Below are 72,089 nucleotides of genomic sequence, written 5' to 3' on the forward strand. Positions count from 1 at the left end.
GGGGTTGAAGATTTTGCTATGCTTTTTGCGCCAAAAGTTGTCCCCCTCAGAAGCAAACTTTACCTGTTTTTGGATTTTGCCGAAAAGTTCATTACTACCCTGTAATGCCTTGCGGTACGTTTTCGATGGGGTACCCTGTATAACTGCAAGAAAGAATAGGACCCAATCTACGATTGTTTGCTCAAATACTCTACCGATGAAGCTAACTTCTCCAGAGATGCCATATATGGACTTATGAAAACCCACATACGGCGCCAGAAAGTCGCCATCAACATCAATATTCCTGTAATGTTGGGGTGGGGATTGTTGTCTGATTGTCCCATCCTTTTTTCCAGTCATATTAACTGGAGAAATTTATCACAGACTTCTTGGAGAAGATTTGCCAAAACTGCTTGAAGAAATATTATTTTGTTAAGACAACAAATTAGTTTATGTCGTTTCAGTTTGGTAGCTCTTTAGTATTTGGTTGTTGCATACCCAAATCGTTTGATAAGTAGAGGAAGAGCAAACCCCTGTTTTCCACATCTCATAATTAGTTTATATGATTAGTGGTTTTAAGACTTTCACGATCCTTACTGAGCTTCAGTCGTGGCGAAGCATTTTTAGAGTCACTACTGAAGATGCCGACAGTGAAAGACTGCAAAACGTTTGGGAGCACTAAATATGATTAGTTACAGCCATTTCGGAACATCTCAGAGGATCACCATTACCCGAGGAACCGAAATGAACATCAAGGCGAGCCTAGAGGTTCTGATAGCGAGTCCGCCCCCACAGAGTCTAGCACATGAACAACAAGGACATGTCAAGGATTCCTAGCTAAGACCAAGAAAACGCAACACAGGCAACGACAGAACCCGAAAACCATCGTACTTTAGACTGCGGAGTTACATTATCGCGTCTCGTGGGTCAATTCGACAAACTCCAGGAGTTTTTGAACGTTTCAAGTTCGGATATAGCAGGATACAACTACTCTATGTGCCATACTAGAATTATATTACACCAGCAATACCATTGAACACACCACTTATACCGATTCCGGGTTTGTTAGTCCTCGTCAGTACATCATACATGCGAGAACTGATGAACGATCCAGTTGCTTTGATCCCTTAAATCCACGAATGAAGTTAATTATATATAAGTAAAAGATGTAACTGACAAGGAAGGTTATCGAAGTGTCAGTCACCGATTTTAAGAAACTCCGCTATGTTATAGAGGACACGTATATTTTCTTTTCTGCCAACAAATATTTTAAAAAGGTATAAAGCACCCCTTAAATTTTCCCCCAAAAAAAGTGTTTTCAAGAAATCTCTTTAATAATACCGATATTATAAAAAAAATTGCATAGAAACAGAGATTTCTTGAAAAAACTGTTATTGGGAAAAAACTTTAGTGCTTTTTATTCTTTTTTTATCGACAGAAAAGAAAATATATTTTTGTCCTCTACAACACAGCGAAACTTCATTGAAATCGGTGACTGACACTTCGATAACCTTCCTACATATCGTGGCTACTGCTACTAACTGCCTGAGGCCCAGTGGCGGCTCGCCAGGTGACGCAAGTGACCGCTTCAGCTAAAGTTTCCGTTTGGTTGTGCAATTTAAAATTATATTTAATTTTATATAAATTTTATAATTTAGGTGTAACTCTATATTGAAAATGTATTGTATTTGTTTGTTTAATACGCAGAAATAAACAAAATAGTTGCACGGTGAACGCCTTCTAAAAGAAACATTGCCTTTGCTGAGTGTGAACTCAACCTCGTACCATATAAGGTATAGTATAAGCAAGTGACGCAGATCGAAATCAGTCTGTATTCTGCTTCTCTTCATAGGTTGTTTACGGCGGTTGTCATGGTAACGAGGCGGCCAACACGGGAGTAATCTACGGCGTGGGGGAACGAGTGACGCGGAAATTGAAGCAGCATGGTCGTCGCCAATCGCCTGCCTTTAAACAGTTTATACGATACGCGTCGTCCAGTGCACGATTATAACGGTTCTTAGTTAATACTTGATTTGTGTAATAATTGTAGAAATGTTTCCTATGTATGATCCAGTATGTATTTTATTGGAAACGTCATTTTCCAGAGGGAAAATTGAGGACAAAAAGGATTTTTTAAATTAAAAGAGACCTGTGGCTTATTCTCTCGAATTGGAAAAAAGGGAAGTCAAAAGCCAACGTGTACGTTCGGAAGTTTAGGAATGAATAGTATTCGGAGTATAAGTGGTCGTGTGGAAGTGTTTATTTAAATTTTCTGTATGCGGTGTTTACTTGTGGGTGTAAAGTCGGGCGTGTGGAATAAGGAGGGATTTAACAATTTTGGGAACGTCACGCGAGGCTGTTGTAATCACGAAGCTTCTTTGGAACATACATGTACGGTGTGCGTTAATGTCCGCAGAAGTCCACAAGCCGAACTAATATTGTTATTTTTATAAAATCTAAATGAAAATCCTTCTCGCGAACGTCGGTAATACTGGAAATGCGATTAAAAATGTCCAGATTCATTTAAAGCCGTTTGACCTTGAAAATGCTTGCTTCTTTTTAGTAGTCAATGCTTCACCTATTCTCAATGTGATGATCCGCCCCTACTGAGACCTACAAAAATGTCAAAAAATAGCAAGAGCACCTCTGTTGCAGGTACTACGAAATCATGATCATTGTCGCCCCTATGAGGCTGAAAGTAAAATTTTAAGTGATGATATTTGAGGCCCGATTGGCGCACTAGAGTGCACTAGATGTAGAACTCATTACATCAATTGTTTTTTTAATGTGTTGACCAATCAATGCGTTACAGGATAAAACTTTGTAATGACGTTGAAAGTCGTCATCTCCAACAGTTTTTGTAGATGTATTTACTATTTTTCAACCCTCTTCGAAGGTCGCAGATGTAACTCCGATAGGAAACGCTTGTGAAAATAAGTTTATATACTGGACGTTTTTAAATGAAGTCGCAAAAATGATACCAGTGAATGTAGAGCCAAAAATAAGAGGATTGAAGTAAAAATACCTTATATGAAAGTTGCTTACTTATATGAAGTTAATTTTTTTCGTTAACATGAGGAATGCTAAAGATACGAAATTTGGTGTGAGCATCCTACTAATAAAGAGACGACTTTTCAATATTTTTTTGATAAATGGCGTATTTTATAAAATTGCAATATTTTATTAGAAATTTTTTATATGAAGCAAATTATTTATTTAAAAATTTATTGGGAAGACTGATTTATTACGCAACTTTTTTACCTCTTGTAATTTTTCGATAAAACCGATAGTTTTCTAGTAAAAAAATTAGATGTGTCATCGTTCACTAAAGGGGTAATTGCGAAAATTTGTAAAAATAAAGTAGGCGAATGTCTTAACAAATAAATTGTGATTTATCATATTAATAAATTGACACTTTCTGTCAACCAATAATTAGTACCAATTGATTAATTTATTATCAGAATAATTATGGCAAATAATATTTATACCAATGACGAATATGTCGACATGCTGCAAATGTTTTTCGAATCCAGAAAAAATAGTAATTGACCGATTCCTCATAGACAAACATTGGCCTCGGTGGAAAGAAGGCTTCGCGAAACTGGTAAAATTTAGCCCAATCGTGAGAGTGCCGGCACCTGCCTTGTGCTTGCACCACAGTCTTGTTCTAGATGTTCCAGTATAACTTCCTCAGTTTCAACAGTATTCACAATAAATATTTTTAAATAAATAATTTGCTTCATATAAAAAATTTCTAATAAAATACTGCAATGGGGTTGACTATTTCACTCCAAAAATATTGGAAAGTTGTCTCTTTATTAGTAGGATGCTCATACCAAGTTTCGTGTCTTTAGCATTCCCCATGTTAAAGAAAAAAATTAAAATGTGAATTTCAATCCTCTCCTTTAAGAGGGTATATCACCTGAGGCGTGCAACTTTCATATAAGGTATTTTTGCATCAATCCTCTTATTTTTGGATCTACATTAGGGTTTCTGATTTCTCGGCCACTTTTTTTCTCGGAGTTCGAGAATTCTCGACTAGGAATTCCCGGGAATTCTCGAATTCTCGAGAAATTTCTTAAACTTAAAAAAGTCATAATTTTGGTATTGCAATGCGAAATATAAACATGCTATTATACTTAACAATCATCATTAACATTTATTATTTATTCAGTATTTTTATTAATTACATATGTTTCTACTTCTACTAACAAAACTAAATTAAACTTTGAGTATCTTCTTCTTAAAAACCTTTAACTTGTTTTTTTATTAAACACTTTCATTATACTTATGTTTATTTCAATGTTTTTGAATCGTAGCTTTCTTCCAATAATTATTAATAATCATTAATCATGCAGTCTTTTAATTAAACAAATAGTAAATAAGGAATTTAACCGAAGAAATTTTAAAAAAAACAAGCTTTAATTTAAAGATACAGAAGCGTTCTTCCTATTAATTTATCACTTATAATCACAATCTTTTAATTAACAAAACAAAAATAAAATAATCAACTAAAGGAACAGGAACTAAATATTTTCAGAATCAACATCAACATTAGGTATCTGCTTATAATAAAATTTCTACACAGACTTATAACAAGGTACATTAAAAAAATAAGAATCGTCAAAGTAAACTAAAGCCTTAAAAACTTAAAATAAATAAATCATGAGCTAGTCGAGAAACCACTTTAACCGCTCAGTTATTTGTCGAGAAACGTATTGAACGCATGAACGAAACGAACTCCAATCAAGAACATAAGATGCGCGTGATTTTTAAATTTCTCGATTTCTCGACACTTTTTTCTCGTCTCGAGTAAGGCCAGATTTCCCGGGAATTCTCGCTTCGAGAAGTCTCGATCAGAAACCCTAATCTACATTCACTGGTACCATTTTTGCTACTTCATTTAAAAACACATGTAGACACTTTTAACAATACTAGGGAGACATAAATTTTGCAGGTTGTAAACTAGTGCCTAGTCTACCTTTTGCGAAGCTTTCCCATTCTAATAAATCGCTCTGTATATTTCTCTGTACTAAATACACTTCTTTTTATTAGTAACCAAACTTTCTACTTGTTGCAGATAGACCAAGGAACTCTCGCCACGGAATTGTCGCCACAGCGCCACACCAATTACGTCTACGCCACTGACAAGCACAGAGTGAAACCACGGCACCTCGACTTTATCTCCACACTGAAAACAAACCCAGTTGAGTGCGAAATGTCCATGGGTTCGTGTCGATGTCGCACAGTTGATGTGCACTAAACTAATTCCGGGTCAGTAATGAAGGAGACGACCTTGTCGCTGCCTTCCAGTCCCACTAGTCACAGTTCCCAAAGCACCGATGTACACGAATACCAGGTGGACAACGTCAGTACCTCATCCTGTAGGGATAGTGATAGTGACGATGAAATCGAAGACGCACTTGTTGTGTCAAGTGAGGCCGGCCTACCGACGATTGAAAGTGTTTCGGTAGTGAACTCAACAGACGTACACATCGGGAATAAAACTGTATACCAGGGCCCTGTGACTATAAAACAGATAGTGTACCCCAACAGTGCCATTTCAGCTGACTGTGTGAATAATTTACAGAAATGTGAGAATAAAGTTACAGTTAAATCAAACGTGTTTCACACATCTGAGGGAATAGACAATTATTCGTTTGAGAAAGATAGCTCTTCGCAAAATAAAAACAATACCGATAATGATAGGAACATAGTAGGGAATAACGACGCTCAACAAACTTTGACTGGAATTGGAAAAGGTATAATCATTAGTCAGGAAATATAGAGTTGGATGCTACTTTTTGTTTCGGCAAGCTGAATTTATCACTATAGATGCTAAATATTATGTATAATAACATATTAGTTTCCACAGTCAGAAAAATAGGGGGAAGATTGTTTGCAGGCTGGTTAATTGTATAATTTTTACGTAAATTCACGTTTTTCGCTCATAACTTTTTTGCCTTCAATTCCACGAGAAAACAGTAAAGTACTTTTTTTCGTCTTCTAAAGACCTACAAAACTAGCCCTCGAGCGTAAAAAAATATTGATTAGACCAAAAGTTATAAATAGAAGAAGTTTATATTTATAAACTGCGTTATTATTACCAGAACGTTTTGGCATCGCATCCTCTCATTCCTTATCACAGTCTAATAACTCACACGAAACCTGGAATCGGTAAGTTGAATAGTTTACAAGTTATGGCATTATAAACAAATTAACTAATTGTTAGTGTGGACGATCCCGAGCATCTTCCACAATCGCACTGATTTTTTTCATGATAGATTTCATAATAATACATTGAAATCTATCATTATTTTTTAAATTTCAAATTTGCAATCAGGAAAGTTTTTTTATTTTTTAGTTGCAAAATGAAATACACGACGCACGCGCGTGATATAGTTATACAGGGTGTTAAAAAAGAGTGTAAAATATTTCAGGAGGTAATAGTATGAACCAAAATAAGCAGAAAAGTCTTAATAAATATGGGTCCGCAAAGTAACGGTTGCGTAGATATGGACCACTATTCGTTTTTCAAACATTTTATTTTATTAGGAATAAACCGACAAAGAAAGCTTTTAACAAGCAAAAAACAAAGTTACAGAAGATGTTCAAAGTGACCTCCGTCCATTTCCAAGCAGGCACGACATCTTTGTCTCAACGATATTCGAACTCTTTCGAAACACCCTCATTGGTTTGGATTTCTTGACACTTTTGATTAATCCGTAGCTGCAGCTCTTCCAGGCTATTTACAGGAGTACCATACACTAATGTCTTCAAATATCCCCAAACAAAGAAATCTAGAGGGTTCAGATCAGGCGATCTTGGAGGCCATAAAACAGGTCCGGCCCTTCCTACCCATCTATGTGGAAAAGTTTGGTGTAAATGCTCTCTAACGGCCATGGAAAAATGAGCTGGAGCACCATCATGCTGGAACCACATTTGTTGCCTCTGATTCAAAGGAATGTCTTCCAAAAACTCATACAGTGTGTTCTGCAGAAAGTTGAGGTAAGCAGCGCCTGTTAATCGGTTTGGTAAAACAACAGGACCTAGAAACCTGTCACCTACAATACCCATCCAAATGTTTAATGAAAAACGTGCCTGATGTCCAGATTCTATTAGAGCATGAGGATTTTCGTCGGCCCAAATATGCGTATTGTGAAAATTAAACACTCCATTTCTTGTGAACCCGGCCTCATCAGTAAAAAGAATGTTTGCAAGAAAACGAGGGTCTTCAGCATCATGACGTAGAAACCAGCGGCAAAAAACCAAACGTGCTTGATGATCATTTATTGGATTTAAGGCCTGTACTCGTTGCACATGGTATGGATAAAGCAGTTGCTCGTGAAGGATTCTCCAAACAAGAGGACCACTAATTCCTACCTCGGCTGATATTCTCCGCACACTCGTACCTGGATTCTGCTCTACCAGTGCTAGAATTTCTTCTTCTGCTCTAGGAGTGGATACCGACCTTGGTCTTCCGGATAAATGGCACTGTTTGCTCAAGGAACCGGTATCACGCAATCTTTGGTGAATTCTTCCAAACATGCGTTGTGAAGGAATCTGGCGATTTGGATAAGCGTCAACATAAAGACGTCGCGCTTCGGTGGCGTTCCCATTAGCACGACCATACATGAAATGCATGTCTGTTAATTCTGTGTTAGAGTAACCAGCCATAGCGAAAGAAAACTTGTGCACTGAGAACAACTGTCAAATACGTACTGTTTATTTCACTAAACATCAACCAACTATTATAAGAAAATACACAACGTTTTTGCAACATAAAAAAGGGGCTAAAAAACATAAAACATTCCATATCTGCGCAACCGTTACTTTGCGGACCCATGTTTATTGAGACTTTTCTGCTTATTTTGGTTCATACCTCCTTAAATATTTTACACTCTTTTTTAACACCCTGTATATTATTATATATTCGGAAAGCTTACGAAAAGAGCTTTAAATTAAACAAAAATCATCAAGATTCGTTGAAAAACAACGGAGTTACAGACTGTCAAATATATTATTTTCAAGCAAATTTCGCTTTTTTGACGGCAGGACTATGAATATTATTGTAATTTTCTTCGGACTCGCTGTCGTTCGCTTCCCCCACCCTTCCGCCGCGCCACGGCTCGCCGAAAAATCAAGCGACCCACTGACTTTTGATAACATTTCTTATGCACTTAACATACTTCCACAAATAAAATATTTTTATCTGGGAAAGTACTCGGGTTGCCGGTTTGACAGTATTTCTTTTTGCCGCTACCAACATAATTTGTTTAACAATAGGCCGTCACTTTGACAGTCTGTAACTCCGTTGTTTTTCAACGATTTTTTTTTACCTAAAGCTCTTTTCATAAGCTTTCCGAATATGTAACATCATCATGCGCGTGCGTCGTATATTTCAATTTGCAACTAAGGCTAAAAAATAAAAAATAAATTACAGGTTGCAAATTTGAAATAAAAGAAAATGATAGATTTCAATGTATTATTATGAAATCTACCACGAAAAAATCAGTGCGATTGTGGAAGATACTCGGGATCGTCCAGACTAATAATAATTAGTTAATTTGTTTATAAGGCCATAACTTGTAAACTATTCAACTTACCGATTCCAGGTTTCGTGTGAGTTATTATACAGTGATAAGGAATGAGAGGATGCGATACCAAAACGTTCCGGTAATAATAACGCAGTTTATAAATGTTTAATTCAAAAGTCATAAATAAACTTCTTCTGTTTAGAACTTTTGATCTAATCAATATTTTTTGACGCTGAGAGCTAGTTTTGTAGGTCTTTCGAAGACGAAAAAAAAGTACTTTACTGTTTTCTCGTAGAAATGAACGGAAAAAAATTATAAGCGAAAAAAGTGAATTCACTTAAAAATTATACAATTAACCAGCCTGAAAACAATTTTCCCCCCATTTTTATGACTGCAGAAACTAATATGTTATTGTACATAATATTTAGCATCTATAGTGATAAATTCAGCTTGCCGAAACAAAAAGTCGCAAAATGGTCATTTCCCAGCTCTTTTTCCTGGCCTATTATCTGTAGAATAGTGAATTGTATATTATTAACGATAATTTGCAAACTCAAACTGCTTTTAAAATTACATACTTATTAACCAGTTTGTCTCGTGAAGGCAAATGTTTATTTTTAACAGTTAACAACAAATACCTTGAAGACATTGTAGACAAAGTACTCATTTCTTTACTTTTATGCTGTGGTTATTCATTGTTTACAAAAATGCTGCCGCAATTATTTACACAAGTGCTACTTTGCCTTTAATAAGAAAACGATATAAGAATATCTGCCTTATTTATATTAGTAATTTCAAGGTTTTTTGCTACAAATATAATGACGACGATGAAGATTTGTTCTAAACCTGATTATTATAGTCATTAAATTAAAATATAATAGTCCATACAACTTTGTATCAGCATGAATTTATAAAAACTTGTAGGAGCAGATCAATTTTTATTTTGGGGATAATCGTTAGACGTCAAATTCGTTAATATATTTTTTATTAAAGTGAACTATTTAATTATTCAATTAGACAAATTAACTAATTTCCTTAGGTAAATTAGTGCAACCTATATAGATAAACTGATGGGTTACCGATGATAACGAACTGTTTTCAAAATAGACTAGAGTACATTTTGTGTACTAAAGTAGAATAAACTTACCCATTCATGAATCTTCAAAAATAAAAATCTGAGAGATTCAGGTGGGTGACCTGACAGGCCAATAATTTAGAGCTGCATCTTACCCACATCAAATCTATTGCTCAGCAAGCTGATTATTATTAAAGATCTGTCGCGTATAATGTGGTCATGCATGTACCATAACTCTCTTCTAATATTCAAGAACGCATCTAATAGATCTGGCAAAGTATGTTCCAATAAAGGACCCCGCACAATCCTTATGGAAAAGTGGTTTCTGTTAAATTGGCTTAATTTTTTTATATGTTATGTGTCTTTGCGTGCTGCACAAATGTCTTCATCTTCGTTTCCTCGAAAAATCGATTTTCAACTAGTACACCTGTTTTTTGTATCATCCTTTGGGGTTTGCAAAGCCCTTAGGATGTTTAAGAAATGTTTCTCTTTTAACATATTTTTCCTTCAATTATAGCCCTCAAACTACCTGTATCTACGCAACTGCTATTAGGAATAAAATTTTTAAGATGTAATTGATATTTATTTGTTCACCAATTTTGACATTGTTAGTGTAAACGGGACACCCTCTATTTCTTTCTATTTTATGTATGTATGTTTACCTTTGTAAAGTGACATCACAATTCAAATATACGCACTTACATAACCCTTACATTATTATTTCATAAAGGTTGTTTATTTGTTAAAATAGTTATTGATTTACGGATTACTTAGGTCCAGCTTAATTTATTTTAAATAGCATTTCCCAAAATCACCCGTCATTAGTTTAAAAGCCCCTTTGGTTTTCTTCTGTATTCTTTAAAAATAGCACTAAATATTTGTTGGAATTATACCCAGTCTGCATTTTTTCAATTTCCTTTATCTTTAATGTAATACGTGGAAAACGAAATAAAATATTCAGATAACAAACCACACGCTCGTACAAGGCATAGGATATAAGCCACCGCAAAATAATATGTCAGCTTTATATTTGTTACAGGACAGTGAATGTGTAAATCAGTTAACATGTCGCTTTATTTACAAGTTTTTACGCCTTACTCTGACGTATTATTCGAGATCACACGGATACAGTTTCTGGATAAATAGCACCTATCTTCCATAAAAATTAGATCATTTTTGTACAAAAATTAAAAGAGGGTTGTTGCCTTTTATATTTCGTGAATAGAGAACAAAAAAAGAAATTTATCGTCGCATACATTTTTCAAATTATTCTCCATTACATTCTCATTACACTTTTATACGCGCTTGAACCAATTTTCGAAGCACTTTTTCCATTCCGATTGCGATACTTCCAAAGCATGCGTTTTGGACGCATCAAAAACTTCTTCAGGCATCGAAACATTTTGACCTTGTCATTTATTTTTGTTGTGCGGGAATAAAAAAGTCATTGGGTGCCAAATCAGGGCTGTACGGAGGATGAATCATCAATTCGATTTTCTCAGTTCTCAAAAAGTTTCTAGTTTGAGCAAATGTGTGAGAGCTCGCATTGTCCTAATGGAAAATGATGCATCTTCGGTGGTTGGTTTCCCTTATTTTTCCGAAGACTTCCAGCAAACAAATGGTTGTGTACCATTCAGAATTGACCGTCCGGCGTTGCAGAAATGGTACAGTTACCACATATCCTGTTTTTCTCGGAAAAATAGACCATTTGCTTCGTACGCGTACAACTTTGGTTGGATTTAGCTCATCTTGAAAGATCTACTGTTTACTTTCCAGTTCATACGCATAGATCCATGATCCATCGTCTATTATGATGTCATAGATAGGTTTTGCACCGCGATCATATTATTTGAGTATTTCTTTCGACCAATGGAGACAAGCCCTTTTTGAGCGTTTGTCAAATTATGGAAGATCCAACGCAAACAATTTTTTGGCGGCCAAATGTTCGTGCAATTTTGAATGTATGGCTAGTACCACTAATGCCCAAGGATGCCTCAATCTCACGATAAGTCACATGACGATCTTGCAATATCAGTTCAGACACAGCATGAATGTTCCCTGGAATAACAATCAACTTTGAAACTTCAAATGGTACTACAGGGCGTTATACATCGTTTGATAGCTCTTTTGTTACTGACTTTGAATCCGTAAAAAAAAATTAAAAAATCGTCATTCATTTTCAAGAAAAAAACATTGGAATAAATTTTTTAGAATTTTGTATTTTTACATTTAAAATTGTTTTATTTTAATTTATAGCATGTGTTAACCACTGGAAAGATTTTCATACATCAAAACATTAATTATTAAACAGCAAAAAAGTTTCTACTTCAGATGAGAAAAACAATAATAAACGAAACGTAAAGAAGGTCGAAGTTCTTATCAATTTTTTATTAATTTCATTGCATTCCATTCCATTTTCCCTTTTTATTTGATATCATTTTTTCGGAAATGTGTTATTGTTGAAACCATTTTCAATGGTATCAAATCTCATATTCGGCTTACAGTCAAAATGTAACTTTTATATTTATCAATTTTCATTATGGTTTATTCGTTAGCTGAAAGAGTTCAACTAATTTTGCTTTATAGAAAATGAATGTGCTAGAGAAAGACAAGTCATACCTACGTGAGCCAGACTGTTAAGAAATTTCGAGAAACTGGATCCGTACCAAATCTTAAGACAACCAATCCTCCTAACGAATTAATGGAAGTAGGAATTTTGAGCGAACTGATAATGAATCCACACCAACCTGTGCGATCGTTAGAGCGTACTACAGGGATCCCTAAGTCGAACGTTCATCGGATTTTGCAAAATATACTTGTAAATGGCATCCGTACAAAACCCATATTGTGCATTATTTGAACGAGAATGATCCGGATTGATGAATAGAATTTTGTGATATCATGTCTAACAGAATTACAGAAAATCAAAATATACTTTACAATATTTGCTTCAGTGATGAGTGTACCTTTTTTCTCAATGGTAGGTACAGTGAATATGCATTATTGGTCGGGTGAAAACCCTCATTGTGTTAGGGAATCGCACACTCAGTATCCAGAAAATCTGAATGTCTGGGCAGGAATATTGGGTAATCACATAGTTGGCCCATCTTTTTAGATAATACTTTGACTGGAGCCAGTTATTTTCGTTTGTTGGAAGATCATATTGATCCAATGATCACAGAAATTCTGGAGAATGATGATCAGCTGGATGAAAATCTTGTGACGTTCCAACAAGACAGAGCTCCACCCCGTTTTGAGCGACGAGTTCCGGCTTATTTGGATCAGAATTTTCCAGGACGATGGATAGGTAGGCGTGGGGCTATAGAATAGCCAGTTCGGTCCCCCGATTTGAGTCCAAATGACTTTTTTCTCTGGGTACATCTCAAATCAATGGTTTTTGCAAGTCAACCCGAAAATCTTGAAGATTTAAGACAACATATTGTAAAAGAATGTCGGAATTTAACTCCAGAGGTTTTTGTAAATGTAAGGAGATGTTTCGTAGACAGTCTTCCGAGAACAACTTGGTGCACAATTTGTGCATCTATTATAAACAATTTTAAATGTATAAATACAAAATTCCAAAAATTTAATTTCAATGTTTTTTTCTTGAAAACTCATAATGATTTTTTAATTTTTTTTACGGATTCAAAGTCAAAGAGCTTTCAAACGATGTATCACACACCCTGTAGTCCCATTTGAAATTTCAAAGTTGATACCTCGATCTACGAAGGGGTGGCAACTGCAAAATAGGTAATGATGTAAATCAAATTAAAAATCGACGTGTTTTTGAATTTTTTTCAAATCTTCATTTTAAACGAAATGTTCAGGTGGAAAGTTTTATATGGGACAACCTGTATAAAAGGCAACGAAGGTAAATATCACGCAGTATTGCCCAAATATCATCCTCGAATTAAAATTATGACGGACAAAGCTAATTTATACTAAACAAACTAATAATAATATCTAAATTTTAAAAAGATAGGGGGAGAAAAGTAGAAAGAGAAAGTTTATTCGAACGAGTCCATTTTTAAAAGGTTTGTTCGTTTAGCAAACAATATTTGGCCATTTTTTATTACACTTAATTAATTTACAAGATTTTAATTCAGATGTATTAAGAGAAAAGGTGTCCTTCTTTCGAACGATTTCTCTAAGGTTGTTGACTTGAAGGTATGACGTAAGTAACGGTATGCTACCAGTTTGTTTACTACCAAGGTTGCATTTAGATGCATTAGTTATCCCGGCCTTTCAAAAAATCGTAATTTACGTATGCTAATTTTTGGAACATGCATACAATACAATTCATTCTTTTTACAAATATAGTAAATGTTCACCAGATCATATTTAGTCTTAAAGAATTAACTAGATATTTACTACTTTTAATTGTATTACTTTATTTGTCACTAAAAACCTTTTTACTTTTCCAAAAATAGTAAATGTCAAGGTAATGGTTCATCAAGGGATAAGCAGATGCGGACTTCTCGTAGTTTTCTTAAATTGTTTGAGAGTAAAAAAGTTTTTGGCCACCAAAATATTAAATGTTCGACAAATTTAAGATCATATTTGCCTTTAAAGGTAGCTATCTATTGAGTTGCTGTTAGTTTCTTTTATCATTACTAAACAAAATAATATTTATCAAACGTAAGATACATACACACTTTTAAAACTAAATTTTTGGATTTTTTCTGAAGAAGTCAGCGATGCCGCTCGGAAGTCTAGACGGACATTATTATGTAGTTTAAAATTTAGGTTTTTTTAGTGACAAATAATACAATACAGTAACAAGAACTAAATACCAAAAGCTTTAAAATTAAATATTATAATGAAGTTGGTGAACATTTACAATTTTTTATACTTATCTTTTTTGAGTACAGTACAGATTTAAAAATTCAGAATATTTAAAATGACTTGGTTCTCGGGCTATAAAAAACATAAATACGTTTTTACGTATGCTTGTTTATATGTGCACGCTTTCAACAAAATCAAACAGTAACGAATTATTCTATCAGAAGTAAATAAAGCATGTCTTAAAAAGCTGTTTTTGTACACTTTGCTTTAAGAACGTACATCATTGCCTATTAGCATTAATAATATAATGTTACAAAAAAAAACCTTTTTAAAAATACTGCAGTATTTATGTTTATGAAATTCTAATAGACCTTTAAAGTAATCTTAATTTTTGGCGGAGGCGCCAGTTACAGAGAACAAACCCTTGCGTCTTGCCGCCGTCTTTCGATCATAAGAACCTTTAGGTATCTATCAAAAATAAAAATGGATCTTTTCTATACATATAATTCTTTCTCTATACTTAAGTTGTGTAGTTTTTGCAAAAAAAAACATTTTTATGTAAAATGCCGGATTTCCGCCCGTTCCTTTGTCGGGAAAAATATTGTAAGGGTATTTATTTTTATTAAATTTATTAGTTGTCTAGTTACACTATTTAAAATAAATATTAATAACTGAAAAATTTAGATATTTGAGTTTAATAAATAAGTCTTTATGGAAAGTTACCATTTATTTGTAAATAAAATAAAAAAAACATAAAATCGCTATAAGTGATTAAGAATTAGCAAAATATGGGAAATGTTTGCTAGCAGCACGTTTCTACAAAGCAAATAATCCACATTTACAGAGATTCCCACTGTTTTGAAAATATGAAGGAAAGGTTTGAATGAACAGCGCATGCGAATTATTAGAAAACTAGCAGGAGAGATAAAAGTAACAACGATAATATTTAGTTTAAAGTTGTGGCGTCTGCTGTTGAAAATCCAAATATTAGTGCCAGGAAATTAGTGGTAACCTTGGAGTTTTCAAAAGCTTGACAAATAAAATATTGAAGAAGTTTCATCCGTCTCATATTGAAAATCAAGCACTGTTACCGTAGTTAGGAAAGTTATTAGTGAAATTGGAGATTAAAAAATTTGGATGAATAGAATTTTGAAAAAAGAATACTCATAGTTGCAAGCTGACTTAATATAAATACCCTTAGAATATTTTTCCCGACAAAGGAACGGGCGCAAATCCGGTAGGTATTTTACATAAAAATGAGTTTTTTGCAAAAACTACGCAACTTAGGTATAGGGAAAGCTATTAAAAAATTGTAGGGTCTACAGAAAGGCATCTAATGAAATCGTAAAACACAGGCTGTTCTATTAGAAAAAGTCGAGATTTTTCAAATTTTAAATTATCAGGTTTGGCACGATTTTTTTGCCCCCTGTATATAGCAGGTCAACTTTTGATACGTTTTGATAAGTCCCGTTAATTTTTCACGTAGAATTCGATAATGCCATAAAAAAATAGGTTTCCATTTAAAAAAATTAAATTGGTACCTGCTAAGGAAAAACTGAACACCCTGTATGTGCAAATATGTTTTCATTTTGTGCAGCTCGGGAAAATAGGCAACTCTGTAGAAAAAAAATTAAGTTATATCTTTTATTAACCTGGATATTGGACTTACGCGCACTAGGTGGACACGGTGTACAAAACAATGGTACATGTACCTACATAGGTACATATAAGGTTGCATTGGTATTTTTGGAAGCCTTATGCGCAATATTAATTTGAGGCTCCTAATAAACAAGTTTTTGGGTGATATAGTTAAAATTTAAATATATCACCTATAGGGATGTATTCACTATATCATTACTTAGCAGACAGTTCAGGATTAATGGTCTGAAATAATTTTTCAAAAGTTATTAAAATTAATACAAGTTTTGATTTACATTTACTCAGAGTGGGTGTTTTAGGCAACTCCAGTTATTTATCAGCACTTGATATTACAGACATTTTTTATGTGTATGTAATTTTTTTAAGTGCCCCTTAGAGAGACTAAAATATTATTCACTATTTTCAATATTGAAGGCAAAGGTACTGTATCAGTACTGTTTAGTGATAAAAATTATATAAAATATTGATGGCTTAACTTAAAAACCGTAAATCTGGATTTTCTTGGCTTAAATTTTTGTGAGAATAAAAGAGCCAGCAAAATTTAGTGATACTTCTATTATTTTGAGGAATACCAATGTTTAAAGTAAAGATGGTAATATAAAATTTGGTAATTTATTATTATTGACTTAATCAATTATCAGTATAATTATTGAACATTTTCGATGATGACATCATTCTAATTGCGTGTGAAGCGAGTCGTATACCAACCATATATTAGTTCTTCTTCTGTCACATGAGCGAGAAAATGACCTTCAAAGTATTTACCAACTAAATTAATATTGCCTGCAGTATATTTTACAATTGGTTTAAGAAACAGGTGATATAAATAAGTGATATAAACATCGAGTGAATTGATTTCAATCAATGCAATCAATTCGAGTAGAAGTACTGCTAGATAAATAACCATTAATAGGATTATTATGTTCAACAGACCGGATACATTCTGAATAAATAAACAGGCAAGCCTATATAATTAAAGTTGTACATTTAGTTCAAAATCTATATACAATATTTGTAAAAAGAATATAGAAAATATTAAAAAATTTTATGCAACTTATTATCATCTCCTCAATAGACTAGAATTTAAAAGAAACTACTAGAAAAACTTTATTTCAGAAGAAAAATTTTAAAAAGTGATTTTGTATCTTGTTTTTTTTTTAATTTTTGTTATAATTTTATTTCCGTTACGTATAGTGGCACTAACACCATAACTTATTTTCTATAATACTTTTATGTTTAAATTCAATAAATTTTCACAGAAGTTCATAAATAATCGGCACTTCTGTTTTTCATCAATTACCTATTGTCAATTTATATTTACATTTTAAAACAGACACTTGTATAGAATGTGAAATAATTTTCAAATTAGTTTTACTCTCAAATGGTGTAGCTTATTTAGCTTTTTCTATAAAACTGTCTTAACCTTTCTAATTTTCTGATTTTAAAATGCCAGAGCAAACTTCTTTTTTATAAACCCCTCACCAATTTAGTACACATACAAAACTTTAAATATTTTTGTATTAGATTCAACGATTTCGGAGATATTTGCAAAAAACTTCTTCCAGGGGGCACCTTAAGAGGTTATGGACCACTTAGGATATCTATATCGAAATCTATATAAACTTTTTTTTTAATTTTTACTCATAGAATGCCCTGATAAATTATTACAGGCTAATTTTGCGAGTACCCATGTGTCCCCTGATGTTTCTTGAATATAATTCTGTTGATACCCATGTTAAACCTTGATGATATAAGGATCAGTTTCTTTTATTTATTTGATATTTTTAATGACAAAATTAATAAAACACATAAAATAATGTCCCTTTAACTAAACTACTAGTGCTGCGACTCTGTTTCATTAGTTTCATTACTTTGGAGCCTTATAACACAAAAAACAGCCAAGTCAACTTTTGCTTTAATTTCCAATAATTCAATTATTTTCTCGGTGTATCTCCTACATCTACGCCACTGATTAATTATCTAATTGTAAGTAAATTCTTATAAAAAAAAATGTAGCTTAATGGCCTTATATAACCAAAAAATAAACAAAAATTTTCTGTTTCTGAGCTATTCCCGAATTCATTTCAATGCTTTTTGGTCTGTAGTAAAAAAACGCCTTATTATGTGATATTCTACCAACGTAATGTATGACATCTCGCTATGCCCTATATTTAAACTAAAACAACTCTAAAACTAAAAAGAAAACAATTTACATTATTTTACTTACGTAAATAATAATTTTGGATTTAAAAGTTAACATATTTTTGAATAAATATGTAAACTAATTTGATTTCTTAAGAATTTTAATTTTAATGAATGTACTAATATGTCTCGTATTAATTAAAAAAAATTGTTGACTTAGAAACTATTTATTTTACTTGTTTATTATTCAAAGTATACCTAGATTTCATTTTTGATTTGTTTAGTTTCCATTAAATTTTATTATATCTTTAGATTAAATTTCAGTTTTTTATTTTTAAGCTTTTACTTTTTTTTTAATTTAAGGAAATAAAGTGATCGTTCGTCAAAATCTTATAAAATATTATTTACGCACATCCATTTAAAAATGTTTAAATTTAAGCACCTGAAGTACATAGTAATTTATTCCTTTTTGGAAACATGACAATCATGCACATGCGTATTTCGGGCGTTTTGTGGAAATAAAAGATAAATCAAAAGTTAAAAGACTTAAATAAATATATACACTTGTGTACTTTCTAAATTTAAAGCAAAATCTTAAAGACAAATATCAGTTTGCTGACCTTAACTTCAATGTTTTAAAAATTGCAAAATAATTATTTACATCATTTAAAACCGCACAAACCATAATGACCGCCAGTGCCCCTTTTAGGTAGATACATTAGTATTCTGTGGATTCGCATATCGTTGCGTTTCACTGTATTATACTGGTAGCATCTAGCCTTCACTAACTCATTTGTTGTCAGACAAAGTGTGACATAAATTTACTAGTAGCGAAAACATTTATGATGAATTCTCATGGTTTTTATTCATAACTATGACGAAACGTGTTTTTAATAGAACGCGTTTTTTATCAAATTTATGCTGTACTCGCGAACTAAAGCAATTTACTTCACTCATTTTTTATTTAACGCCAATTATGAACTTGCTTTACCATGCTTTTTCACGACACAATACACAGAGTGTAACTAAAATGCTTGACTAAACGTTTATGGCGGATTCTACGTTACAAATAAAAGATGAAAGTTTTTATAAATAAGTACATATGTATATTTCTCGTTTTCGAGATATGGGGTGTTCAAAATAGTGAACAATATCCAGAAGTTTATTCAACATCTTTTTTATTTTTTCATCTTGTAGAATTATAAGCTCTTGATGTTGAAAAATCGTCTTTTTTGTCCTAATACTTTTGTTTCACGTTAAATTTAAATATTTTTTAACAAAAGGTACAGCTTCTCTTCAAGATATTCTGTATCAGTTCAGTTGTGGCATTTTCAGTTACTCTTTTTATTTGATTGAGTGTTTATATCGTAATTAAAATGAAAGATTTTGAATAAGTAACCCATAAATTTATAAAATTTATCTGATTCATGTTGATTTGACGCAAGTGGTTATTTATTAAAATGTTAAAATTTCCGTATGACAGAAACATCCCAACAAATAATGAGTTATATACCTAAAACATTTTTACTAATGTATTCAATTTACAGATAGCTAGGGGCGGAGTATAAAGTCGCATTTGATATATGTAAATAACCAGTTGTTCTTTTCCGGTACATATTAAGATAATATATAAATAGGAGGTATCTTCATTGCCAGTCGCGTTTATCTCGAAAACAATTTATTTTATATTACCTTTTCCACTTAAAACAAAATATTAAAATTTAACACGACAAACATTAAAAAAACTAGTCTATACATTTTTTGGGGCCGAAGACCCAAAGTAGATTGAATGTATTAGCAGATCCAAATTTAATGACAAAGAAAGTATCTAAAAATCGAGTTGCAACTTTCAATTTCTAGAGCGAATGCTGTACAGTGAGCCTGGAAAAAAATTATATAAACTTGCGAAGTTGTATTTGCAAGATCTAGCCAAATCCGAAAGATTGCCTAGCATTTCTTAGACCTCCTGTACAGTAGGTACAAGAATATGAGAACAGAAATTTTAAATAGTTGGTTCACACCTCAGAGTATTATTAGTCTGAAGTTCACACTAGTAAAAAAAATCGACAAAAAATGTATTAATTCTCTGATAATAACAGCTTGCGAACTCATCGTCGAATATTATTGTATCAGCTTCAATATTTACAAGTTTTGTAAAAATGGGCATCAATGCTTTTGTTGCATTACTCCTGATGTTTTTTTAATGTTGCCAAAATATCTTACTTTCGGTTTTTTAGTTTATCTTCGGCAACTCCTAGACATTTTCAGGAGGTATGGTGATATGGAGGATTTTTCGTTAATGCTATATATTTGATTACCAGCTAAAAACTTTCTTACGCAAGCAATTTCATGTGTGATCAACTGCTATTCATTAATAAGTAAACCAAGACCTCTGAGTTGTTAGCAAAAAGTCAGATCCTTATCGTCTAGCTATTTCAAGTATAATTTTGTTTACAATAAGCTACGTAATTCTGAATTACGTTGGATGAATCAATAAAACCGTACCATGCCTCAATATACCTAATGCATATTAATGAGTGCTGGCGCTCAAATTCAAAGAAAATACAATTAAAAGGGTTAATAACAGATATACATCTTATAACTAGTTCATTTTATCTCAACAGCACTATTATTTTAGCATTTTTTCAAATTTCTAGCATATTTGATGTGTAGCAAAAAAAACATAAGTACATATTTCTTATAGCTGTTTTACATTGACAATTTATTGATGAATTAATTCATGAAGTCGCTTCATCAAGAAATTGGACAAGTGTAATGCATTAAATCTGCTGTCAAATAACTTGATGAATTTATTCATCAAGTTCTTGACGAATTAGAACTTGTTCTAATTTTCGTCAATTTCTTCGTGAATTACCAACCCAATAGATTTCCAGCCTCAGATCAGTAATGGGGTTATGTTATTGGAATATGTAAATAATTGTGTGGCGTCGTACTAGTTTTGCATTGTTTTTACTGATTTGTTACTTACAAAAACTAATATTTATATAATATGTGTCAGAACGGTATAGCGCTGTTGTATCACTACAATTATGAGTGGAAAGGTGACATTTTTGAAATTTATTTGCTTCTTTGATTCATTGGTAGAACTGATTCATACGTCAAAAAACTTGACAAAGTCTGTAGCAGTGTAAAACCACACTGTTTACCAATAAATTCGTGAATTAATTCATGACGAACTTCGTGAATTTATTCATCAATAAATTGTCAATGTAAAACAGCTATTAGGGTATTAATTATTACCTACGACTAACTTAAAATTAAATTTAATTAACTCAAAAAATAAAATTTTAAATTTATTGCTCTTTAATCAAATGTTTATTCCTCTTTATTCGCCTTTTTGAAATCTAACTTAAAACAAAGTTTTTGTTAGAAAGTTAGTGTCCTCATTAAAAATTTTTATTTGATTTTTTTAAAATAACTTAATACTTTGAACTAATTTTATTGAATTTCATTTTATTTTAGAATACACTACTCTTGCAAATCCAATTACATTTTCGGATAAACTGAAGTTACAGTATGTCAATATAAATACAGAAGTAAACATTTACTGGAGCGAAAACCAAACAATAGATGACTAGATAAAAATAGTGTACAACCTGCTAATTGTTCATGCTTGGATGATCATTTGATGAGTCAAGCACGATTAAAAATTGCGTTTGTCGAATATAATTACGTCTGTTTTCTGTTCTTCTATTATTATTATTATTTTAGAATAAATACATTTTAAAAATAATTGCTAACAACAATTTATACATATAAAAACGAGGAACGTTGGACGTTATAAATTATTATTATTATTAAATAAGTATATGATATACAGGGTGATTTAACTAAATCTACCCAGGCTGATTACTTTGCAACAAAAGAAATATATACGTTCTGCAAGTTCGAAAACGTGTATATCGGAGAAGATGGAAGAAAATCAGAGAAAACGACGATATTTCTACATTGTTACGTTTCAAAGATCTTGCAACGAAAAAATTTTGATTGGACAGTTAATTTAAAATAAAATTATATCACGTATATGATCGCTAAATCATTTAAATTTATTGTTGTAAAAAGGTACTGTTATTGAAAATTAGTTTTCAGTATAATAGTCGATATTATATAAACGTTTATGGAAATATTTCCTCAAACGTCTATAACTATTTATATCTAAAATAACGCTTATGTTCAACAATTTGAATAAAATTTGCTTATATTAATATGTTAAATATACTAACAAAATTGCAAATGGCTTGCTAACGTCAATAAATAGATATTATACGGTATGTCCTAGTCCTGATCTTCCAAACGAAAGAAGTGTGAGAATTTGATTTTAAGTATTAAAATTAATACGATTGTGAAGTTTAGTCCAGGAAAATGATGTTTTCCAGTTTCACAATTGATTTAGCTCTTTAAAAGAACCGGACAAAAGTCAGTATAAACATAAAATTTTACTTCTTCAAATACAATCAAAGAATCAAGTTTTAGAACAGCTAATTGATTTTATTTTTTGCATAAAATCTAGTAACAGACTTGCTTAAAAGCATTTGTTCATACTGAATTGGATGAGTAACCCAGATATTCCAGGATTAAATAATAGAGATAGATGTTTTTCATTGAACTTTATATACCTTTATAGTCTGGGACACCCGGTATAGATAAATAAGTCGTTACAATTAATATGAAAATAAAAAAATGCATTATAAAAGGAAATTAATCTTAAACACTTCATTTCAATTAAATATAGTTTAGACTAATCGTTTCTATCTTTTTAAGGGTCCCTCTGGCTACGAAATCTACCAAAGAAGCACGCGACAGGCATAGTTATATTCTTCTGTACACTGATAGTGATAATAATAATTGTTGTTGCTCTTATATACCTGAGACAACCGCTACCTCTGGTGAGTGACGGCTATAATCGTGATACCGACGAACAAGATAATAACACGCCTCAAGATTATTTATCAGGTGAGTATCGTTATTTGGTTGAAGAATGGGCTATTTTTAGAAATAAATATGTAAACATTTATTTATAAACTATATAGTGTCTTAATATTCCGGGTACGCAAATTCATGAAGTCAAAATGAAGCAATTTATAGTCCGTACGATATTTGTTGAGATAAAATTCCAAGAAGATCTCTGGAATTAACCGAATTCAACACCCGAGGTAGAAAGACATTGGCGGAAAATTTCAAGACACGCCCCTTCCGCAGTACATTGTTACAGTAGCAATGAAAACAGAACTCTATTGGCTTATTGTTTTCTTGAAAATCTATCTCAACAAATATCGTACGGACACAGAGTTGCTTTGTTTATCCGCTAGAGGACGTCGAAGTTGGTAAAATATTTAGCTCTTTCCAAATAAATAAGTTATATTTATTAAAATGGAACATGACTTTGGATTTAAATGTTCATTATTATAATCCTGCAAATTAGCAATCATGAAATAATGTCCATAGAAAGGGAGCGTGTATTTATTATAAAAATAATTTATGGTTCAATATCAGAATAGAATATTTAATTTTTTGTTGGTTTTTGCTTACTGCAAATTGTTCATTAATAATGTCTAGGGATGATAGTGATAGCAGAAAATCCATTGGACGAAATCATAAAAAAATATATGCCACTGGAACACATCTACATTGTCTATTTGTACGTTATTTTCAGTTTAATCAGGACTTAAAAAAATATGTAAATTAATCTTATTGTTCCATGGGAATTAATGGTAACTACATTTCTAAGAACTTCCTTATTCAAGATATCCCATAAAATGATTCAGTACTATTTTATGATAATTTTCAAGTACGTATTTGATATTTCCAAATTTTACAAAAGTCCTTACCCGAACATTTATGAGAAATAAAAATCAATAGATGTTTCGATTTCACACCTAATCTCTTAATAGTACTAAGATCGACTATGTCAAAATTCGACTTATATGTTGGAACTTTTATTGTTATTACAATTAGTTAATAATAACCAAAAAATATTTCTCACGTTAAACATATTAACCTAACTTTTAATTATATTTTTTTTACTATTAGCTTCTGAGCATTTACTTTACTCATGTTTCTTCAAAAATTAAGGAAATTTAAATTAATCCTAAATTCTCATCAAACGAAATCATTGTTTTGTTTCTTTGAAACAAAAAGACATGCTAACGAAATGACTAATAAGTTATTAATATTAATAGATAATTATATATAAAAATAATAAGTAACCTTAAATAGTACTAATGAGTAAACAACAACATTGAAATAATTAAATGTTTTAAAATTTAAAGAAAATACCTTATATTCTTGTTTGTAACAGCTACATCACTTTGAACAAATATCAATACTGAAGTAGCTCACAACTGTTATACTATTTAATACTCAATATTAGACTGTTCATTAAAAATTGTACAAATAGTAGCTTGCCATAGGTATGCTCTACCAATAATAACTATATTTTCAATAAAATATGAATTCTTTTGTAGTTTATCTGATAAAAACACATTGCTAAAATGTTTTCTAGTATCTTAATTTATGGAACAAATATATGTTTTGATTTGCGATTTAACTCCATAAAAGGAAATGAAATCATTCTCGTCAAAACATTCTGCTGGTATTCAAATGTACAAAAATGTAGTTTTAAATTGGAAAGAATAAATGATCAGTTGATTTTATCCTTAGAATTCAATACACTGTCAGTTAAGGATTGCGAAATAACACAGACAAAATTTTATACCAGAAACCAGATGATTTTTGATACGCCAAAATTGCTGCATCACTACAGGTTTTCGAGATATTATGCGCGAAAAATACGATTCTTCGCTATATTTGAGATTATGTTATGTTACATCACTAGTTAATTATCCCCCAGAAAACTTGTTATGGTATATAAAAGTACTACCTACTTTTCCCCCTATCTATTTTGAATCGTTCGAATATTTCCTTTCCTTTCCGAGAAATCGTGCGTCGTAATTGATTACTAGTCAATATTCCAGTGAAGGCTCAAAAAGACGAATATTTAAATTACTCACACCTAAATGCCCATTAGTTCTTCAGATTTTTGGGGTCGCTGATTACGAACCTAAAGTCAGAACTACAGAATTTAAAACGGCGAATAAATATGATGGATGGAATAAAAAAAATTTTGAAATTTAGAAATGGAAAACCTTCAATTAATGCAATGTTTTTGATAAAAAAATCATTCATACAAATTTTCAAATTACGATCATTCTGATAATCCGAATTATATGATCAAAATTGGAATATATAACCCCATAGCCTTGACTATCGAAACTCCATAGCCCTGACTATGGGCAGAAAATGAGATATTCGAACGTTTCAAAACGGATTTTGAAGAAAAAATCGTAGTACTTTCAGATTCCACAACGATTTCTATGGAGAAAAATTACCTAGTTATGTAACATAACCTCAATATAGTGAAAATCCGTGTATTCGCACTTTTAGGTTAGGATATCGCTAAAACCTGATGTGATGAAGCAATTCTGAGATAAGATTCAGAGTTAGCGCGATGAAAAGCTTAAAAAAAGTATCGTTTTTCTGATTTAGAAGATCAATCACATTTTGTCGGCCTGTGAAACAATTCTTTTTCAACATTTAATATGTCTCTAGACGATTTTAACTGTAGGTGTCAATATCAAATATACTTTTAAGTCGAAGTTAAAAAAAATTATGAATGAATTAATTTGTTAAGATACTTTTACAATTATACATTATAATGCACCAACTATTATTTAGACTGAGATTTTGTTTATTTTAAATTTTAATATATGCTATTGTACAAAATATTTATTTAAATATGAGGCTTATTTTAGATTATTTACCCAGACATGTATCGTTTAGGGAGACACCATTTGTTTGTCTTGGAGCCCCCTAACTTCTTTCTCCGCCACTGGATACACACCCAAATAAACATTTGTTTCACACTTGTGATAATAAAACTCATGGTATGGCATCATTCTATATAATATAAAATTCACTTCTTTATATAGGCACCACAAAGCACTTAATTATTAAATAATTAGGAGCAATATCCAAAGCGTAGAAAAAAGTGTAAAGATGGAGAAAATAAACTTAATATCTATCTGTCATTTGGTATATACGAAAAGCAGATACCATCCCTATATACCTTATTACACCCGAAGGCCATTGTGAGGAATATTTATATTTTCCTTTATTTACGTTTTTTTTACTAATAGTTATTAACTAAAGTAGTATATAATTTAATGCATACTGATATGATTTCAAAACAGTTTGGTATATTGTGCCAACATTTTTTTTTGAAAAATCATGCGTTATTTCAATATATATTATAACATTTACATTCCATTAAAATTATGAAATGTGTTCTCACAATAAAGTTAGCGAATCCTTTGTGGTGAAATATTCTACCCAATATGACTGATATAACTTCATATTGTAATAACTTGGAGGAAATAAGTGTTTACTTACTCACTTACTTACTTACTTACTTACTTACTTACTTACTTACTTACTTACTTACTTACTTACTTACTTACTTACTTACTTACTTACTTACTTACTTACTTACTTACTTACTTACTTACTTACTTACTTACTTACTTACTTACTTACTTACTTACTTACTGTGGTCACTTTCAGAGAACTACTTTGGGAAATTGTGTACCGATATGGGCATTTAAGTTGCAACCAATGTAAAACAATCGTAGGAACAGCCACTTCTGATATTCTATTACTTCTGATATCACCAACGTCATTAAAATGCATTTTTGTGGTATTTGTTTTGTTGCACAGCAGAAAAAAGTTTTCTCATTGAGAAACGTTCCAGGTGTTTTTCGTTTCATTTTGCCGCACAACCTTTTCGGTGCGTTCAAATGCCAAACCTAAAAAATTTAAAGTACCAAAAAAGGATATTTGATAATGCCAGAAAAGGTCCGGTGTTTTTGCTAATAACTCATGGATCTTCCATTACAATGCTGAAGTTGGTCACATAACACTACTTTTAAAGATGTTCTTATATTATAATAAACAAATAACTGTAGTGAGACCTTACATAGAAGATATCAATGACAGTACAACAAAAACTTTGAAGACAGACTATTGTACCTGCTTCTATGTAGCTACCTAAGGGTACTACTTTTAAGGTGGTTATAATATTGGGCAATGACTTTTGTAATACTTTTACCGCGGTGAGTTCACGAACTTTATTGTCAGAGATCATTTAAAAAAATATTCACTAAAACAAATATGTCACGATTATGCAATAAATGTGGGTTTGAACCCAGAGTAGTAGGAGATGAATTTAAATTTATAATTTATGTGTTATATTTTACTCTTTAACTGCTTACGAAAATTAAAGATCTAAAACCACATGATTTAATTAGTAGTACTTCAAAAATTTGTGGTATCTTACGAATTACCTACAAATTCCACATTTGGAGAAAAATTGAAGTGGCCCTCAGGCCCTCCCTTGACTACGGCTACCGTTGATTTATCAATGCGATATCGCTGTTTGTTCAAAGTAGGCATTTCCTCTAGCGTGAACAACGTAGACGGTCGATCAAGGATGAGGGAATAATTGCATTGTCTGAAAATGATATACAAGTGGCGACAATCAACTTATCAAGTCAATTCATTCTTATTTTTTCGCATAACTGATGCATTGACCTAAAAGACTGTGAACTGTGAATATGGTATCTGGCATGTTTTTTATTTATGTATTGTTTTTATTATTATTCATTGTAAGTTATATTCTTGATTACAATTATGTTGTGACAGGAGAAAGGTACAGGATACGTATACGGCTCCATATTATAGTCTCCTGTATATCAGAGGTAAACTGTGCAAAGCTGATGGCTCGGTTTCGGCGAGGATGGGCATTTTGCTGCTGTTCGACGAAATCCGATACGAGTTGAATGGTATACCTGTGGATAGATCGCGAAACCCTGTCCTCACGACTATCATGAAGAACTACGCGTCAATCAGTCAAAATGAAAGCATCAAGTTGGAAAATGCCGGCTGGATTGTAGGCGACCATTTCACCGATGCCGAGGGCAATTTCGACGTATGCATCCCTCTGAGGATACGCATCGGATTCGAGGAAGATTTCCAGAAAATTAAAATTATGGCCAATTTGAGACAGGAGCTGGTACTTATCCGCGGCTCCATTGATACGAACGCCATCGTGGGCGTTGCTGGCGACGATGAAGGTCTCCGTGTACAACTACAGTGTGTTTCATGGAAGGTGCCACACGTATCGGTGGTTGTTGCGGAACGTTTGAAATTGTTGAAATATATCGACAGAAACGTAGAATTGGCTGTGCCTTTCCGTAGCTGGGAACTGCTCGAGTACCCTTTGCTTGCCGAGACCCGGACACATACTTGGAGCATAAAAACTTCTTCACAGCTGGAGAAGCCCCGATTCATAATTTTCGGCTTCCAAGTGGCCCGTAAGAATAACATTGATAAGGCCATGAGCCAGTTTGATCATTGGAATTCGACCAATTTCAAGGTTTTCCTAAATTCCGATTCGTACCCGTACTATAACTTGAATGTGGATTTTTCAAAGAATTGTTATGTCATCCTGTATGACATGTATGCCCAATTCCAACATTCATATTATCGGAAGGATAGCGAGCCTATACAAGCATATGGCTCCTCTGGTAGTCGTCGATTGTTCCTGTCAGAAAGTCGGGAACTGTGGACATTAGGCTGGAATTCGGTACTAATGACAATATCCCAAAGGAGACCGCAGCCTATTGTCTTATAATTCACGATAGGATCGTATACTATAACCCTCTGACGAGTATAGTTCGCACTTATTAGTAGCAGCATCAGCAGCTATAATCGATTTGCAGGGATTTCAATACAAAATTGGCTTTCACGTGCAAGGAAATTTCCATATTTAACATTAACGACAGATCCTGTGTGAATAGAATAGTCAAACCCAAAATTCCCTATAAACATCTCCGGGAAAGTGTAAAAATCCAAATCGACTGGACTGTAAATCACGTACACGGTCTTAGATGGTCGTCATCGTGGGATAACTTACCGTACAGTGGACTCGGAGATTTCATATCCGATAGTGTGTCAGCAGCCTGTCCTCGTGAAACGATTGGAGAAAAAGAGATGGCTGAAGCCTCATTTACCTATTATTACTATTGACTTGGAGCCGTATGGCTGTAGTAGAATAAAAGATTTAATATTTCAATGTAATAGACATAAAATTAATAATTTAGGCTTTACTAGGCAGAATGTATATGCTATATATAAATGGTATATTGTTAATAGAGATAAGCTTGATAATTGTATTTATTTATTTTAAATAGAGTGGAAAAATATTGCTAAACTGCTGTGTGTTTCATTTCTCGAATAGTGAGTGGGGTGGGGTGGGGAGAGAGAAGTGGGGGAGGGAGAGAGGAGAGTCAAACGCTAAACGCGCGTCTGATAGCATAGATCCAATATCCAATTCAGTGTATTAGTAGCAGTAGCAGCAATAGAGGTTTAACATGAGTGAGGATAGAATTATTACAATGAGTGAATTAATAAATGGGGAACTATGCACATGCAAATCGTGCACGGTCCCATCATATGTATGGGACCTACTAAAGATTAAAACAAATAAAGAGGAGAAGGAGGAGAAAGATGTACCTCCAAAACTAATCCCGTTTCGAGAAATATTAAAAGGTATGTTAACGTTTGTTCAATATTTAAAATTTCGAACAAATTACATTTTCGTTACTAGAAGGATGTCGCGCCTGTGTTCGTGCATATGGAGGTATTTTTGAACATTTACTCTAATAAAATCATTAAAATGATGACTAACGTTATTAATTTCTTTATTCGAATATATAATCGAATAAAAGTTTTTCAGTTGGTTTTTTAAGTTTAACTCGAAAATCAGGCTTTTTTCGAAAACGATAAGAGTAGTAATTTGTAGAAAATTGAAAGACGAATCCGAAAATATCAGGGTTGTTACCGTAAAGCAGTGGCGTACTATTTTATTTAGAAAAATATGCCACCGATACCCTGTATCTCCGCCACTGGAGCATGTAAATTTTAGGAAAATCCTTCAGATTTTGGACAATGTTTACATAAATACACGTGTCCAACTTCAAATTGTTTCACTTATTAGTTTTTAATTTATTTAAAAAAACTAAAAATATTTTTTGAAGTATTTACCCTGTATTTTTTAACGAAACGTTCACCATTTGTGAATCACCCTGTATATAAAAAAAAGAAAATGCTACACTTGTAAATCTTGTTATTCTCAATTTTCCAAGCTACGTAACATATAGTTATTATTATTTAATATAATAAGTTGCAACTACTATAAAAGCAGATACAATTAATTAAATTAATGACTGATATATTGCTACATTGCTTTGAGATTTTAACTAAAACGTATTTTCCATCCATTTAAAATTATGTATCATATTTATTTTTAAAAAACTTGGCGCTGACTTGAGTTACAGTATCGTTAAATAGCTGATTCTATTGTTTAAGCACTTTTAGAATAAAAAATTTGTCTTACGGAGCATTTTAAATGTTTCTTACACAGTTTCAAATGATACCAAGTGGCAGTAACTCGCTTTTAGATCGATTTGGTTTGAGAAATTTTTGTCTCCCCTTCCTTTAACGAAGAAAATGAAGAAAAACTAAAGAAATAGGCTTACTAACTATACGTAAAATCGAAGTGGAACTTTAAAAAAATTAGGTAAACTGAAAGGTTTGTAATTTCGAAATTATCATTCGTCGTTCATTATTAAAAAATATGTATTTCTATAGTGTCAACCAAAATTATGTATTTAATAATAATAATAACACTTTATTTGTCCAACAGTATAACCATTTACAGGACAATCCAGTACAAGTATTAAATTGAAGTACAAGTATTAAATTCAAGAAAGAAAAAAACAGTACATAATAAAATAAAACTGATGGGTGCACCTAGAACACAGCATTACTCAAAAAAAAACAAAAGAACAAAATATAATTCATGCAAATATTCAAATAGCTACCATTAGATATAAGCAACAATTAAATAAACCTGTTCTTAGTTGCATGTATTTACTTAAGTAGAATGAAATTACCATAAATGTTCAAACTTATGACTTTCAGCAATAATGGAATGAGAAAGTCGAGCAGTAAATTATTCTCCAACGTTTTCTAGAACTTCAGTGGTTATTTGTGCAATATCCTCGGCAATATCCGTTCTGATACGCTCTTTTAACTCTTCTAGACTATTTGGTCGACTTTGGTAAACTTTGGTTTTCCATTCCCTGTAAAAAGAAGTCTAGTAGATTCAGATCTGGAGACCTTATTGGTGGCCATTTGATCGATCCTCTGCTCCTTATCCACATACCACGAAAACGTTATTTAAGTTCGTACATCAACGGTGTAGTGTGGGGGCGCCCCATCTTGCTGGAACCACAAATCATTTCTATTCGGGAATAACTAATTCAGTTGTGCAAACAGATAACCCTGTAGAAATTCTAGATATCAAGGACCAATTAAGTTCTCTTCAAACAAGTAAGGCCCTATAATCTGGTTGTTTATTATTCCGGTCCAAATATTCACCTTTTATGGATATTGAGTGCTGGACTCCTCCATCCAATGTGGATTTTCACTCGACCAGTATCTGGCGGTTTACGTGGCCGTCGAGCATAAAAGTAGCTTCATATGAAAAAAAATACCTTTTTATGACCTCCGATATCTGTTAGATCGTTCCATAGTTTCGCAGTATTCGATTCTTTTATCAAAGTCATCTTCTAACAGCTCTTGGACCAGATGTACTGTGTATAGATACCACTGTTCCTTTTATAGTACTCTAAGAACGTTGATTGGTGTAAATTATTATTCACTGCGACTTGTCTCTCACTAGTATGAAGATCTTTTACTATATCAAGTTTTTTGGCCTCGGGAATTGATTTTCTTGTACTTTTTGGGGAGATCTCTAATATGGCCCGTTTCTTGAATTAATAAAAGTTGTAGAGAACACTACGATGTTCTATTTCCAATAGCGGTCCTTAGCGTCGTTAGTTCAGTGGATGAACATTTATTGTAAGTAACTACATAATTTTAGTTGACCCTGTAGAAATAAATATTCAAATAATTATACCGTTGGATAGACCATTAGGAGACCTTTCAAATTAGTTGTTTAATGATCTATGTTTGTATTTAAAAAAAACGTCGATTACGTCATTACGTCTCTTATATACACACAAGAAGGCCTTCCAAAACTTAAAATTGACATGTAGTAGTATGTTTTCAAAAGTTTGGACGAAAAAAGTTTTCAGTCTTGCTCCGATGCTTCTGTCCGTGTCTACCCACCAGAGATTATAAGGTATTCGGAGCCTTATGTGAAACCCACACAGCGCAGCGATATATTCTCCATTAACGTTTGGGCTTGGACAAGCTGCCAAAGTCTTGATGGTTGTTGTGACCATGCTGTATCCTCAGAATTTCACATTGAAGCAGGATAATTGTGCAATTCACACCTCAAGAGTTGGGTCAGAATGGTTCATTGATAACAACATCGATGTTTTACCTTGGCCCTCAAAGTCCTGGGGATATATGGTGAAAACAATTTACGACAGAAACTTCCGTCCAGTTAACGTCGAAGAACTTTGGGAGGCAATTAAAAACGCATGGGATAACATCACTGATGATTATAATAAGAACATTAATTTTATCAATGCCATGCAGATTGCAGTGTTATGGCCCATTTACACGAGGCCAGTTGTGAAGACATTCCATTAAGCTAATCCAATGACAAAGTTGAGGACAATCCAATAAAAATTCAATTGAAGTTTACACGTAGGCCAGTCCGTCATCCGCCAGGCTAGTATCTTTGTATAATCTATGTGGTCTAGTATATACGGTTGTGTAGAATGGATAGGCTAGGGCTAGGCTAGGCTTGGCTAGGAACGTACGTTCTCACAAATGCCATTACACAAGCCAATCCACTTCTTGAGTGGTGGGGGACGCTATTGGCTCCTAAAATTAGAAACCGTTCTAATTAGTGGAGTGGCTTGGGACAATGGCTGGAGACATTCCATTTACAGGACTCTCATTTACACGATGCCAATGTTGGATTGGCTTAGTGGAATGTCTTCACAACTGGCCTTGTGTAAATGGGTCATTATAGACAAATATGGTGCTTGGACAAAATACTAACTTTACGAATCGCGTTTTTTTGACGACGAAAAGTGTTTCATTTTTAGATCTCGTTGACGGCGAATGAATGGCCGTTAGAATGTCTAATATATTTCAGTATTGGAAAAATAAATAATTTGCTACCTAATTTGGAATTGTTTTACTCACTAGAACTAGTATCATAGACACACATTAAATTTGACATAATGACAGCTGATTTGAACCTCACATTTTCAAGTCAGCTTCACAAAGGCCAATTATAGACAATTTGCTTATAAGAGTCGTCCACTTTCAAAGGCCGGCACTGTACCCATCACGCTAAAATTGTAAATACATTTTCTCATAATAATTTTCTTCAAATCTTGGTGAAACCGATCAGAGTTTTATAATTTGACTTTTGCAGTAACCCAAGAAGTTTTCTGTTGCATTCCTGAAGCTTTGCCATGCAGTCTTCTCAGTTTCAGATAAAAAAAAAACATTTTCTGTTGTGCACGCCTGTGCAACTACAGATAAACTATAAGTTCAAATAAAAATGTAATATAACTTTATCATTCCAGATTCCAATTCAACGATAAACGAGAGACTGCGAATTATTCCCCGACTGCAGTGGCTAGCACAACCGCCCACGCACGAAGCAGATTTACTGAAAACGCCAGTTCCCTTAGTGATAATACAGCACACGGCCACTGAAAGTTGCATCTCTCTAGCTCAATGTGTTTACCAAGTACGCCATATACAGCAGTTCCACATCGAAAGCAACCAGTGGTGGGATATAGGCTATAACTTCCTGGTTGGCGGAGATGGCGCTGCTTATGAAGGGCGAGGATGGAAATACGAGGGCGCCCACACTTTCGGATACAACTATAAAAGCATAGGTGTGGGGTTCGTGGGAACTTTTAATTCCGAAATACCTCCGAAGAATCAAATCGCCGCCTTTAAGAAACTAGTTGCTAAAGGTGTCGAGTTGGGGTATATCGAGAAGGACTATAAGATTTTAGGCGCGCGACAGCTATACGGCACTGAAAGTCCTGGAGCTGTTTTTCAGAAAGAAATAGAGACATGGCCTCACTGGGTCAAGCAACCATAGCCATATCACTAAAGACTGTTGAACTTAGTAAATTTAATTGTTTTGTATAAAATTGTAGTTACTTCCAGGATGTTTACAAACTTGTAAAGGATATTTGAAGAGGTGCGAAAACTATGTTTTGCAAATAGAATACATCTATAAGTTGTCTCAGGTTTTAATCGAGAAAATTTTAAAGCAGTGGCGCGCACAAATTTTTCTTTAAAATATCTAGTTAGGATGCCTTAGCGCCGCCCCTGTATCCCGAAAAGGAAGCTTTAAAACATAAAAGTTCATATGAACTCTCCTTTTTATTTTTACGAATTCCATTGCCTATTAAATTTTCCCCCTTAAAACTTGACATACCCCTGTATATTTTTCATATCTACCTACTGACTTACCACATTGATACCATGAAAACTTTTTTGGACCAATTAACTGCACCGATAGCTCTCGCAGTTTCTATTAGAGTTTCCATACCGTACCACCATGCCTATGTATTAATTTATATTTCTGGGTCACTATTATAAGTTTATTTGCACTTACTGACACACACACCACATACAAACACAAAAATAAAAGTTAAAATAAGAATTAAAAATAATAACTAGGTACTTCACTTAAGGCACAAATAGCCATCTCTTTCTACAGTTTACGATTCTATGATTATTCAAGGTTTATTCCAGAGATCCTCGATAAGTTTTTAACAATCTTGATTACTATTTATTAATCTTTACGTCGTCTTGCAGATTCAACGATATTGATTATTGAAAATGTTTATTATGAATGCGTTCTACCTCTACCTGTCTTTAAAAAATCCTTTCCAAGTTTGTAAACACCTTCTTCCTATAAAGGTGTCCCGAAAATAAGTTCAACCATTCATAAATCATAAATATACTCTTAATTTTCAAAATATAGTGCTTTTCAATTACCAGACTCTACATGTATTTATTTACTTCATATATAGGTATCAATGGTATCATTGATTGTTTAAACTAACATACATATTTCTTTAATGGCTATTTGAAAGGTCTACAAATTGACAATATACAGGGTGACTCTTATTTAATTCGTCTGCCAAACATTTACAGGATAAATGTTTTTCGGTCAAAATTAACAAAGTTCTTTGATCTATTAACAAAGTCATTTTAAAGAATTGCAAACAGTTGAAGTACCAACCAACCAAATTTGGCTATTGATGACTATTTTATACAGAACCATATTATGAGTATAGGTGGTGCGAAACTCACATTTCATGACTATACCTTGATGAGGATTTTTTTGCCTCAGAAAATACGTGCTACGGATGAAAGAGCAATAACTGATGATTAAGTTAGATTAGGTCAGATCGGGTTAGGTTAGATTAGGTTAGTACTGTTGATAAATGTTGTATTCATTAGTTAAAAATTTGTAGTGTACATGTAATACGATAAATAATATTCCTTTTCTCATAATTTTCTTCTTTTTATTATGTGAATACCTATTACAACTAGTATGAGGTCTTAAATAATTATCTTGTGTTTTACAAACATTTATTTACAACTCAAATCGAACACCAGTTTTGTCCTTGGTAATGTTTCTATGTAATAATTATTGATGGTGATTTTTTGATCTTTATAAAACAATAATAATTGTTTTCAATTACCATTATCTTTTTTTGCTAACCATTATCCTTATTTGCTATTGCATCGAAGTTTTGCATTTTTTGTTGATTTTGAACAAATACATGACATCAATAGTCAAAAATGTATACCAAATTTGGTCATGGCTGATATATATTTGTAAAGCGTAACAATTGACTACCAGTTCATTTGCATTGTTTATATTAATTTTGGCCACGAACACGACACTGTAGAAGTTTGTAAGTAATTGAATTTAGGAACACCAAGGCGAGATTTTTTATGTTACGGTAACTTAATTATAAGGAACTAATTTATAAATAGTTATTTTAAGTAATACTAAGGAAAATATAATACAGGTGAAGTTTAATAAAAATTCAGAGATGTTGAAATCTTTTAAAAAATTCTCAAAGTAAATTTGATTGTAGTTATATTTTCATTTACTATTTCCGGGACACCCTGTATAACTATTAGAAATACCGAAATTTTGTATTTGTTATGTTACTTGTATATGTTAATTAAATGCCCCACAATTTAAATGGTGCTAATATAGTTATACAGTGTGTCTACTTAAGTTGGAACCATATGGAAAACTTTTTTATTATTGGTTTTATGAAAAAAAGTTATTCTTCATAAAAAGTTCTGCATGGTCTAGAATCTAAAATGCAACCTTCAGTTATCAAAATTTCCCATTCATATACGAACTATATCAGAAATTATGAATTTTGCTCAAGAGTAAAGTACCTTTATTTTTGACTACAGAAAAGTTATTTTGAATTAAGTTATTTTCAAATATGCAATTACAGCCATTTAGCATGAAAATTCAGGTTTTGTGATTATTTATGTTTTACATTATAAATTATTTGTATTTATCTCTTATCTATTAAAAATATGATAACCTTTCCATCTGTTAATGTTTATGAATAACCTTGCAATTTAATTATAATAATAATACAAATAATTTATAACATAAAACGTATAACCATAAAACCTGAATCTTCATGCTAAATGACTGTAATTACATATTTGAAAATAACTTTTAATTCAAAATAACTTTTCTTTATAACACTTCTATATTGTCAAAAATAATAAGGGTACTTTACTCTTGAGCAAAATTCATAATTTCTGATATATCTCGTATATGACTGGCAAATTTTGAAAACTGAAGGTTGTATTTCAGATTCTAGACCATGCAGAACTTTTTATGAAGAATAACTTTTTTTCATAAAACCAATAATAAAAAAGTTTTCCATATGGTTCCAGCTTAAGTAGACACACTGTATAAGATTTATATCTTATCAATTAAATATATGTAGGTACCTATGTAAATAGCTAAAATTTCAGACATCTGTGATCTGAGACTATTGACCGATGATTTAAAATAAATCTGTAATAGAGAGTTGGAGTGTATATAAGTATACAAAAACACTTTTGTTATACAATATATTGAAGAATATTGTTTATTTTTTGTTTTTTTCTTGTGTATGTATTTTTTTACTTTAAGATTTAATAAAATGTTTTTTAAGCTCATCATTCCATTTACTTAGTATACTTAATAAAAAAAACTGATCATTGTTCAGTAATCTAAATATATTTTAAACAATTAATAAGTAAAATTATTACACAATTTTCAATTTTATACAGGTAATTAATAATTATTGATAGAAAAATATGGTAGACACTCTGACTTTCAAAAGATCAAACAAATTTCAATCTTATCTAATGTTATACCTAAAACAAGATATTACAAGTAAAACTAATGCAAAGAACTCCTATTTTGCATATCGTGAAACCATCATAAAAGTGTTTTAAAATGTAATTTTGAACTAAAAAATATATATACTCTGTATCCCATTTAAATTTCAATTAATCCTAATAAGGCTTGGATCACCCGCACCTCATGTAGGTAGCTAACTAGATCGAAAATCTGATCAAAAACTAATTGTTGGAGTAGAAATTGGAAGGAATCCAAGAAGTTTCAATTGTAAAAAAAATATATACATACTTATATATGATGTTAAAGATAATCTTTTGCAGATTTGATTACCTACATATTTCCAAACATAACTATTCTTTGAGAATTACCAAGTATAACGTCCATGGGCGTAGCCACGTAGCCAGGGGGGTAGGAGCTACCCCCCCCCCCTAATTGCTGCTGCATGCTGCAGGTTTCAAAAAGTGTTTAAGATTTGAAAATATCGATAGGTCGCTGATTGCATGGTCTTTTTTTTAGAATGAAACGAAAAAGTGTTTTGAAGTGCATGCGTTTTTTTTTGCATCCCTAGCAAAAAACCTAACTACGCCCATGATAACGTCTCTTCTTAGCTGTGACTATGTGATCATAATTTGTAAATTAGACACTAATTAAACGATTTAAAAAAAATATGATAATGCGATTAGTACGTGATTTAAAATACTAATGCAAAAGAAGATGCCGTAGTAAATAAACCTTTCCGTAATTATGTTAAAATCAATTCTGACAATTTAAAGCTAATCATTGGTTTCAATCTTGTAAAGAAAACAGTTCTGATTTGTACAAAACTTTTTGATAGTGAGGTATCTATATATTCGGTTAATTTGATTTATAATCAAAATAAGCTGGATTAATTTTTTTATAACCTAATAAGACGAAGAACTATTCACTTTTATTTGAATCTGCTGTAATTATATTTTATAATCACGACCACTGACACTAAAATTACTTTACACTAGATTTGCCGCTTGTATTTCAATTTGAACATACAGAAATCTTACTTATCTACACGCCATTTTGCGATTGCAAATAAAAAATAAATAACAAAAATCAACGACATTTACCTAGCTGCTTTTGACAACAATGCATCCGGGTTTCACATTCAGCATAATTGATTTTACATTATCATTAACACATTAATAGTTCTTATCGATTTGAAAGGTAGGTATTTATTTATTTACCTATAGGTCTGCTGGTAAATATACATTTTTTTAGGTTAACTTGAATGTAACATAAGAAATGATAACATTTAAGAAGAAACTGTGGAGTATAATATAATATATTTTAATAAACTTCAAATAACTAAGCATTTAAGTATTTAAATATAATATATATAAAACACTAGCATGAAACGTAAACGTAAAATTGGCTGCTCCTCACCATTACTTGATGATAGTCCAAAAAGGTAAATATGTTATTATCCTCAGAGTTTTTCTTATTTGAATTATATTGTCACTTAGTTTAACAGTATGTTACTGAGTTGACTATTTCTGTTTGTTGTAGAACGAAGGTACATGCACAACGTAAGTTTGCCCAAGGATCTAATGTAAATAGTCCTGTTATAACTCCAATAAAAGAACTCGAATCAGAAATACCTAAGATAGATGTTTTACCAGAACCAGTAGAGTTGTTGCCTATTAAAAGACCAAATACGGAAGATTTTCTAACCTTTTTATGTTTTCGTGGTACTCCTATTCTTCCTCCTACTTTAAATTTTTTTAATACAGCCTCTATTGTGGATACAAATGGTCAGGTACATGAAATTAAGGGGGAGTCACCCAAAAATGGGCCTATTGACATCGCCAAGTGTGGAACTTCCTCAGAGAAACCATTTATTGCATTTGGAGTTCGTAAAAGAGCTGATCCTATTGTAATCAGTCGACAAATGGATAGAAAAAGAAGACATGCTTTGGCTTTGCAAGCCTTACGTAGAAAATATCAAGAACAAAAAATGGCCAAGATTCGTGCTCTAACCATAAGCAAATTATCGGAAAAAGTAACAAATAAGACGTTGGTGCGGACAAATACTGTATCGAAAACAGAAACTGTTACGAAGAAAACCAACACTCTACAGAAAACTAAAGTGGTTGCTACAAAACATGTGAAAGTAACTACTCAAACATTAAAGACCACATTGAGACCTAAAATTAAACCAAAAATGTGTTTGAGGAGTTTCAGAGGGAGATTTGTACAGAAGGAATTACCATTTAGGAAGCGTGTTGTAACAAATAAAAAGATTATTAAGAAACCTTTAGTACCAAAAATGGAAACAAAGGATAAGGATGAGGAAGAAAGTGACTCTGAAGACGAGGAACCTTTAGCGAGTCCAGTTAAGGAATCTAAACCGAAACCACTAGCTACTAAGGTCATAAAAAAGACAGTTCCTGTAGTGGAAACAAGGTAAATCAATTTTTTTATTAAGTAAATATTAATTTTAGTTGTTTTATTTTGCGACTTTGGTGGTAAAAATTCAGATATTTCAATGTTGCGCCAATCCCTCTATAACACTATAGGTTGTTCCAAAATAAAATGGCAATACATCAAGAATATCTTCCTTGAATGAAAATAGTCCGATTTGTTTATCATAATTTTTATTCCTAAAAAAGTTATGAGCCTTCGGAGAAATATTTTCTGGTTTTTCCCCAAAATAACTTCGTGATTTTTTAAGATATTTTAATGAAATGTGCTGGAATTTTTACGTTTTATAAAATGTTATATTTACTCTAAAAATGGCACAATTGTTGCATGTTACCACTTAATTACATTGTGTTTCGGATTTATCATTTAAATCGAGTAATATCTATTCCCAAATAAAAATAAACTAAAGCGGAAAGTGAATGTTAAAATCGAGTTTCATAAAACTCACCTGAAGGTGATTCTCATAGTCGTGCTGGCCGATTCTTCCCCAAATTTGTCACAACAATGATCAAAAGAAGCGTATTTTTAACTTCCTTAACACAACACTACAGAAAAATTAACGTACTGAATGTAGTCACTAGCGTAATACCTTCTGAATTTAACATTCATTTTCTACTTTAGTTTTTTTGCCAAACGTGTTTTGGTCCTTCGAACCGGATTTGAACCAGCGAACTATGGATGTTGTTCCCATTCTATAGACATCCAAATTACTAAGTCAAAGAAGAAACAAAATAAAAATAAATTAATAATTCAACTTAAATACTAAACATGTTAAAGGCTATAAACTTAGGCCAGTATTGTATCTAATTAATAAAATGGTTTTTTATAATTTTTTACAATAAATGAAGTAATATTTCATAAAATATTTTATCAAAATTTCTACCAACAAGAAAAATAGAGCAGAAGAAGAAACAAAAAGCCCATTTAAGGTATTCTTAGCTACTTCTGTTTTAAGTTAAAATAAGCTTATATGCATACCGATTGACCAAGGAAAACCAAATTCCAAGTTTTATTGTCATTCTTTTATTTTCATCCAAGGCAGCTATGTGTTTATTAATTATTTCTGGCCTTTTTTATTTTGGGCAACCCTATATAACATGGTGTCGAAATAGAGATCAACAATACTTAAAAAATATCGATTCTGTGCAATACCAGATGAAAAAGTAATGGTAAACAAGAAAGCGGCACATTCACTATCCGATATTCAAAACTTTTTAAAAAAACGACATTTATCAATTCAATTTTTTGATGTATAAAATATAAACCTTTCAAATATTACTTTTTAAACAGGCATATTGTAGGGAGACACAAAGCACCGTATAAAAAGAACAAATTAAATCACCACAGATTTCTGACCTGACTGCTGTCGACGAAATCCTGAGTTAGTTTTTCTACAATAAAAAATGTGGTACACTCTTATCACTACTTTAGTAATTTTAGTAGTTAGATCACGTTACTTGTTTGAAAAGTTGCCAGTAATCAATGAACTCTAGTAGTCCAGGTAGTGTTTGTGTTTGAAATCAACTATTTTGTTGTACAGAAAAATCCCAAATATTATGTAGAATAAGAATCCGAGTTTGCCTATTCCAAAAAACCATTGCCAAATTCAGGGAAACAACAAACATACAAAAAGAAAGAAAAATGACCCGTTTTTTGACATATTTTTCCTTGTAACATTGAAAATAATCTAAATCAAAAAGAAGTCATTCATTCTTTTTTGTTTTTGACGATTTTCTATAAAGTTAGAACTGCAAATCAAAAAAGTTGAATTTTGCATTAACAATCGGCGAAAAATAGTAGAAAATCACGTGTATGTAAATTATTAAAATAAGTAAATATTTATAAATATTGATGAACTTTGTGAACAAATAGTAATACATATGTCAATTCTACTCTAAAAATTTTGCAATGATCGATCATGTGGTTTTCCATTGACAGAATTGTTTAATTAAGAAAACTTCAAAAAGTTTATCACATACCCTGGGTTTAAATTAAGGTTTAGAAAGGGTACACAATTTTACAGATAATTGTTGTCATAATAAACAATGATCAATACTAAAAATACATATTTTTACACTTTTATAACCATTTAAAATTTTTTTTAAATTTTTCAACATTTTACTCTACAGGGTGTCCCGAAATTCATGCAACAAAATTTGGTCACAGATTCTTAGGACAAATTTAGGGGACCCGTATTTTTTATTTTTGCCAAGTGGCCCCCTCTTTCAAAGTTACAGCCCCCTGAAGTCCGCCCTAAGAATAATCTTTTTTTATATCTCGGAACTCTGTTGTATGAGAATCACTAAATTTGATACACAGGGGTTTTATGACATGTAGAATCTGATGGTGCAACGTTTTTTGGCAAGGAACCCCCTTAAGATAATTTTTTGTGGGCCGCCTTGTCTTTGGAGCCAAAAAAATTTGGTCGCATATTTAAATTTCTTAAAAATTATCAGTCCACTAGAAAGCCATTAAATTTAGAAACTTTTTGTCACTTTATACTTTTTTCTTAAAAGGCAATGTTTTCGAGAAAAATGCCAAAATGTGATCGAATGCATATCGTGATTCGCCATTTTTCTCAAAAACATTGCGTTTTACGAAACAAATATCATGAGACAGAAAAGTTTCTAAATTCAATGGCTTTCTAGCTAACTAAAAAAAAATCAAATTTGCGACCAAATTTTTCTGATTCCAAAGATAAGGGAACGAAAATGTGTCTTAAGGGGGTTTGTCGCCAAAAAGCATAGCACTGTGAGATTCCACATGTCATAAAACCCCTGTGTACCAAATTTAGTGGTTTTCGTACAATACGGTTTTGAGATATAAAAAAGACTTCTTATTGGCAGATTTCTGGGGGCTGTAACTCCGAAAGAGGGGGACAGTTGGCAAAAAGAAAAAATACGGCTCCCCTAAATTTGTCTTAAGAATCTATGTACAAATTTTGTTGCATGAATTTCGGGACACCCTGTATAAACAATTATTTATTGCCCAGGGAATTTTATAATTGAATCAAGTTTTCATTCCATATAAGACAAACTATTGAAAAATGTATATTACAATTAAAAAAATGAAACTGTGTTAAGAAAATATACATTTTTATTACAGCCCACGTATTACCAGATCTGGCCCAACAAATAAGAAGATACATGTACGAATAAAACAAATTAAAAAAAGAATTTTGATATCAGCGCCTACTACAATTGTAAAACCAAGGTCTTTAAGGTCGACTACTGTGAAAAAAACTATCCTGTCGCAAAGGAAAAGTAAATCTCTTAAAGCAAAACAAAAATTAAAAGCTCAACAAAGAGTGCAGAGTTATTTAACAAATAAATCAAAATTAATTGGGGAGAGGAATGAGGTTTTAGAAATAAAGAAACCATTAACAATCACTAAGAAAGATACCAAATTACAGAATATAAAAAAGGACACTCCTAAAATTTCGGATCAAAAAAAGGAAACATGCAAATCTAGCGACATTAAAAAATTCATAGATATTAAAAAATCTACTGATTTTAAGAAGGATGCCAGAATTGTAGAACAAGACAAAACTACTGATATAAAAACCGAAGTGATCAAGTCAACTGATATTAAGAAAGAGGTTAACAAAACCACTGATGTGAAGAAGATTAATACCAAGCTAATTGAAAAAAAGGAAACTATTTCTAAAAGCATTAATAGAGAAATTACAAAATCAACTGATGTTAAAAAAGAAATAAAAATTGTTGAAGTACCTGTTGGAAAACCCCCAGAAATGAAAAAAGATTTAAAAATATGTGTAGAGAAAAATAAAAAAGAAATGGTTAAAATGTCTGAAAATGTTAAAAAGACTAAGAATATTTTGGATCATAAAGAACCTTCCAGCAATTTCTGTCAAGGTAAAAGAATAAGGAAAGATGATGAAAATATTAAAAGTGAAACAAATGTTATATCAGAGAAATCTCAAAAAAATAAAAGTGTTAGCCCTGAAAATAAAAAACCATGCATTAATGTACAATCTGACAAAAATAAGAAAAGTTTAGTTGAAGGCATTAAAAATGATGGAATTGGGTTAGAAAAACCTAAAAGAAATCTCAAAAATATCGCTATTGAAAACAAAAAACCTCTACTTGAATCACCATCAGAAGATTCAGACCAGAAGGGTATTGATGGAGATGTTAAAAATGAAAGTCTAGCTTCGGAAAAATGTAAAAGGATAAACAAAAGTAAATTTGTTGAAAACAAAAAACAGTCTCCCAGTTCAGTATCAGACAAACCAATTGTCAAAAAAGAAATTGATACTAATATTAAAGAAGTGTGTAATACCTTAGAAAAATCCAAGAGAAGCTCCAGAAATATTTCTTTGGAAAACAAAAAAGTTAATATTAATTCCCCAGTGGACAAGATATTAAAAAGTGATACTGACATTGGTGAGAAAGAGAAAACTGGAAATTTAGAGAAGTCAAAAAAGAATTGTAAAGCAATTGATAAATCTGCCCAAGGAAATTCAAAAAAACTGCCGTGCATTAAAAAAGAGATGCCTGAAACTAGTACCAAAAAGGAAGTAGTTGTAAAAAGAGAGCTATCTAAAGTAAATGAAATTTCAAAGAAAGATAATAAAATTGACATTCGAGATAACAATATTAAAACAGGTACTACCAAAAGTTGTACAGCTAAATGCAAAAAAGATGCTTCAAAAAAAGATGAAGATGTTCTTAAGGAAGAAAACGTGAAGAAAAACAATGACAAACTTGAAGATGTATCATGTGTATTGCCAAAGACGCAAAGGCCTTCAAGGAAAACAAAGGAGGCTGCAGCAATTTATATGGAAATTTTAAGTCACAAACTTGTCAATGACAGCAAAATCGATGACGACAATATATCAATAGACAGCTTTCCAGAATTACCTAATGTAAAAAGAACTGAACAGAGAGAAAATGAATTAAAGGCACAAGCTAAATACACAAAAGATGACATCAAAATTAGGTCAAAAGTCAATGAAAATGAAATTGAAATTGAAATAAAGGATGTGTCAGTTCAAGTGGAAGATGCAAAATTAACATCAACAACTAAACAACTAACAATTTTTTCAGAAGTAAAAAAGTCCAACTGTGCAAAGAAAAAAACTGGAAATGAAATTAACTTGCTCTTAGAAGTAAATCCAACAGACGAGGTTAAAAAAGTAAAACTCAATAAAACGTCAATAATTCCAAAAAAGTCACCAGATTTGAACAACGAAATGGATAGTGCCATTGAAAATATTGCAACAGAAAAACCTACCTCTAAGAGGCAAACAAGGAATTCCTGCCAAGGTAATAAAAAAGAGAGTGATGATTCAGACGAGTCTTTTCATATTGACATTAAAATTCCAAGAGTGAAAAAACTAACACGAAGTAAAACAATTAAAGTGTTGAAGACCGAGGACGGTGGTGAAATAATAAATATTAGTACTAAATTAATGACTATACCCTCAAAAGTCTTCCCTAAAAACAAAAAAGAATGTAGCTCATCTGATTCTGACCAATCGACCACTTCTGATATAAATTTACAAACTTTAATGAACAGAGCAAAAAACAAGAAGTTTTCAAAGACTAAGTCAATGAAAAAAACTGAAACAGCATTCAGTGACTCTGATGAAGAACCTCTTTCAAAATTAACAAATAGAAGTGTAGAGAGTAGCCAAAATTCTTCTATCCCTGATGAAAAACTAAGGGAAAAATCTTTGCAAGATTTAAAAGTAAAAGAACTTCCAAAGTCCAATTCAAAGTACAGAAGCAGTAGTAAAACGAATCAGCCAGCCAGCCTTGAAATCGAACAAGAAAATGTGAAACCTAAAAGAGAGTGTGCAAAAAGACCTCAAAACTACCTCCCTATGCTGTCTTCATCAGACGAAGATGATATATTTCATGGTTTTGATGAAAAAATTGAAGACAAAATTATCAATCCCGTAACATCTATCGAACCACATTGTTCGCATACCCCTCCATTTTTGGATTTATTAAGTAAAGACATTGGACGTAGATATGGCAAAGAAAAAGTTAATATGTCCAATGAACAGATAGAAAAATGGCTTAAAGACTCTGCTTTAGCCGGAAGTAGCATTAAAAAAGAAAACGATGAGATGCTAAAATTTGGAGAAAGGATTCCCACTGAAACAACATTAGACGGGGGCGACCACATAGACACGCAGAAATTAAAAACCTCATTGCTGGAGGTCCAGGAATTAAAAAAGGAAAGTAGCGAAAAAATAATGGAGGATGTCATTGATGTTCCATTAAAATCTGTAAAGGTCGAATCGACGTTGATCGCTCAAATCAAACCACAAGCGATAGATAGGAAATTAATATTTCGTAAAAGCAAAAGGGACACCATACCCAACGTAAATGCTTTTTCGCCTGAGAATGAGAGTAGTGTTTATGCTTTTGGTGAGGAAAATGAGGATGTTATTAGTACGCCATTTAGACGACCTTCTAGGAGGCCTTCCAGTACAGCAACGTCAAGATCTGAAGACGAATCGTCTAAACATGATGATTCCTTAAAAATCGGTGAGTTACAAGGTTCAAAATATGAATAACTTATACAGGGTATCCCACAAGGAAATGCACAAACTTCAAAGTTGAAGATGAACAAAAAAGATTTCATAATTTTTTTGAAAGAAAAATAAACTTGTCATTTACTCATAGATGAAGTAAGGTGAAATTTGTTCTTTAGCAATTGTACTATAACCAAAAACTCATTTTATCTAGCAATATATGTATAAATGTTATCTTTGGGTAGGAATAGGAAAATTTTTCTGAAGAGTAGAAATGCTGTTTTTCAAAAAATAATCTTTATTGGGCATAACAGAAGTAACATAAGAACGAAGTACGTAATACACTATACTATAGTATCACTGTAATAACGCAGAGAAATGAGAAAGTCAAAAATAAAATAAAACGGGACAGTCTAAAAACTCTAATCGGAATCATCATTTTTTTCGCGCCCAGGATCTGCCCGTTTGATTGTATCATAAAATGTTTGACAAATAAGGGGAACATATTTTTTCACCAAAGGCATAATGCTATCGTAATTTTGTTGATTTCAGTGGTAGCTTTTGGTTATAAGCCAGAGGAGTTCCGTTTAGGTCAATAATGGTACCTGAACTTTTATTTAAAGGATATGCGATTGTAAGAGCAGGATTATGTGTCAGATACGGAAATTTTTTCAGGGGATGCAGAATCATGTATAAACGATCTATATTTCGATAACGTAAAAGCGTGTTTTTTAACCACGGAGGATTTTTTAAAAAAAGGCTTGATATATGTTTTAAAATCAAACACCTTGTCCTGTGTTACGCGTTCCACAGTGAACTTTTTATCGCAGTCTTCTTTTTTTCAATTTGTGCAAAATCTCGGTCACATGGCAGGAAGCGGTGACCTGGCTTTGGTAAATGATGTACTATTTTAGAAAATCTTCCGTTGCTGACCAAAGTTGAAAGAAAATGAATCATAACAGTTTTTTTTATTCTACCCCCGCAGTTGTCAGTAAAGATGCAAAACAGTAACTGAACTTCTAATATATTTTTTTATGAAATGCCACAAAAATGATATAATTTCTATAGAGCCTTTCTTCGCAACCTTTTCGTCGAACATATAACTAACTGATTTATTATTGGAGCAAGAGTAAAAAAGCTGATTTTAAACCCAGATCTGCCTAGCATAAAATATTTCCCCCATAGTCAAAACAGGAACAGGCAAATTTTGCTGGTAATCAATGCAAATAGTCTCCACAGTTTCGTTTTCTTTCAAATCGTAGGTCGCTCGGGCTTTGCGGAGGTGAAAAGTAACACAAGTATCCGATCTCGGATAGGCGAATGACATTAAATTGTTCTGTGAAATGCCTATAATACTAATCATACGTAACTTTAGGATTTCAGTTTTTTCAGTTTTTGAAGCAGCTGTGATACTAAAGCCATAAGAAAACTTTTTTGTTTCACGCACGCTAGTTTTTCTCCTTCTGGAGACTTTTTTACATCTATGAGCGACCATAAGTAACTATCCTGAATATTCTTATCTCCCATTGCATAAAATTCTGTAAATACTGCATCTTTCTCCATTTACGTTACTTTTTCAAAACACCGGTTACGACACTCATATTTGGACCCTTGTTTCTTTGCTTCAATGGTTTTACCACACTACGTATCCTTTTCCACTATTTCTTTCCAACTTTCTTACAGTTTTTTTCCAAGCTTGAGGAGTGCGCTTGCGTTTTTTACTCTTTTTTTCTAAGTGCTTTTCTGCAGTTTCATCTGCATTAAAAGGAATATAAATGTAGTGCAAAGATAGTAAACTATACTAGATTACTTACTTTCCTCACTTGTGCTGCTTGAGTTATTGTTTGATTTGTTTGCAGTTACTTGCTTTGGAATAGCTCGTCGATTTAAACCTGATCCACTAGCTTTGTTAATTTTTCTATCTGCAACCATGTTTTTATGTAATCATTATTTCTTATAATAGTTTTTTAAAACTGATAAAATTACTTTGTTTGCTATCGTCATTTAAACCATGTTGGTCAGTAACAGAACTGGCGTTATTTAATGATTTATTAAAATACTTTTTGCTTCTTTTGTTGCCACTCTCTTCTTTCACCGCATAATCTGGGTCAATATCACTATTATTGGAGTCACTGGAAAATTCACTAAATCTGTCCATTTTTGCCGATCTGTTGGATCTAGATATCTGGAGCGATGTGCACTTGACAAACGAGAGAAATGTGAGGTTAGACCTTCCTTAGCCTGGACGTAAAAACCAGTCGTGTCTTTTCGAGATCTTGGTGTCAGCAACCCGTATTTTAATTTTTTATTTTGCAAATTTCATTCGTTCCCTTAAAAATTAGTCTAATGTCACCACTGCTTTACATTGTGCTAAAACAGCACATTTTGAAAAAGTTGCTCTAACTACTAAATTTTCTTTTTATTTTACAGTCGACATCCAATGTTTTTCATTTTCTTTTACCTGAAATAGTTTGTGTGCTTTTTTAGTGGGACACCCTGTAAATTAAAATAAAGTATAGGTGATACTATTTAGTATTTGCTGCGTTTCATTTAAGGTCCATTTCGAAAACCGTCTCTAAAACAAGACGTATTAAAATACAACAAAGAAGAATCTGATGCAAATATTGACACCGATGAGAGCTCTCACCATTTTTATATCCCACAGAAGCCAACCAAACACAATTCCTCCAAACTGCAATCGGGTAGTAACTTTTCCAACAAATTAAAAAATGAAAACAAATCTCTCGTTAAGCCGGGTAAAAGTACGGATAAAATTTCAGAATTGGACGATTTTAAATATAAAATACCGAGTTCACCGAGCGCCAGTTCTTCATCCAGCGCGAAACTGTACAAACGTCAAACGCAGAAACCAAAAATCAGACCTCCAGAGTTCATGAATCCCATCTACGTATCGGATTTTCCTAAGAAAACTGACGCGGCCAAATTGGTGGAGGCCCCAGTTTTTCATCCGACCGATCAAGAGTTTCAAGACCCGTTGGAATATATCGAGAGGATCAGACATAAAGCCGAGCAGTTTGGGATATGTCGCATAGTACCTCCGAGTACGTTTAAACCTGAATGTAAGGTACTGGACGATATGAGATTCACCGCTTACAATCAGTACGTTCACAAGATGCTGTACCGTTGGGGGCCAAATTTCAAGGAACTCATGGCGATTAAGAAGTATTTGGAAACTCAGAATATCAGTTTAACGCACCCGCCATGGGTAAGTTACAGATTTAAACGCAGAATTCGTATTATCGTGTACCTTTTTTTATAGATCGGTGGGATGGAAATCGATCTTCCACGGCTTTATCAAACCGTACAAACCTTGGGCGGGCTTAAAGAGGTGATAGAAAAGAAGAAGTGGCCACGTGTTTCGGAACTAATGAAAATACCGAAATCGGCACAAGATCGAGTAACGAAACTAGATGATATTTACTGTAAATATCTTCTGCCCTATGATACTTTGTCTCCAGGTAAATATACATGTTTTTGTAAGAAACAAACGAGGTATTTAATATATGTGTTGCAGCGGAGAGAGAAAAACTATTTGATGAAGTTGAAACGGAATGGGCCAAAAGAGAATCTAAGACTCTGTTGAAAGTGCAACAGAAATTGATCGGCGAAGAAGCCGCCACCGACGGTGACTCGGATGCTGATGACAATGAAGTCGAAGAATGCATTACGAAAGGTCGAAATATGGCTTTAAATGCATTTTATAGGATCGCTAGGAATACCATGAGTATGTACTTCAAAACGCCAGAACCCTCGGCTCAAGACGTAAGTATAACTTTTATTAATTATTATTATTTTTCAATTAATTTAAATGTCAGTGTGTGATTGTTTGTTAATTTTAAAAGTATTTCGTGATTTTTTCAATAATTACATCTCTGTTTGTAGCGTATCCGAAAATACTTGAGAGTTGAATGATCTTTGATTGTGAGTGATTTATCCTTAAGCAGAGGAGTGCGTGTTCTATTTTTGAAACTAACCTACATTTATCACAGAAGCACTTTTATAAATAACACTGGTCGACATGATTTGTGTGGATTCAGTACAAATAGTCTTTCCACGAAGATATTGGCTCGCTGAAACCGAATCTGGCCTCAGAAATGCTGGATCGCCTAAGGTTTTTGAGATATCCTAACCTAAAAGTGCAAAAAACGCGATTTATACACATATTTGAGGTTATATCGAGGGCGTCATATCAGAAGGGCGTAAGAGCCACTATAGTCGGTTTTGGGTTTTTAGGGCGTATGACCTCATTCGCTTAATATATCACAAGGGCTTATATATTCATAAACATCAACACTCTATTCTAACGCATTCTAAACCAATTTTGTGAATCTATAATATCAGAAAGGCGTATGCTCAAACGCCCTTCAAATACTGTATTTCTTTTACGCCTGCTAGACAGTATTGGCTTATACGCCCTCAGCTGATTTGGTAAATTTCACATGATCTTAAATTTGGTTAAACTTGTGAAAAATTGCGTTTTTTTGATATTTTGTAAGTATCCTAAATACCCGGTCAATGTTACAACATCGCTATATTCTGAAAAACTTCCTATAAATAAATTAAAGTATAACAATTTGTTGTCTATGTGCCAAGACAAAGATGCAGTCATTCCTCCAGAATATAAATATTTATACCTATATTGCTTTGCCAGTAATAAATAGTTTCCAAAATTCGGATGATGAAGAATTTGATGACGAGACGTCTCTACAGTACGAGAACGACTTATAATTTAATACACGTTCCTCGCACATCCTAATATCAGAAGGGCGCATGAGCCGGAAATCAATTACATGTTGGCATTTTACCAAATGTTATATCTCCCCAATGAACTATAATGTATTGGTCTTATATTGGCAAAATCAACAAATTCATTCTAAATCTTGATTTCTAACACATTTTTTTCATTTCCTGTAAAATTTCAGATTTGGTCTGTACGCCCTTCTGATATGACACCCTCGATGTAATATCGTTAGGTAATTTTTTTTACAAAACTAAGAATAGCATCTTAAAGTACAATCCTTCCCGTTTCCAAGCGAATTTTGAATCGTCCAAATATCTTATTTTTTCATGGAGATATGATTATTTGAAATTATCGTCTCACCAAATTATGCACTCGGATGCAACGTCCATGGTAATGGCTAGACAGTTTAGTAACCTGCGACACTATAACTGCCGACCCTTAAACCCCAATTTCCTTAACCCGCGAGCCTTGTAACCTACGACGATATAACCCCAGACCCTTATACACGTCGCAGGTAGCAGGGCTCGAGGGTTAAGGAAATTGGAGTTGAAGGGTCGAGGGTTACAGCATCGAAGGTTACAGGGCTCGAGGATTAAGGAAATTGGTGTGTAAGAGTCGGAGGTTATAACGTCGCAGGTTACAGGGCTCGAGGGTTCAGGAAATCGGTGTGTAAGGGTCGGGGGTTATCTCGTCGTAGGTTATAAGGTTGGAGGGTTAAGGAAATTGGTGTTTAAGGGTCGGTGGTTATAGCGTCGCAGGTTACTAAAACTGTCTAGCCATTGTCATGGACGTTGCATCTGATTGCATAATTTGGTGAGACGGTAACTTCAAATAGTCATATCTCGGTGAAAAAAAAAAAAAGATATTTGTATTTCAAAATTCGCTTGGAAGGGAAAGGATTGTACTTCAAGATACTATTCTTAGTTTTATAAAAAAGAAATACCCAAAGATATTATATAACCTCAAATATGTGTAAAAATGGCGTTTTTTGCACTTTTAGGTTAGGATACCTCAAAAACTTTAGGTGATGGAGCATTTCTGAAGCCAGAATCGATTCCAACGAGCCAAAATCTTCACGAAATGACTATCCGTACTGAATCCACATGAATGATGTCGACTAGTGCAATTAGTCCAAGATCATAAGAGAGTTACCTCTTCTATTTCGGAAATAGAGAACGAAAAAAAATTAATTAATCGTTGTTTATGGCCTTATTCTTTCCCAAAATATTCTCCATTTCACAATACACTTTTGGATGCGCTTGAATCAATTTTCGAAGCACTTTTTCCATTCTGATTGAGGTACCTCCGAAACATGCATTTTGAACATATCAAGAGCTTCTTTGGGCGTCGAAACACGTTCTCGTTATTTATTTTTGATATGCGGGAATAAAAAAATGTCAATGGGTGCCAAATCAGGGCTGTATTACGAATGACTCATCAATTCGAATTTTTCAGTTCTCAAAAAAGTCTCTTATTTGAGCCGATTTGTGAGAGCTCACATTAACCTGGTGAAGTTGATGCATGTTCGGTGGTTGATTTCCCTTATTTTTCCAAAAACTTCTGGCAAAAGAATGATTGTGTACCATTTAGAATTGACCGTCCGACGTTGCATTAATGGGTTTTTCTGAAAAAAACATTCGACCATTTGCTTAAAAGTTCTTCGTGCACGAACGACTTTTGTTGGATTTGGCTCATCTTCAAAGGCCGATATAGTCGACTGTTGCCTATCCCGTCTACAATTTATAAAACTTTTCAATTAAGAAAAATAGCATTTTTATGCTTACATTGACAGAGTTTGTCTGGCTAGTTGGGGCACTTAATATTACTTTAGGTTTTTTTTTTGTAGGTGGAACAGGAATATTGGAAGCACGTCACTTTGCGACAAAACCACATTTGCGTCCACTCGGGATCTATAGACTCGGGAAGCTGGGGATACGGTTTTGCCGTTTCTAAAAATAGTCCATTTGCCAGGCACCCGTGGAATCTTAAAGTTTTAACCAACAATAACGGTTCTGTATTGAGATGTTTGGGACCGATTATGGGTAAGTAGTAATCCTCCATCATTGTTGTATAAAAGGTGTGTGTTTTGTTTTTTTGGTAATTATTACAAATATTCAATGTATTTAGTACATTTGAAAACTTTCCTGGACCAAATTTCAATACACTATTGTTTTTTTGGAAAAAATATTTCTAAAATTCGATTTAAAAAAATTGACGCCAAAGCCAAGAGACAATGGTCTATAAGGGAAAAAAAAATTTTGTTTTAGATGTTCTACCATTTCCTAAATTTGTGGTGTCTTATTCCACCCTGTATAAGTTAAAAAAAAGACTTGAAAATTACCTGTGCCATGTCATGACCTATTTACCCGGTCGGGACCAGTATCAGAATTAACTAGGAATCTTTGACCTGTCCCTGTTCTCGGTCTAGGCTCTATGGGTGTGGACTCACCTATCAGAACCCCTAGGCCTGTATTGATCATTTCGATTCCTATTGTTGACTCTAAAGCGATAAGCTGAATATACACGAACAGTTTTATTGACCGATTTGGCCAATTTATCGATTTATCATCAAGAAAATTTGTAAAATACCAAAATTTTGGCGGATAAATTTCTGCCAAATAATTTGGAGCGATTATTTTTTCACGTACACTAACACAGCGATTAAACAGCAGATAAATCTGTTGTGAAGTATCGGTCGATATTTTGTAGAGCGTCATCTGCGTGTTAGTACTGTTGCGCGATATGTAATATCGGTTAATTTCTGTCTTGAGTTAAGAACATACGACAAATTCAAATATGACATCAAAAGAATTTACTAGTGGACTGATCGATTTATATCGTAATCACCCGTGTTTATGGAAAACAACCTCAAAAGAATATACAAATAAAAATATTAAAAACGAGAGTTATAAGGAATTAGTGGCGTATTGTATTCTTTCCACAATAACCATGTTTAACCCACTTTGTTCGCTTTTTATTTCTTCTGCCTCGTTTTATAATCACAGAACCCATCATTCCAAGTAATAAAACGCGTTTAAAGTCGTTTTTGTTCATGTTTTCATAGAACACTGGAGCCAATTACACTTACGAGTAACAAATAAATTGCTCTGATTTTTTGGACTTACGAAAGATCAACGATGACAGAATAATCTTACTAAAGGACCCCGCAATAATCTTATGGAAATTGGGTTTCTGTCAAATTGTCTGAATTTTTGATATGTTGTAGATTTTGTCATCCTGAACAAAAGTCTCCATGGGCACAAAGTGCCAAAATGAACATTTTGGCAGCTACGGAGCTGCCAAAGCTCCCCTGACCCGTTGCAAAACTATTCATTTTCAATACTATTTACAGATGTCAAAAGCATATTTTAATTATTCTAATATATAGGGTAATGTTTTTGAGGTCACTGGATTCAACCCTCATGTCAGATTGGACAAATTGACCGTTGACAGCTGTCAATACACTGTCAACGAAGAATAGAAAAGTAAATATTCTCTTTTCACATTGAGAGTTTGGGCTTTTGAGGGAGCTGAATTCAATTCTCATGCCAGATTTGCAAAATTGACAGTTGACAGCTGTCAATTGACTGTCATTGACTAGGCGTTTATATACAAAAATTTTATTCCGCAATGTCCTCTATAATCCCCTCAAGTTTGGCAACACCTTTTTGAAACACCCTGTATGTTCCTACAAAACAATAATGTTAATAAAAATTAAATAAAAAAATATGAACATTTGTAGGTGTCACAGTGCCAACGCTTCACGTTGGAATGGTTTTTAGCGCATGCTGTTGGTACCGTGATCCTCACGGACTTCCATGGATCGAGTATTTACATACCGGAGGCAGCAAAATCTGGTACGCCATCCCAAATTCCACCAGTGAAATGTTCCACTCCGCTCTAAAGAACCTAGTTCCAAACTATTGCAAGAACAAAGAATTGTGGTTACCATCTGACACTGTAATGGTACCGCCGAGTCTGTTAGTTGAAAACAACGTATCATTATGCCGCACAGTACAAGACCCGGGACAGTTCATCGTCGTGTTTCCAAAAGCTTTTACATCCTGCATCAGCACCGGATACGTTGTGTCGGAAAGCGTCTATTTTGCTCCGCCGTATTGGCTTAAAACTGCCCGGGGTCTTTTCGATTCGCTCAGAAACAGTAAGGAACCGTCGATGTTCTCGCTGGACAGACTAATTTTAAATATAGCTTCGGACGGGAGGTGTAATACGGAAATATTAAGACAAATAATTCCACATCTACAAGCACTCTGTGATAACGAGAAGGAAAAGAGGTTGAAGTTAAGCAACTTTGGTACAATGGAAAGTGAAAGGATGCCCCTGCCTGAAGCGGGGAACCGGAGGAAGAAGAAGCTGCAAGGAGAGGAAGGGGACTACGAGTGCGAAGTCTGTAGGACGAACTTATTTGTATCTATGGTGAGTAAAACAACCAATATAAAAAATTATTATGTTTGTTTCTTCGAATTGGTCTTATGATATGCTTGTTACATATTTCTAAAGTGGTTTTGTACTTTATAATATGAGTGGGGGACCCAAAATAATCAGACCGAACACCATTTTAAAAAATTCAGAATTCAAAAGTTTTTCCACCTTCTGTCCTCAACCTTTCCGATGTCTTGTAGCTCTGCCTTAGATTTTCTTTTCACCGCGGAAATGTCTGCAAAACGTTCTCTTTCAGCTCCCTTTTCATCCAAAGGAACAAAAAAATTCACAGGGTGTCAGGTCAGGTGAGTAGGGTGGGTGAGGAAGCAGTGTCATGCAGTTTCTTGCTAAAAATCACGTACAGAGATGACTGTGAGTTGGAACATTGTCATGGTGGAAGAACTAGTACCCACTCCTCCAGAAATAGGGCTGTTTCAACCGAACACTCGCGCGAATCGCCTCAAGACACTCAGGTACAAGATTTGGTTCACTGTTTGATACTCAGGGACATAATCTGAGTGAACAATGCCACAACCGTCGAAAAAACATGTCAACATTGTGTTCACGGCTGATTTGATTTTTTCGGGTGAAGGAAGTTTGTGGCCTTCCACCGTGATGTCTGTCGTTTTGTCTCAGGGTCGTTTCTATAACACCATGATTCATCTCCAATGATGATTTTATAAGACCAGATAATTCTGCAGGTACATCAATAGTACTCTTCTGTCCTTGTACATAAGCGCTCGGATTTTTTCCATGTTTTCATCAGTTCTAGACGTGCAAGGCCGCCCGGTACGTTGAATGTCTTCAATCGACATGTCGTCGCATTTGAATAGCATGTCAGAAAGAAATTTGGGGGAAATTGGTCGATTGATAGTCTACCAAGTCGCTTTCTAACACATTACTCTTATGGAATTCTTTTATGAAATATGTCATGGCAACCTGCACAATTTGGGTTTTATGATCCATTGTGCATGCTGCCAATGAGAGTTCAAACAGGCCCATATTGTGTGTGAACGCAAACACTAGCTTCTTACAAATATTTTTTCTGTTTTTCCTAAAATCTGATCTGTGATTGTTACTTTGTTATTTAGTTATTCTTCATTTTTTACTGAAAGACAAAAATTTATAACTGTCAAAGCAGAAGTGGTTTTAAGGTTATCTTCATCATGTTGACATTTAAAGTACGATGGTTTTTGGGGTTATGTTGTCCAATTACAAACTTACATTGTACTTCTCTAGCCTTAGTGAATCATTGATTTGCTCTTGTTCGCGGGCTAGGATCTATGGGGGTAGAACTGTTATTAGAACCCCTGGACTTGCCATGATGTTTATTTCGTCCTTGTTATTGGTGTTCAGACTACTACGTAATTCTGTAATGACCTCTCAAACTAGTCACATCCACTGAAGATGCCAACAGTGAAGAAAGAATTGTATGTGACTGGTTACAGAGGCCACTACAGGATGTCTCGGAAGATCACCATTGTCTTAGAGGCAGTACCATCCGCAGCACCCAATAAGAATCAAAATAAACATCACGGCGTTCCTAGGGGTTCGGATACTGGATCCGCCCCCACAGAGTCTAGCGCAAGAACAGGAGCAGATCAAAGCTTTGACTAAGAAAAAGGAAGTCAATGTAAGTCTGTAACTTCGAATATTTTTTTTTAGGTTTTCGACACTCAAGATGCGGTAACTTATTGCTTAGATCACGCTCTAGAAGCGATTGAGAATAAAACATCCCAAATAAGCAACTGCAAATTTATGTTCACATACGATGACAAGGAGATAGAAAGTTTACCGACTAAAATAAAAATGACCATAGAAAATAAGCTGCAAAAGAAAGTTCCAAACAAATATGCCGGTATGCCCACTTTACTGAAATAATTTCATGTGGTTACTTATGTGTCACAATATGAGATACACATAGGAGAGAAAGCTATACAGGGTCAGAAAGTACCGATGGTCTATCTGCCGTTACGTGAGAGCGATAAAGTAAGTCATAGAAATCCGTGCGATAGAGAAAGATGGCTATAATGAAGGCGTCTAATAGTCACCGCCCATTTCGCCCTTCCATAAATAAGAAGTGGATCTTATTTGTGGAAGGGCGAAACGGGCGGTGACTATGAGACGCCTTCATTATAGCCATCCTTCTCTATCGCATGTATTTCTATGTCTCACTTTATCACTCTCACGTAACGGCAGATGGACCATCGGTACTTTCTGACCCTGTATGTATTCTTCAGTGTCTAGCTGATACATGTTAGATCGATGTTTCAAATCAATATTTTCTTATATAATTGCTGTTCTCAACAACTTGATTGTCCCTCAGCTTTACACAGAAAGGAATTTGCATTTGGTTGCTTATATATTTGTACATAGCGCGTTACTTGGTTATATTAGTGCTTGACATAAGCAGTATTTTTATATGAATTTTTTATTTCAAACTTTGAATATTTGTTTTTTTTTCTGTTTTTTAAAATACTCCATTTTGCTTCAACATATCAGTGTACGTTTATTTGTAATTGTTGCATTGTGTATAAGGTATCGTTTTAGAGTAGGCATTCTACATTTTACCATCTTTATGTAAATTTAATATACACTGAAATTTGGCCGTTTGTTTAATTTTATTTCCCCGATCCTTAACCGATTTACGCGTACCGAAGAATCCGTAAAAGGGTAACAAAAACACGAAACATAGACTTATAATTTTGAGGTAAACGTGAAAATATCCTTGAAAATCAAGTCCTCCAACCTTATTTCAAAATTTCACTCAACTTTCCGATGGGTACTACGAAGTTATCGTAAACCACTCTACGCAGAGCCAATCCCGTCTAAAGTATAGAAACATATCGAAGGGGATCCAAACTACCTTCCTCGCACATGCATCGCGGAAATTAATATTTTCACCTATGTTTCCAAAAATATCAAAGCCGCAATAGACGCCACCGTCAGTGGACGATGATGTTGGCAGAGCAGCCACCAACGAAGTGCTGCAAAAATACAAAATTCACCTCAGTTTTGAATTTCAGAAACTGAAAAGTTTCTGCTGTATCACACATTCTTATTTTGGTGGATTATATGTAAATCATGAACTGTGGAGAAGTAAATCAGGCTGCGGTTTCGTCTGGAGGAGCCAAGTCCCATTTCGATACCTTTCAAAATGACCGAAATACGGCTCAAGTGAAGTTTCAGATTCCGTTTCAAAGGAATGACTGTAATTGCAACTAAGAACAAATTGATTTAAATAGATTCTGAATCTCAATGCGTACACTTCTATGAAAAATTTAACGCTTTATTCATCAAAACTGGTAGCACCATTCAAAACTTCCTCTGTAGACACTATAGAAAACTGCATTAATTAAAAACTTTTACTACTGCAGTTTATTCTTAAAAGTGGTGTTACTGCAGGAAGAAGTACCGTGTTCTCATAAATGCCTGGGTACCACATGACCAGATTTATTTTAGCGCTTAGTAAATTTGATTTTCTTAAGTTGGTGTTTCAGAAATCACCAAGAAAAATCACCGACTAGAACATTAGCATAACATTAGATTAAATGTCAATCCAGAGGCGTTTGTTTTTTTGTTTTTATGCCTGTTTGGACAATTCAACAGTGTTTGCTACTGTTTCTGTGCTTTTCTACAAATTAATCAATGTCGAATTAAAAAAAGTTGTTATTTTCAGAACTCCGAAAAGTCGAAATTTGTTTTGTAAGTTAAACGAATATTTTAAGGTTATGTTTCATTTGTTACATTCTTATTTCTTGTCGATTTGTGTAAAAATAGCATTTACACCGAAACAAGAACATTTTTGCTGTGGTCCTGATGCTAATATCGTATTTAATGTGTTTAAAAACCACAAGTTAATCCTTACTAAAAGATATAGGGAAAACATTGCATTTGCAAGGGTAAGTTGACAGGCAGATCTACTGTTTTAACAGAAAATGTTGTTGAAGGTATTCGACAACGAATGGTGCGAAGTACTAAGAAACCTGTTTCGCAGATAAATTTTTTAATACTATTTCTTCGGAATGTATTTTATTAATATACAGGGTGTTATTTAAGTATGTGGCCAAATTTCAAGGGGTGATTCTCTAAGACTAAGTTTTTATAAACATAGAATGCTTCATTTTCAAGATTCATGGCGTTTAACTTTTTTAAAAAATCGTTTTTTTTTTCATAAAAATCTTATTTCTTTAGCCTATTTTGTTAAAATTTGAGTGTTATTTGTGGTACAAAGAGGCTAATTTAGCCCTACCTAGATTAAAAGTCCAATGTCATCCCGGGAGGGGGCACCTTAATATTAAAAAAAAAATGTGTGCCTCTGACTTTTTGAGAACTAAAAATACAATTTTTTTATCTCTTGAATTTTTTTCGTATCTTGCTTCCGTTTTGGAGATAGAAAAATATGCCAAAATAAACATTTAGTAATTAATAAAAGACAAAAATTGTTTTTAGCTAGCATTAATTTTTATAAAAAATTCTAAGACTAGAATAGACTATTGATATTGACAAAAATAACAGGTACGTCCGGGTTTTTGATCATTTTAACTTTGTATTATGTTATCCCAGCGAAGGGACATGCAATAAAGTAACTTTTAGTTATTTTTCTCCAAAAAGGAAGCAAGATATGAAAAAAATTCAAGAGACAAAAAAGTTGTATTTTTAGTTGCGTAATGTGAAGAAAAAAATTATAAAAGTTTTAAAGTGGCGCGAATTTGTTTTGTCAAAGATATTGATTAAGATGTCTCCGGGGATGCCACTGGGCTTATTAATTTTAATCTAGTTAGGGCTAAATTAGCCCCTTTCTACCGTAAATAACACCGCCAAATTTCAACAAAAAGGATTATTGATTTTTAAAAAAAAAAAACGATTTTTTAGAAAGTTGACACCCTGTATCTCGAAAACAACGCAATACCGGACCTATCTTGTCTCGTCTTGTCTGTATGTCGGATGGTGGTGGAATTGTTTTTCCACCGTGGCACTGAGGCCTTTATTAGGCCTCTTCTACACCCTCCTTTATTACTCGAGTACTTTTATTCAAACCATCCTATTACTACACGGGTGGCTTGGTGGCAAAGTCACGTACAATTTTTTATGTATGATAGCACGGTATTGAGTTACAGAGATTTATTGCTCTCATTACCATTTTTATTGGGGACCACACGCATGCAGAAGGTGTTGAGCGACCCAGGCCTCTGGTAGGCTGCCGCAGCCACGTCCCCGAGCCTGCCTTAGGTCACCCATCCAAGTTCCAGCCTGCGTCCATGATGTTTAACTCGGCAGATCGAAATCCACACCCGGCTAGGCGGTCCCCTACCGGACCTATGTTTGTATAATCTTTCCGTCAGAGAATCACTCAAAGAATCACCCCTTGAAGTTTGGCCGTGTACTTAAATAACACCCTGTATAAAATCTTACAGCTTTACACTAATTAATTTGTGTATTTATGAAAAATAATTATACATACCTCACGAGACATTAAAGTGACTGCGTATGCATCACTATAAGGTTTCTGTTGTGCAAGACTTAAGTCCTCCTGATCACAACCAATGAGTACGATATTTTGTTGTTGGTTTGATGAACGTTTAAAGGACGATAATTTATTAGTCCTGACTTTTTATTCCGAGAAGATAGATGACTGATCTATCAAGATCCACATGGCGCCCTACGTGGGGCTATGTTGCCTAATGAGAAAACGATCTACCTAAATTCACGACAATATTACAAGTTTCCACTATGGGTGAACTAAAAATGAATATTCTTTAAATTTTTGTCTTGATAAACACAGACAATGAAATTTTCTTGTTATCTATTAAAAAAAAAAATAGTGACGAACACCTTAAACCCAAAATTTTGAATTTACCAAATAAATATCACCGTTGTCAAAAATTAACTATAAAATTAATACAAGTTTATAAATATATATACATTTATTACTTTACAAATACTTTAAAACAATCGATACCAACAAATAAACAGAATCAGGAAAAACATCACAATATTAAGTAAAACACTACTTTTTAAGTTTATAAAAGTAGAAATTTCCTGCAAACATCAATTTCTTACAATTTACAGTTAAGTACGAGAGGTACACTTTTAAAACTGGAATGTAAAAACTTAAAAACTTACTTGCGACATTCAATAACAGCATTCACACTGACATTATTCAAAGTGCACAAAAATAGAATTCGTTAAATAAAACTATATTCATGGTGCCGTAACAAAACGGTCAGCAATAGACGGTGGTATATTATCTTTCGTGTCTATTTAAAATATCAAATAAAACTTGTGTATCGCTCTTCTCCCCATCATCACTATCACTATTTACATCGTAAGGTAAGTCATCGTCCATTAAGTATTCTTCTAACTCTTTCCGTTCTGAATCATTATCGTACGAACGTCCAGGCAGTCTTATCGGTTGGGTTTTAATTTTATGGACAACGTGGCACGATATGCCACAGATACACACAAAAAGGCCTATAACGTTGAGCGGAGACATTACGTCCCCGTTCCATTCTACAGCTAAGACTAGTTGAAACACTTCCTGAAAATGTAACATTCTTAAGTAAAAATACGGAATGGTGCTCAAATGAGTATACATTCTGTCAAAAAAGTAGCCTGCATTTGTCATTTACAAATTCTGCTTAAATTAGATTTACTTAATTTCTTTCTTGACGGAAAGTTGGTATCACTGTATTCTACCCTAACACAAAGTTCGAGAGTGATCTGTAAGGATAGTTTGAAAAAAGAGTTTGCCGAAATTTTTTGCTATAGTCTTTCCGATATCAATTGAAGAACCAAGAATGACAGTATGTACTTGTTCCCATATTTATTTAGCCATACCCATATACAGGTCTGGTCGAACTAAACGTGGATGTGGTAGAAATATACGCCCAGTTGAAGAATGCGAGCACGGTCAAACGAAATACGAATACAGTTGCATTTGGCTACTGGGCAATAAATCTCAACCGTTGACAAGTTGACGACAAATTTCCCAGCAGTGTAGTGCAGCAATGCGGAATTTGGTGTGATTCAGGTAATTTTTATTAACTATAGGCACCTTCTATTAATTATTGATATTAAATTACAGAAGGTAGAAATAATATTATTACGTGGCATTTTGGAGACCTTTTGAAATGGAACAAAACTAAATTTACCATCAATATAATAAAATTGTTTGAGGGCATAAATAATTAAAATGGCCAAATGAACATATAATAGAAATTTTCTGCACATTATATACAAATTATTATAATTTTTTACTTGTAGCAGAAAACTTTTTTAGGGACGCCTATGAGTCCTTAAATTTTATTGCTAGGCGTTTTTTTACATGTTCAACCGACTTCGAAAAGATTATACCAATGGAATTTCTTGTACAGAATCGTTGAAAATGTTGGGAAAGATGTACACGTATTCAATTTTATCGAAAACTCAAGCATACGAATGGTACAAAACATTCAAAACATGATCGAGAAGTGGTTAATGATTTGCCACATTCTGATCATCCTTCAACGTCTTCAACAGAAGAAAACATCGATAAAATAAAGGAAATGGTGCTTGCAAACCTTCATTATAGTTTGAGAGAACTGGTAAATAGACTAAACAAATTTTAGAAAGTTCCAATTCAGTTGATGCTTTGGGTACGAAACGCATCGCAGCGTGGCTGGTTCGGAAAGAACTGAATTTTCGTTAAAAAGAGCATCGCAAACATGTTGCTGAAGACATGCTTGAACTCTATATTTATACAATACATTATAGCGGGTGACAAGACATGGGTTTATGAGTGTGACATGCAAACAAGGCAACAAGCTTAGGAATGGCATTTTTCTAATGAGCTAAAAACGAAAAAACCCCACTCAAAGTGGATTAAAAATCAATCAATCATGTTGACTGTTTTCTTTGACTATCGTGGTGTTGCCCACACAAAATTCCTTCTGGATGGAGAAACGATCGAAGAATATTATCTGGGCATTTGAAGCGTTTGAGAGAGAGTATCTGCCACAAAAGATCAAATTTATGGAAGTACAATTCTTAGATTTCGCACCAGGATAATGTACCATCACATAAAACGATAATTGTGAATGAATTTTTAACCAAAAACTCCACGAATGTCGTCGAGCAGCCACCATATTCACCAGATATGGCCTCTGCTGACTTTTTTACCACTTCGTGAAACATGGTTCAAGTCGATAGAAGCCATAAAACAAAAATCGCTGAAGGAGTTGAAGTCCACACCAGAATATATGTTTAAAAAGGGCTTTGAGTACTGGGTTGTCATTGGAAAAAGTGTATTGCTTCAAAGGGAGCCTATGTTGAAGGGGACAAATTAAATTTTGATGATTTTGAATATATTGTATTTTATTGACAAATTCTGGATACTTTTTTGACAGAATGTAGGCTAGGGATATTTTCAGTTTTTTTTTAACCTCAAAGCTAAAACTGCTTCGATTTTTCATTTGGTGTGATTCGAATGATTGAAATTGTCACTTTTGCTAAAAATGAATTAAATGATAAATTCTGCAGCCTTTATTCATTTTTTAAATTGAACGTTTTTTTTTCACAAAAATCCATATTTTTCTTGATCAAAGAAATGTTAAATATCAAAAAAAGGGCAAATCCTTTAATTTTTGTGACTAGTTTCAAATTAAAAAAAATTATTTTTCAAAATTATTTTAACTATGTAGAATATAACAAAAAAAAAATTAAATACGATGTTTAAAAGAGCATATCTCACCTTAAATATTCCAGCTATTGCCAAAGTTAAACTAGACGTGTAAGTTACTAACATAACTTCACTGAATTCCATGAAGAATGCTATAAAAGCTCCCAATAAAATTTTACAACTTAAGTTAAAGAATAATGAAAAATCTGTAAAACCAAAAAGCTGGCAATTCCTTATTGCATCGGGTCCTAAAAAATAGTTTTGTTTTACGCATAGCGAATAATTAATTATCTATCTAATTATTAGGGATGTCCGAATGTTCGTATTCACATTCGCGAGTTTTAAAATTTTTTTTTAAACTAAACTTAAGATATTTAAAATCGTATTTATCAAAAAATGTTTAGATTTTTTTTGTGAAAATAGTGATCTTAGAGTATCTTGATTTATTCCTTGATTTATTCAATTAATTTTAACAAAAGCCACTAATTAAATTTAAAAAATATGCAGTGGTTATGTCCTTCAGTATCTCCGTCACTGTTCGACCTAAGAAATATTTGTACAGGCAATATATATTTTTTTAATTTTCAGGAATTATGTTCAAAATTAAGTCATTTACGACAAAGGTTTATACAAACTTTTCCTCTTAAAAATAATTTCCCTTCTGTTAATTCTAGTTTTGTGTAGATACATTAATAGAGACCCTCATTAATAGTTGTAAGCTACGTGATCAGTAATTTTGTGTAGAACAGTAATTTTATTTCCTTCATGTTGGCAATACGATAAGATTTAAATTACATTAAAAACCAACGTTCTGTTTCACCGGATGGTGATTTGTGTAATTTTTCACGAGACTTTACTCAACGATAGAAGCCATAAAACAAAAATCACTGAAGGAGTTGAAGTCCATACCAGAATATATGTTTAAAAAATGCTTTGAGTACTGGGTAATATCAACCTTCAACGATCGCATTATTTTGAGCGTAGACGTAATTTTCATTATTCATGTGTGAACGAATCAATAATATTGGTGATTTTTCGTTGACAATACCAGTAGTGCAATGTTGGTTGCCTAAACTTGGCAGTCACGTGGCTTGTAATTATTTACGAAGGCTCTCTTAGTTATTCATTTTCGCTTTCACATTTGTAATATCAACCTGAAATATTTGCATTCGCATTCGATTTGTAAATATTAAAAATCTCACATCCGCACAATCCTAATAATTATATACTCATATCTCCATCTTACTTCCCATGAATTGATTTTACAAGGTTTAATCAAAATTCAACCTTAGTTGAATAATTGAATATTATTTTTTTAAAAAGTACTAAACTGCAACGAAAATAGGGGTGCAAATTTATGACGGAAGTTCGATTCCGTAGAATCACATTTGTAAATTATTAAACTTTATTATAATTTAAATGTTTACCCTCCATCCATATTGCGAATGGTAAAACGGAGGCAATCATCCATGGCTGCATATGATATATCATATCTACTGGATTTCTCATTCCCATTTTAGATTTTTGTAGTAAAAGTTGAACACAGGTCCACCGTAATCCGCTCGAAGCGGAAGCCAGAAGTAACAAAATAAATCCGAGAAAATTAAATTGGGTCGACTTATATGTAAATAGAACCAAACCCAGTGTTATCATCATCACGATTCCAGACAGGCTCCACGACTGAAAAATTCCAAAATTTATTCAGCATAATTGTTGGGAAAATGTAGGTTCTATATCAATTTGCATTTTTCATTGACAATTTCCAAAATTTATTACTATCCTACGTAAATATTTAACAAAGTTTGATTTCCAAAATCATACTATTAATCTGAATACCAATTAAACACTATTTTTCAGTTTTTTGATTTAAAAAACACATTTTGGCTAAAATCCAATTTATTTTTATATATTTAAGTTTTCATGTGGAAATAAAATCAATATTAAAAAATTAAGTAATTTTGAACTAAGGCATATCTGGTCTAGTTATATATTTTACAGGATGTAAATATAAATGCCTGAAGATTATTTGGTAGCATTATTTGTTTTCCTTCGTTTAAATACACTTTGTACGTATTGTAATATTGAGGAAAAGCCATTGGGAATGTAAAGTGACATACCTAGTATAATTTACATAATAATAATATTTAGTTAATGAAAAAAAAACCTGTTTATATTTTCAAATGTAAAATTAATTTTATAGTGTACGATGATGAAGTTTTTAACAAACTACAATAAAATACCATAGCATTTTAACTATTAATTTACTGGTTTTCTCTAATTAGTAGCAGGATGTGGTTATTATCTGTAATGCAATTTTTCATATTTTATTTAAAGGAAACTGATACTGAACAGAGTAGAAATAATCTTGTAATTAAGTTTTTATTCTGATAAGAAATAAAATATATTGTACTTTTTTATGATAAAGATTTTACTGCTGTACATACCATTTTCGATGTCACACAATTACTATCAAAGACAAAAAAAGTGCAGTTTTTGTAAATGTTAACACTTTTCGAGAATTTTTCTGAGCACAAGATTTTCATAACATTTTTAAATATGTCTGATCTGACTCGAAAACTGTTAAGAGCTATAAAAATATTGAATATGCCACTGGATTTTATGCAAAAATATCTGCAAGAGTGTCAATATTTCAGAAAAAGTTAGGTTGTAGTCGCTACAGTACCATCGTTGAAAATATCAAAGTTTTGGTTGTTTGATTATAAAAGAAAAACTGAAACACATCGAAAATCTTTTTCGACCAGATTTCTCTAAAAAAAAGAGGACACTGTTCGTTAAACCACAACTTTCCATCCCCAAAATTGAGATGAGAACATGGGATGCACTGTATGTGGCGTATAGGATCAATCAAATCAAAAAGGTGAACAAATAATTGTAATAAATATAAAATATAATCAGAATTGTGACGATTTTGAAAAACTTTATAGTAACATTCACCATTACTTGTTATGTATTACTTTATATACATTCGATGATAGTCAATATTCATATTTTCTGGCAAATAGTGTATTGCCTCTATTACATGGAGTTATGTCATTCTTGCAGTGTTAAATATATACATCCATAAAATGGATGCAAAGCAAAAATAAAGATATTAGAACATCAAGAAACATACCTTTTTTTCCAATTTAAATAGTATGGAAAAGAACAGTATAAATACTATTGTTGTAGACTTGGTCATAGTGTACCTAAAAAAATTGTAATAGTAATTTCATTAATTCTAAAAATACCTATAAAATATGTTCATAATGTAAACTAAATTTATGAAACTTTATTTGTTTTTATTTTAATTGTTGTATAATTCTTGATATTGCCCAGTTTTAAAAAAACTTGGGCTGTCTCTGTGATTAAAATCGACTTCATCATACCACAAAAATAATATATTTGTTACTAAAACAAATACAATAGGGTAATAAAAGTAAAAATAAATGTAATAAATAATGATCATAAATGCCAAAGTTATCTAATCTTAATTGAAAATCTGTTAAGTATTTTACTGCATTTTTGTGTTAATTACTTTTACATAAAACGATATTTATAAATTTCAAAAATATACTAAGAAAAATGTACAAAAGGATTTTAACAGTATTTTATATGGAATATCACAAAATGTGAATGTGAAATTAATATATAGTTCTCTTTTATATACAATTTAAATAGATTTTAAATATCCTGGAATATTACTTACAAAGACACATTTACAAGTTCCAAACCCCAGTTAGAAAAACTTATATCGATGCCGCTAAATACTCCAGTTGGTGCAACAGCTAGTACATAATCTTTCCATCCCACAAGAACCCGTTCCTTGCCTTGCCTCTTTGCAAGGATAATTCGAATTAACATAGCCAGAATATATTTTACGATCATGTGAACCAAAACAGTTATCAATGGAAATCGAAAATTCTGAAAGCATTAATATTAGCATATGAATAAAATATCACAAAAAAAGTTTAACCTGATATAACCATCTTTGATAGAAAGTTAAACCTATCGAGGGTATATAATATGTTCCGATTAAAACACCAGTAAATAAGGATGACCAAAGGCAGCCTAACGTGAATATTTTTCGTTTCATTGGTTCTATATCTGGATTTTCAGACTCATCAGGGTTTAAAACAGCTGTATACTTTGATTTATAACTTTTAGTGAACATATTGTAGCACTGACTATTTTAAATCCATTATTTTCATACAAAATTGTATATATTTTACAGTAGCAATGCTCATGGTTAGTAAAATATAATGAAATTTGTAAAACCGCATCCTTTTTGGACTCACATGTTGCAAAAATTTGGCAATGACAGTGACATTTGTTTCTTGACGTGCACACAATTTGCAACCATAAACACAGAATACGTTCACGCACGATATATTTAATTTACGCTAACAGGTGCGTTCACGTGCAACGGGTAAAAAAACACTTCTAAGCTTCGAGCATATTATATTACTGGAGGTAGCATGCCATTGCAAAAAGTGTGGCTTATTGTGCGAGAGAGACAGACAATATCTCAGAACATGCTGTCTCACTCTAGCACGCACGTGATTGGTTGGAAATGAATGCTCGCGCTCATTGGCCCCCGCAGGGCTCCCGTCGTTGAAGCGAAGAATGGGACAGCATGTACTGAGATACTATCTGTCTCTCTTGCACACTCAGCCACACTTTTCGCAATGGCTACCTCGAGTAGTATATACTCGAAGCTTCTAAGGGTATATGGGCATGGTAAGAAAAATGAAACGGATGTATTTGCGACTAATAAAAATAGTGAGCATCCTGTAAATCTAGGAAAAATATACGTAAATCGTCTTAATATGCTTAATCTAAAAAAAATATTTTTGATATCTAGATACACTTTGCAACTTATTGTTAGGGCATTAGATATATAGAATAATAGGGACCGTTTAATTGTTGAAATTACCGTTACTTTTAAAGTAGTTACGTCGTCCGCAACCAGGTGGCAGCGAAGAGATGTCGTCCGATGATAGATCAGCATGATCTATGAGTCTCAAAAGTTACAATTTGTAACTTGGTCTATTATAAAAGAGTAACAAAGGAATTATATGGAGCAAAAAATAATGATAAATGCGTACTTTGTTAGACCTGGACCCTGACAGCCTACTCGCCATTATTCCATGGCTATAAATTGGCCTCAATGATTTGGGATCGAGGGGGATTATCCCTCTTTATCCTGCCTCATCTCGTGTAGGCCTAGACAGCCTTCGTAGGTGGGCCCCATCCGTCGTCTACCCCGACCGCAAATGCGGCCGGTGTAGGCGCTTTGTGGGACCTCCTTTTGTCCTGGCTGGGCCCCGCCGGCTAGGGCCCTTTCTTCTGGCGCTCTTCTTGCTTCGCCGGCTCGTCTGTGTAAACCCCGGGGGTGGTGTCATGTTTATGTGTGGTATGGTTGGGTAGGGTAGTGCGGCTATGCAGCCTGGGATGCGCTTTGCTAAGGTGGCCCTTAGGCTAGCGCGGGAGGGGAGGGGCAGGAGGGTATGGGGGTGTGTATGTGTGTGTGTGTGTGTGTGTCGTTGTCTTCGTTTCTTGATCCTGGCTGTCTCTGAAACAGAAAAGGTTAGCGGGCAGGGGGGGGGGGTGCACAGCCTACTAACGTTAAAATATTTAAGCAAACGTCAACCCATACTTTGACTTTATCTGAGCGTAGCTTATAAAATCAATGATAAAGTAGTAGTAGTAGTAGTAAAGGACTATACATCTTCAACAACACTCTTTTTCCTCCACTCGTGCTTAGATTTTTATTTAAACAACTTTACGCAATACATAATTTGTGTCGGTGTGAAATTTCAATTTAACACCCTGTACAATGATGTGATTAGTTTGTTTGCCAATCGATTAAACGGGTAATTTGTATGTAAATAATTCATAGTTCAGAGTAGATCAGTTTACTCTCGAAGGTTGGAATACGCCCCCTAAGCTGGCGCGAAAGTACATTTACGATTTTCGACCCTTGACGCTATCCGACTTTTAATTAATTATTGTGTAGAGTAATTACCTACACATCAAATATTTATTTATGCTGTGCTAATTATTAACACCTTTCTTATCCACATATGGGTATCAGAACAGGTGGTCTTTTGTAATAGGTAGTTCATTAACAAAGAAATTATTACTTTCCTTTTCTTTATGTTTTATTTTGTAAGATTTAAATATAAGTAGGTAGGTATTGTTATTATCAGAGAAATTATATTTCCATACTTTAAATAACCTACTAAAAAGAGTCATAAAATAATATTAGAATAAAGCGCCGTCTTTTAGAGATAATTTCTATATAAAAAAAATGAGTGCAAATGAACTAAAAATTATCTCTTAATTTTCTCAAGAAAATAATTGTCTAGGTAAATAGATATAAGTACTTACCTATCTTTTTCGACATATTTTTATGTTTAAAAAGTGATGGGGACATTTTTATATTTACATAATGAGAATGTCTTATTTACAATCATTCTTTCACTAATACTTATTAGTATTTTGTTATTTATATATTTTTTACATGATTAAAACGTCTCTTGGAAACAAAAGATTTTGTCAACCAAAGCCGAACTTTTCATTTTACTTACTCGTACTTCCAAATATGTATAGTTTGTACTGTTTATTTTTTGTGCCTCGTTATAAAATATGTTCCATTTAATTTTTTAATTTATTTTAATTACAGTTTTTGATTCTGCTATATATACTATAAATTTGAAAAAGAACGATAAAAGAAATTTAGAAAATTAATTATAAAACAGTTTATTTGAAATACTAATTTATAAAATATAGTTCAACTTATCACAATTTTCAAAAAGTAATACAAGTTCGTAAACACTAGTGCGTACTAAGTTGCTCGGTTATGCCTATTTCTATGTTGTCCTCCTCTAGATCCCCTCTGTCGTTTTTGATTATCTGAAGATGTTACATTTCCTGATGTGCGACCAGAATTGTTTGGAGTAGATTTCGCAGGGCCAGCTATGTTATTGTGTTGCATAGGAGCCGTGCTTGTGACAGGAATTGGTGGTGGAGGTCCTACTCTTCCGGCACCATTATTAGTACCATTGTTTAAAGATAAGCTGTTAGGTGGACCACAAGCAGAGGGTAATTGTTGTAACACTTGATTTGGTTCACTCATATTATGTTGTTCATTAAATACCATACAAAACTCACCAACTTTTTGTAAGTCACCAGCTTTAGAAGTATATAGAGTTAGACAGTTCCTCCAAACAGATACATACCCTTTGGTTAATCTAACAATATCACCAGGGACTAATAATTGACCAGCTTCATCCCAAACACTAGCATTTATACAAGCAGTTTGATCAGCCACTTTGAAAGTTCGAACTTCCCGGTTCTCTTTTGTCAGGGTGGGGTGACCGACCTCCAACACGATAAACACTACAGTAACGTTTTTTAATCCCTGTCTCATATCTTTTATATGGACATAATTTTTATCCATATTGACTTAATTAGTACTAGTGAACTAAAAACTCAAAACATAATTTTTTTGGAAAACAATGATATCAAA

General features: G+C 33.0%; 4 protein-coding genes across 4 annotated transcripts in view; 2 read left to right on the forward strand and 2 right to left on the reverse strand.

Moving 5' to 3' along the window:
- Positions 1-5,132: 5,132 nt before the first annotated feature.
- Positions 5,133-35,850, forward strand: LOC108914275 (peptidoglycan-recognition protein LC-like). The gene is made up of 3 exons (XM_018720051.2): positions 5,133-5,741; positions 22,960-23,151; positions 33,891-35,850. Exons 1-3 carry the CDS (start codon positions 5,261-5,263, stop codon positions 34,418-34,420), a joined length of 1,203 nt encoding a protein of 400 aa, XP_018575567.1. The 5' UTR covers positions 5,133-5,260; the 3' UTR covers positions 34,421-35,850.
- A 2,968-nt stretch (positions 35,851-38,818) lies between these two features.
- On the forward strand, positions 38,819-57,911 carry LOC108914273. Its single transcript, XM_018720047.2, has 10 exons — positions 38,819-38,929; positions 38,984-39,173; positions 39,272-40,168; positions 43,292-46,707; positions 49,250-49,920; positions 49,975-50,173; positions 50,230-50,477; positions 53,303-53,498; positions 55,199-55,893; positions 57,565-57,911. The coding sequence occupies exons 2-10, from the start codon at positions 39,115-39,117 to the stop codon at positions 57,778-57,780; spliced, it is 6,597 nt and encodes a 2,198-aa protein (XP_018575563.1). The 5' UTR covers positions 38,819-38,929; positions 38,984-39,114; the 3' UTR covers positions 57,781-57,911.
- Positions 57,912-61,811: 3,900 nt separating this feature from the next.
- On the reverse strand, positions 61,812-68,929 carry LOC108914274 (solute carrier family 35 member C2). Its single transcript, XM_018720048.1, has 6 exons — positions 68,532-68,929; positions 68,265-68,479; positions 67,692-67,764; positions 65,986-66,238; positions 64,631-64,806; positions 61,812-62,440 (listed from the first exon to the last, which is right to left on the reverse strand). Exons 1-6 carry the CDS (start codon positions 68,727-68,729, stop codon positions 62,147-62,149), a joined length of 1,209 nt encoding a protein of 402 aa, XP_018575564.1. The 5' UTR covers positions 68,730-68,929; the 3' UTR covers positions 61,812-62,146.
- A 2,375-nt stretch (positions 68,930-71,304) lies between these two features.
- The window catches only part of LOC111692077 (SOSS complex subunit B homolog), a 911-nt gene continuing 126 nt past the window's right edge, over positions 71,305-72,089 (reverse strand). Inside the window, exon 1 of the mRNA XM_023455778.1 lies at positions 71,305-72,089. This exon is cut by the window's right edge and continues 126 nt beyond it. Coding sequence (XP_023311546.1) covers positions 71,406-72,020 — 615 coding nt within the window. The 5' untranslated portion in view covers positions 72,021-72,089 and the 3' untranslated portion in view covers positions 71,305-71,405.

This window comes from Anoplophora glabripennis, unplaced genomic scaffold (genome assembly GCF_000390285.2).
Source record: "Anoplophora glabripennis isolate ALB-LARVAE unplaced genomic scaffold, Agla_2.0 scaffold877, whole genome shotgun sequence".
Classification (NCBI taxonomy): Eukaryota; Metazoa; Arthropoda; class Insecta; order Coleoptera; family Cerambycidae; genus Anoplophora; species Anoplophora glabripennis.

What these genes read in the sequence shown, in the direction of transcription:
- LOC108914275 (XM_018720051.2), top strand. Translation starts at nt 5,261, where the DNA reads ATGAAGGAGACGACCTTGTCGCTGCCTTCCAGTCCCACTAGTCACAGT. An exon ending in TTTGACTGGAATTGGAAAAG is followed by an intron (nt 5,742 to 22,959) that starts GTATAATCATTA and finishes TATCTTTTTAAG; the next exon opens with GGTCCCTCTGGCTACGAAAT. An exon ending in GCCTCAAGATTATTTATCAG is followed by an intron (nt 23,152 to 33,890) that starts GTGAGTATCGTT and finishes TTATCATTCCAG; the next exon opens with ATTCCAATTCAACGATAAAC.
- LOC108914273 (XM_018720047.2), top strand. Translation starts at nt 39,115, where the DNA reads ATGAAACGTAAACGTAAAATTGGCTGCTCCTCACCATTACTTGATGAT. An exon ending in TGATGATTCCTTAAAAATCG is followed by an intron (nt 46,708 to 49,249) that starts GTGAGTTACAAG and finishes GTTTCATTTAAG; the next exon opens with GTCCATTTCGAAAACCGTCT. An exon ending in ATGTTTGGGACCGATTATGG is followed by an intron (nt 53,499 to 55,198) that starts GTAAGTAGTAAT and finishes GAACATTTGTAG; the next exon opens with GTGTCACAGTGCCAACGCTT.
- LOC108914274 (XM_018720048.1), bottom strand. Translation starts at nt 68,729, where the DNA reads ATGTTCACTAAAAGTTATAAATCAAAGTATACAGCTGTTTTAAACCCT. An exon ending in GAACTTGTAAATGTGTCTTT is followed by an intron (nt 67,765 to 68,264) that starts GTAAGTAATATT and finishes CAATTTTTTTAG; the next exon opens with GTACACTATGACCAAGTCTA. An exon ending in TATTTAAATTGGAAAAAAAG is followed by an intron (nt 66,239 to 67,691) that starts GTATGTTTCTTG and finishes GGAATTTTTCAG; the next exon opens with TCGTGGAGCCTGTCTGGAAT.